Source organism: Labrus bergylta, chromosome 21 (assembly GCF_963930695.1).
Source record: "Labrus bergylta chromosome 21, fLabBer1.1, whole genome shotgun sequence".
Classification (NCBI taxonomy): domain Eukaryota; kingdom Metazoa; phylum Chordata; class Actinopteri; order Labriformes; family Labridae; genus Labrus; species Labrus bergylta.
Window position 1 is genome coordinate 13,209,118 of NC_089215.1, and position 72,089 is coordinate 13,281,206.

The 72,089-nt window shown below is 40.5% G+C and overlaps 2 protein-coding genes across 10 annotated transcripts; one reads left to right on the forward strand and one right to left on the reverse strand.

Annotated features, from left to right (window-relative positions):
* Positions 1–9,343: 9,343 nt before the first annotated feature.
* exoc6 (exocyst complex component 6) lies at positions 9,344–55,297 on the reverse strand. 8 transcript variants are annotated; one of them, XM_065949248.1, is made up of 24 exons: positions 55,061–55,296; positions 42,972–43,143; positions 40,818–40,865; positions 40,619–40,709; positions 40,051–40,096; positions 37,682–37,735; positions 36,109–36,259; positions 35,854–36,009; positions 35,210–35,278; positions 33,643–33,726; positions 32,291–32,337; positions 30,712–30,832; positions 28,683–28,754; positions 28,321–28,418; positions 26,488–26,593; positions 26,231–26,340; positions 26,021–26,132; positions 25,810–25,944; positions 25,075–25,254; positions 24,262–24,291; positions 20,347–20,488; positions 20,188–20,261; positions 14,193–14,305; positions 9,344–12,659 (listed from the first exon to the last, which is right to left on the reverse strand). In XM_065949248.1, the coding sequence occupies exons 1-24, from the start codon at positions 55,207–55,209 to the stop codon at positions 12,533–12,535; spliced, it is 2,487 nt and encodes an 828-aa protein (XP_065805320.1). In that variant the 5' UTR covers positions 55,210–55,296; the 3' UTR covers positions 9,344–12,532. The 8 variants fall into 8 exon arrangements, with proteins under 8 accessions (XP_065805320.1, XP_020494058.2, XP_065805321.1 ...); XM_020638402.2 differs by having other exon boundaries at positions 26,231–26,343; XM_065949249.1 differs by lacking the exon at positions 55,061–55,296 and adding an exon at positions 53,621–53,894 and having other exon boundaries at positions 26,231–26,343.
* Positions 55,298–57,562: 2,265 nt separating this feature from the next.
* On the forward strand, positions 57,563–61,257 carry LOC109987325 (uncharacterized protein C14orf93). 2 transcript variants are annotated; one of them, XM_029278468.2, is made up of 6 exons: positions 57,563–57,980; positions 58,492–58,553; positions 58,962–59,059; positions 59,145–59,263; positions 59,347–59,514; positions 59,866–60,003. In XM_029278468.2, exons 1-5 carry the CDS (start codon positions 57,684–57,686, stop codon positions 59,500–59,502), a joined length of 732 nt encoding a protein of 243 aa, XP_029134301.2. In that variant the 5' UTR covers positions 57,563–57,683; the 3' UTR covers positions 59,503–59,514; positions 59,866–60,003. The 2 variants fall into 2 exon arrangements, with proteins under 2 accessions (XP_029134301.2, XP_020494023.2); XM_020638367.3 differs by lacking the exon at positions 59,347–59,514 and having other exon boundaries at positions 57,569–57,980; positions 59,866–61,257.
* Positions 61,258–72,089: the final 10,832 nt, after the last annotated feature.

Here is a 72,089-nt window from a genome sequence, read left to right on the forward strand (position 1 = left end):
ACAACGCATTTTCTGAAAGTTGGAAGTATTCAAATCGAAGTGCTTCGCCGCCTCCTGCAAACACTCTCTGTTAATTGAACCCAAAAAAGACGCTGGTGGACACAGGGCCTTAAGCACACTGGACTTTACCTCTGTTTATTCTGCCACTGTTTTAATTCTATACTGTAGGATAGATATTTTCACCAAACATCACACTGCACCTTCCTGCACAACTGAACAGCTCTGTCATTACTGCTGTTAAGTTTTATAACAGAAACGGAAAAAAGTGATTCACAGACTTTTAGACACCTCTTATTCACGACCCATTGAAAACGGCTCTGCGACCCACTTTTGGGTCCCGACCCACCAATAGAGCAATGCTTCATACTGTGACATTTTTAGCCTAGAGTTAGTAATATATTCTCTCTGGTGTGAAGTTAGAGCAACTGTTAGAAAGAAAAACACTTTCCTCCCTGTTACATAAAACTTAATAAGGTACAACCTGAGTCAAACAATCATTGTGGATCACACGCACGCGCTCAAACGCACGCAAACTCACACACACACACACACACACACTCACACACACACACACACACACACACACACACAGCGCGCAGTCAGCACAAGTCCCGCGGCGCGTGTTTGTATCTCTCCTCCCGCGGCTCGCGCGCTCGCTGACCCGCCTGCGACCCTGACATTTCTGTGAACCCTCGCGCGCAACCAAGTTCACTCACCAGAGAGAGAGAGAGAGGTCATGTAGAATCAGACAAACAGCTGATCAGTCCGCTCTTTAGTTAATGATTATGTTTCCTGATTATGTTTAATTGGACCTCAAACACAAACTCAGTCACTGTGCCAATGTGTGAATCATTCAGTCTGCACATTTATACCACTGCTTCACTGATATGAGTATACTCAAAGCATAAAACATTTAAGAGGAAGACTTTTTGTTTTGCTTGCATTGTGGGAATACATTGTAAATGTTGACAATAAAATAAATCTGTCAGTATTGTTGCCAGGTACGTATAAGAAGAGATTCAATGTTGTTTTGGTCTAAATATTAATGAGAATAAAGTTGAAAGATAAAGACATAAACAAATACTGTGTTTCCTCCTCCTCCTTTTAACTTTATTTGTCAATAATAATAAAACAATCTGCATCCTGTCATTGTTCTTCTTCCCTGGCCCTTTTCTGTTCCTCAACAGTTTAATAAATGATAAAAGAAGAATCTGAAGCTCAGTGTCAAAGACATTTAATTCATGACTCCATTGTTTCCTCCCCAAATTACATGTTACTTTAATGTACTTTCAAATGGACTGCTGGAATGAACTGAAGTACAGAAAAACAACTTGAGAACATATTGTTCTACTGAAAAGACTTAAAGACTTATGAACTCTAATAAAGACTAAAAAGAAAGTTTGAAAAATACAAAAAATCGACCAAACCTATCAGCTCGACAGCCGTGAAGGAGCAGAGACGGACAGGCATCTGGTGGAATTTAAAACTCAGGGCGCACTCACATTAGGCAATCCCTACTGTGGCCAAGCACGTCCAATCCCCAAAGTCCAGTTTGTTAAACTAGTGTGAGTGCTCCGTGCCATTGGAAGAGGGGTGCTTTCACACGGTATGGTTGCTCATACATCAGCACAAACACAGTACACAACGTGGACATGATGCGAGCCTTATCCATGTGACCGTACCTCTCGATAATCGTTTTCAAAGGCAGCAAAAGTGTTCATGTTGCTCGGATGCAGAGGTCGAGTTGAGTCTGGAGCAATGTGAGTGCCGGCCAGCAGGGGACAGAGGAGGGGGGGGACCATCGTGCTTCGGTACAGTACGGGGCAACTGGGCTTAGTGTGAGGGTGCGATGACACTGGCCATCTGTACTGTGCCGTACTCAAGCACGATTGGCCTCCCGCTGCGCCATTCCCAAGCTGGCCGGCACGGCCCGCGGTCACTACACTAACCGTGCCTAAGCACGATTACCTCTTGTACATAACGTCGTAATACAACACATGCACGCGTTATGTTATTATGAAGCGTGCTCAGTTGACAAACAGGCGGACGAGAGAGAGAGAGACACAAAGAGCATGACGTCTACATTTCAATCAGATACAGCCATGAAACTCCGGATCTGTAGAGTGCCTGAGCACGGCACAGAGCGGTCACACTGGCCAAACGAACTGGACTTTAGGGTTGAAGCGTTCTTAGGCACGGTACAGATTGCCAGTGTGACCGCTCCGTGCTGTACACTTCCTTGGCTTTGGCACGGTACACTTCATGCACGAGCACAAGCACGCGGGTACACAACGCTGACAGCCTTCATTATGAAGAGATCCAGAGTTTCGTGTCTGTATCTGACGAACATGACTCAAAGTAAAGACAAAAAGTAGCTGTCATGTTCTCCGATCCTGCTTCAGCACGGTACGGATTGCCAGTGTGACCGCGCCCTTAGAAAATTCTAAAAAGACTTAAAACTCTAAGACATAGAAACTCAGAAAAAAAGAATTATCAGATTAGATAGAAGTTATGTAGATCCTTAAAGACTGAGCAACAACTTAGACACTTTGAAAGCCTAACTAACTCTTGAAGAGGTTTTAGGTAACTTAAAAAAAGTCTTAACGACTTAAAAAATACATTTTATTAATATGTCTTGTATTTACATTCCTGTGTGTGATAAATGAATAAAGAGAGAAGCTGAAATGTAGCCACAGTATTCTGAAGGAAAAGATAAAAAGCCGTGTGACTCCGTAATGAGGAGTGTGAAGAAATCAGACGTGAATGTGTCTCCTCTTCCTCCTCTGTCTCTCCACTGCGTTGTTAAAGTAAATATAAAAGCTCTTTACTGCCTTGTTAAAGTGTTTGATCCCTGCACTAAAATACTTCTGACTCCTGTTGACGCCCATGTGAGCACGCAGCAGGAAATAATCAGGAGAATTCACCTTGAGGGAGTTTGAGGAGGAGGTGACGTTTATTCCCTGCAATCGGTGCATGACCATAATCTGTCTGCACTGCCACTGTTGTGATCTCTGTGCACCTAATTTAACTGCTTCACTCTTTCGTTCATATTCCGAGTCTGTCAAACTAAACATGGCAATGATATATCAGCATATATTCTCATTTTAGCGTCAACTAGTGCCATGGTTCTCAACTGGTGGGTGAGACCCAAAAGTGGGGTTGCAAAGTGGTGCGCTTTTATTATAAAACGCATCCTGTAGATAGTAGGGTTGTTTATTCATACCTAGTAGGTGACAGTATGTGGTGTTAAAGCACTTTAACTGGTCATCTGCCATTAAACTACAAGAGAAGAAGAAGAAAACAGTCGAAAGTTTGTTTTGCTGCAGCCAGTTGGCAAGGTGAAATGCAAATATGACAAAGAAAACATGGGCTTTCTTACACTGAGGACAAAAAGGAACGACAAAAACCTCAGTGTCTTCTCTCCAAACATTTTCATTAAAAACATTTAAATGGTGAACAATTTCAGAAAAATTCACAATTTTTCATTTAGGAGGTGTTGGTGGGTCCTGAGGTTACACTGTGGACTTTGATGCTTCTTTTGCCACTTCTATCATTTCTTATTTTAACGTCATGTCTTGCCTCAGGACCCCGCTCCCCCCCCTACTGTCCAACGGGGTTAGGGTTAGGGACAGTCTCCCTCTGCGAGGTGCCTGTGTGAAAAACAACCAGCTCAGAAGGATTTTAGGGGCAGTCCTCCTGAAATTATTTAGAAATGTTCAATAATTCTTAAAATTACATTTTATTTTAGGAATATTAAATTATTAAGACAAACTATATTTTCCCTTTTGCGGTACAAGAGGATAGAGGAGGTGAAAAAAGGTCACAATGTTAAATAAGAGCGGTGGCAGAATTAAACACGACAGTAGAGCTGAGAGTGCACCGTGACCCTTTGAGGAAAACAAACACATTTGTGTGTGTGTGTGTGTGTGTGTGTGTGTGTGTGTCTGTGTGTTGGCAGGGTCGCTGCCTTCCAGTGATAATAGAACTCTCCAAATGTCTCTCGCCTCATTACATCTGCGGCGACAGGGATCCTCGCATTCAAGCGCTGACCCAGGCCAAAGTTCACTTGCTGTTTCCCAGTTAGCGTGTGTGTGGTGGGACAGCGAGGCTCAGAGGGAGAGAGCCGAGATCACAGAACAAGTGACGCTTCTGTTGCTGTGAGAGAGGAAGAGGGCGAGCACTCACATCCACAGTAAATATCTACGTGGTGCAGTTAAAGAGAAGACATCTCTGGCTACAATACAGGTTAGCTAACCCCAGATCATTTCATTCTATTACTACTAACACTCATCACATCTATTTTATATACTGTATTTTAATTCATGACATTATTGATACTTATAGCTATTGTGCTGTTTTCTACTTTGTTTACTATGTTTACATTGAGGGACTCAGTTGGTAGAGTCGTCGTCTCTTAATCTGAAGGTCGAGGGTTCGATGCATGCAGCAGCTCCTGCCGCATCATGTCCGATGTGTCCTTGGGAAAAACATTTAACCCTGAATTGCTCCTGCTGCTTTGTCGGTGGTGTATGGATGTGTATGAATGGGATTAGTTACTTCACTACATACTAACCTCTGCCACCAGTGGGTGAATGGGTGTGACATGCGGTGTAAAGGCCCTGACACACTAAGCAGGCGGCAAAGAACTAGTGGCGACGAAGGCCGTCTGTGGCATCACCTGACGTCCCCTCACCACGTACGTTCTTATTTTTACAGTCTATGGTTCTGAGCATGAGTGAGAAGAAATAACTCTCCATGCCAGCAGGTGGCGGTAGTCTGTTGTTATGATACGAGAAGACCATTTTGACACCGCTGTCGCTCACCACTCGTATTATAGGTAGCCTACTAATGGAGAACAATGTCTGATAAAAAGTTGAAAATGGTGCTAGGCGTTGTCAGCCCTTGGTCTTTTAGTGGAAAAAGAAAAGAAGAGGCAGAGGAGACAAATAAGAAGAAACCGCACTAATGGGTGAAAGCATGGATACTACAGCGGCATGCTCAAGGGGCTTTCCTGAACCTGTGCCGAGAGCTGGAGAGAAATGAAACCTCCTAACAGCCAATCAGAGAGATCCATTTCACCGAACGCCGACGCCAATTCAACATGTCTAATCGGGCAAAAGGCCGATGGGTAGCGGAAGAGCCTGACACGATGTAAAAAACTAGGGTGACGATCGCTCACCGACGGTCCAACTAGGAGCGACGGTCGACGATCTCCTTGGTGTGTCAGGAACTTTAATTATTTATTTATTTATTTAATTATGAGTAGTCATAATACTAGAAAAGCGCTACACAAGCTCAACTCCATTTACCAAAGTACTTTGTTTACATCACCTTATACACCACCGTCATCTGCAGCACATCTGTTTGTCTGTTGTTTGTTGATTGGTTTGTTATTGTTTGTCATGTGCACTATTTGTGTCTCTGCATCTTGTCCATAAAAAACAATATTACGTTCAGCTAGCTGTCCGAGTAGTTGATAATTAAGTTGACTTGACTGGAGCTCTTGTTTGTACGAGGGTTTTCAGGATACCAGAGTTTTAGACTTTGATAAGATAGTAGAAATCACACAATACCATCCCCCTGTTTCAATACCATAGCAACAATAAATAGAAATCTTTGAGCGTTTTTACATCGATAGTTTGTTTGCTCCGGTCTGAATCATCGACTAGTTTGTTACATTGCTGCATAATTACCTTAAGTTTGGTCGGTGTTCACACAGGCACATGTACAAGTGGACGAAAATTATGTGATGTACTTGGAAAATGCTCTCTGACTGGTTGGAATTTCTTGCAGGAAGAATCCAGTAAGTGAACAAAGACTATTTGACTGGACAGAAAACTACATGATTGAGGTCGGCTCTGCTCATTGGCTTTTATATTGTTTTAAGTTATTCCTGTATGCAAACAATAGAGTTTGAAAATAATGATGGATCAGCTGTGGCTGGAAAATAAAATGTTGATGTTCTGGAGTTGATAAAGGTGTTTATCAAGACAGTTATTAGGCAGGATAAGGAGCATGTTAATCCTCCTGAACCAGGACCTGCTCATCCACCTAAAGTGTTTGTGAAGACCGGTCATCTGCCTGAGGTCTTTAATGTTCAGTGATGTTGAAAAGAGAGGGCCCAAGGTTGTCGCTTCCTGCTGTGAGATCGGGGGATCGAGGTCAGTTCCTGTTCTTAATACAAACAAACAGCACCAGAGTCTGAAAATGTTTTGTTTTGTCTGCACCAGGATTTGATTGACTGCTTTCTCACCAATGCAAATGAAATGCTCTAGACGGACAAACAGACTCAAGCTGGTTTCAACCAAACCCAACAGGTGAGGTGTGAAAACGACCCTAGACTCTTAATAATGAATCATTTCTTAATAACAGTGCGGGCAAATTCCTGCACAACCTTTTGGCATCAAAACATTTAGACAGTGTCTCAGTCTTTGGGTTTAAAATACGACTATAGTTTATTTGAGTTTCAGTTATTTTCAATACTTTGATCATTAAAAAGAAACTGGGAACCAAAACTGTTCAATCTGACATCCAGGAATGATCCCGTTTCTAAACAGTTCCTCTGACCACTGAGGGACAGAGCCTCTTGGATACAAAGCGCTGCAGAACTGATTAAAGTAAAGTTTAGGAAACAAGATTTAAAGCTAAGGAATAACATTTATTATTCATTATGATATATTTGTTTGTTTCTAGTCTTTATTAAGATGAACTCTACACAAGTTTTGGTACCAAAAAATACAATTTAGACAGTGTGCAGGACATTTGCACGCTTTGGTTTCAGTATACTCAACAACACACAGATCGATGTTCAATAAACTTTTATTACAGCACACAAATAAAAACAACCAACGAAGGAAAACATCTCAGTTATGGTGCGACAACAGTAAAGCAAGGATTCCTTTGGATACCATAGTGTACCCTCTCTCCACTAAGAAGACGAGGAAACAGTTGAAACAATCATTGGGATGTCAGCAGTGAAAAATCTGATTTGAACCTTTTTATAGGTTAACATTAAAGTGTCAAAAATCAAATAGACAACAAACTGAGAATATTTGCACATGAACTTTGTGTTTGATGTTTATATTAATCTTTTATACTCTTCCAGTGATTATGTGACAAATTAACAAACATTGACAAGTCATATTTATCATGCCTGCTAAAAGAGGACCAGGCCTTTATTCCACATTCCCTGTTGAAAAGTTGTTTGTAAATCTTCACCTACAGAATACATGTCTGTGTTAGCAGATTTGGAAACTGTGGCCACGGTTTTAGAAACTATGCGCAACAGATTGCATTTCATTGTAAATATTGCGGACTTCAGTTTTAATAGACATTTCTTTCTGATCTGCTTGTGATGATCACTCCCTCTACAGTTAACTGTACTCATCAATAAACAGGGCCAGCCTTGAAAATCTGATTGGCTAATTTGCTTTGTCAAAGGCAGGACTTCAGTAAAAATCAACTATTTGGGCCGTGCTGCAAAAGTCTAACCGAGCTTCATTTACCTACCAATATACTCCACTCCATTTGGTGGTTCTTCCAGTTTTGACTTTGGACAAACATCTTCTAGTTGAGTCTTCACAGAACAAACAAACAGAATGTGTGTGTGTGGGCCATTCCAGTAAATAAGTTCTGGATCCGCCCCTGTAAATGAGTCTAACGTTTATTTAAGCTCCAACTCCATCACCAGGGTCACGCTGTCTTACCCTTGTGCTGTGCTAATTTCACAAAATACTAATCTTATTTACAGATTTTTCCTACTTCAGATGTGTTATTTCCTTCATTGGCTTTTACATCACTGTCAGTGGAACTCCTCACTTCCAACCAAAGTAGGCTCAAATTTGAAGAATATCATGATCATAAGGGTCTGAGTCCACTACCCCTGTTTTCTGTGCTGGCTGCATGCGCTCCTTTTCAATCCAAGAACAATTCATTTCAGTTCAGCGCAGAACTGCCTTCAGCGTCAGGTGTTTTTTTTGTCGATGTGGTCACACCGCTCTCAGTTGACTAAAGTTAAACTTTTGGAACGCTGTCACACTTGTCAATGTCACTTCTCCCTCATCTACCAATCAGAATCAAGACGGGGGCAGGATTTCTGATATCAGCTGCGAGATGGAGAAGAGACTAAAGTGAATAATCTTTCTGAGGGAATGATTTCCAGGTGAAGAGCGACAGCTGATGGCAGGACACGTCTCATTTACATTATACTCATGTTTTTTTTTTTTGGTGATATTTCCTTGAAGTAAAATAAAAGATTAAGCAGACAAAACTATCTAAAACATACCTTACAGAGGGATGTGGATATTACCTTTCGTAACCGAGCAACAGTAAGAGCTGCTGGGAAGCGTTCTGAACCTGAGGTTAATGGACACAGCGCCTAAAAACTAGATTTTTTCAGGTAAGCGTTAATTTGAAACCTCTGCAGATGATCTCGAGTTTTATTGAGTGAATCAAGTGAAATGATCAAAAATAAAAAAGTATGCATGAGAATGACGTCATGTCGATTTAGTTTGAGCCTTGATTTTCTGCTTCTGCAAGTTGGTCAGTACTTGAATCTTTGAATTAAAGACTTTTAAGTGAAACATGAATACAGGAAAGAAGGAGGAGGACTACACATCAGCTGCTCTGCACATCAAACCAAGAGGACCAGTTTTTACTCAGGAGATGAAACCCAGACAGGAGTAAGGTCGTCAAAATGTTCAAGACTTTGATTCTTTTCCACGCCCAATGTTTTAATGTGATACAATCTTTGTTATCTTTAGAGTACAGAAGATTGAAATAACTACAGATCTCCAGAAATATATTTAAGCAAAAGCTGCCAGAGAGAGAGGGGGGGAGGGAGGGAGGGAGGGAGAGAGAGAGAGAGAGAGTGACAGAGAGAGAGAGAGGGGGAGAGAGAGGGAGCGAGAGAGACAGAGAGAGGGAGAGAGAGAAAGAGAGAGGGAGAGAGAGAGAGGGAGAGAGAAAGAGAGAGGGGAGAGATAGAGAGAGAGGGACAGGGAGAGAGAGAGAGAGAGAGAGGGAGAGAGAGAGACAGAAAGGCAGAGAGAGAGAGGGGGAGAGAGAGCGAGAGAGAGCGAGCACTGTCTAAATTGCACTAACACAGTGTCAACATTTCGGCACAGACACATTGTCAACACCTTTGTGCAATTTAGGAAGCTTGTAGAAGTTTGTCTGCACTCTTTGGTGATTCAAAACAAGAAATTACACAATATATTTACACAATACCGAAAGACTAGCATTTATATTTTCGTTGCCGTGGTAGCGGTATATTTAATGACTCCTATTGACTTGAATAAATCTAATCCGACTGACAGGAGGTGTGTGAACAGAAACCCTTACGCTATTTGGAATCGTCCTTTATTTTGGATAATACCAATAAGCAGTCACTTGAAATCTTTTGTATTTGTATTTACATACTTCACATTTTTTACACAGGGTTTATGCTTGAACACAATAAAGCATATTTTGTATGGTAACCATGCAAATGAGAGGAGAGAAGGTACCAATCACTGAGCTCCTCACACAGTCTAGCTGCTCGCCAAGGAAGCAACACATTCTAATCTTACATGTCACAATGTCAACCTCCAGTTCTGTTTGTAGCAGACGCGCTGCTGTGATATTCTTTACAAAATATGCAGTATATACAGTGGCATTTACAAGCAACTCTAAAAAAAAGAAAAAGAAAAAAAAGAATAAAGGAAAAAAACAACAACAATCAGTTTCAGTGCAAAAATGCTGCTGAAAGTGGAGCACGGACTCCAAACACAAAGAGAATAGAAACAGTCTCGTTATAAAACGTTTGTCATCAGGAGTCACGTGCAGGTTTTAGGTAAGAGGCGGCCTGCCTCGAGGCTGCAAAGGAACCAATTCATTATTATTGCTGTGCTTTGTGGATAAACTGTATGTGGGTTATGAGATTCTAAAGCTTAATTTCACCCTGAGGAACAAAAAGAAAGAATAATTAGACTGCGAGTCATTGAACTGTTAAATATATAGCATGTGTAAATAATCACTAATAACATCATTCCAGAAGTTCTCTTGTATGAATGAAGTAGTTTGAGAGAGTTGTAAGACGTAACTGTAGTTAAAATCACATAAATAAAGTACTTCACTCTAAAAACGGAGGATTTGAAGTGAGACGAGGAAGGCGGCACGTTTGACCTGATACCACCTTCTTCACATCTGAGCCGTGGCTGCTATGAATGAGTGCAGGTGAGCTAACCGGAGGGAGATTAATGGATAAAATCTGTGAACGAGTTAAGGCCTGAGGACCATCTTTAGACCCCCATCTCCAACTGGTATAAACATGTCAGATGATTTCTTTTTAAATGATGTTCCCGGACTGTTTACCGTGCTCACACTCCCATCGCTGTGTGTTTTGCTTGCATTCACACCGGACGTATCCAAACAACATGAGAGGTGACTATTTTTTGTTTGACTTATGATGCAAACCCTGAATTAGGATTGCTTCATGCACGGGTCACTCTGAAGAACTCTGAGCCTTTACTGATCACCTGCACAGTCTTGCCAAATAAAGAACAACCACCTTCACTGAGCCGCCCCATGTCTGCATAAATGTGTGTTTTGTGACATGAAAATAACAAATTCATTTCTAGATCGCTGCCCTCCTTTTTCACATTCACATCTGAAACCAGGAAGTGAAGATTCCAAGTACAATCTGAGGGTCACCTTCATATCCGTCTCTTCATAGTTAACTCGCGTTTACTGGCTGGGACAGTCATGTCTCGTTTGGGTTGTTTCAAACGTACAATGTGAGGAAGGAAAAAAACAACAGAGAGAGAAACCACCGCGGGGTTCAACAAAACTTCACTCTTTCATGAACATCAGTCTTTCGAGACGTCATCATCCATTTATCTCTTCTTCCATCCATCCATCCATCCATCCAAGGCCTCAGCATCCCTTCATTTCTGCACACGTGAACACAGAAACAGCTCGAGTACGGGGACAATGAGTGCCAGTTCATCTTTGTCAGGTCACATTTTAAACCCATATGTCTGAAGAGAGATGCTGGAAGAAACAGTGAGACGTTTTCACGCCAGTTACCACCTGAAAAGGTTTTTGTAAGGGCGCTGTCTCACACGTAGCTTCACCCCTAAAGTCCAGTTCATTTGACCGTTGTCAAGCACAGCACGGTACGGATTGACGGCGTGACCGCGCCCTAAGTTTCTGATTATACCGAGGTCAGACACCATATAAGAATGTTTACAGTCCGAACCAGCAGCTGTACGGTTGTTGGACCCGTCAGCCCAGAAAATTGATCATTTTATCCCGTGTAATATGTCATAATGAAGAACAAACATGGCCACATCTGGGACGCCTCACGACCTCCTCACAGAAAGTCTGACATGTTTGATTCCATCACATCAGTGCTATGACCAATTAGAGCTCAGAGCGCTCTGCACGTGCAAGAGTCATGAGCACAAACAAACAAAATGGAGAATCATAAAGAAGAGCTAAAGTGTCACCCATACTGCTGAGTTAATTTAAGAGTATCATAAAGAACGTGGACACAAAGGCATGTAGTCGTTTTTCTTAAAAGGCCACTGTTCAATCAAGAGCCTGTTTGAAATTGTGATTTTACAGCGTTCTTTAATGGGTTTGACTGCTCTCTTCTAAAAGAGATTTTAGTCTCAATATAGATATGTCGAGCCACGAGGGCATGGTGCCACCGGATGGATCCTTCGTTGCCCGGGGGAAAGGCGGATGCATTTGAAGGAGCCTTCAAAGTGTGACAGCCTTCGATACATCTCTGTGATGTAATCAGTCTTCAAATGCCCCCCCCCACGAATAATGCAGCCCCTAAATTAGGACACAGCTATAAAGTTTTTTTGACTGAACAACGAAATGTGTCGTAGTAAGGTTGACCTTTGACCTCATTGTCCCAGTACTTGCGAGTGTCTCTTCCTGCAGGTTCAATGATTACACTCTCACAGATGTACAAAACATAGTTTGTCTTATCATCGCCATTAAAAATACTTTACAAACATTTTACTGTTCAATCCTGTGAAAGTGTGAAAGCGTGTGGATGGACGTTTGTGTGTGTGTGTGTGTGTGTGTGTGTGTGTGTGTGTGTGTGTGTGTGTTTGTTATTTACACGGAGTATTCAGTCAGGTATAACAGTAAGGAGAGGATAGGACTTCCTGTGTGTGTGTGTGTGTGTGTGTGTGTTCCCTGCATGCTTTGTACATCGTGTGTATTGCTGTGCCTTTATGTGATGTGTGCGTGTCCCTTTTGTCTGTGTGTGTAAATTCCCTGTGTGATTCTTTTATCTGTCACTGTTACGTCGTGTGTCATCGTTTTATAAGGTGTGTTACCTTTGGGAGAGTCTTGGCAGTTCAGTGTGTGCATGTGACTGCATGCCTGTTCCCATCTTTATTTCTTTGAGACCCGTGTGAACATCACTCCTGTGTGTGTGTGTGTGTGTGTGTGTGTGTGTGTGTGTGTGTGTGTGTGTGTGTGTGTGTGTGTGTGTGTGTGTGTGTGTGTGTGTGTGTGTGTGTCTGTGTGTTTAGGAGGACATGCCGTTGACCAGGCTCCTCAGCTGTTTGACCACAGTCTCTATCAGCTTCTGCTTGTCTCTGTCGTTCTTCCTGAACTGAGAGAAGATGTTGTTCTTCTTACTCGTGTCCTTCATCCTGGAGAGACAAACACACACACATCAACGTTACACAAACACTCAGGGATCAAGCCGACTTTACTGTTCAGGTTGAATATGTCATCATCATCTTTTCAGCCACACTATACGCTGATACGTCAGAATTTAGTTTGAAGCGGAGGGATTTCAGACTTTTCTTCTGTAGAAGGGAACTAATGAGTACATTCACGCCGAGTTCAAAACAAAAAAAAAACAATCTGCTGACCTTGAACTCTTAAAAAAAGTGAACACCAAATGTGTAAAAGCAACTCGTCTACTGTACGAGATCATTTTAGAATCATTTGTTGTTCTCACACATGCACAAAACTGCAATAAAAAAAATCTTTAGAGCATCAGACTTTATTTTATCCTGCAGAAACTCCCAAACTGACCAGGCAAGCCTTCTGCTAGCAAAATTGTCCATGAATGAATCACCTGTTACTTAATATGGCTTTATCAGTAAAGACTATACACAGATCAGAGCATGCATTACAGAAGCCAAAGAGAAGCAGAGAGGAAGCTGCACCTACCCTCTGTAGACTCTGAACAGCAGCAGAAAAACAGCAGAGAAAAGATTTAGAGGAAGAGAAGAGATGAAACACAACAAGAGGAAGAAGCAGACACAGCTGCCATATCAATGTCTTAAGTTATCATGAGCTGTAATAACTCATGTTCAGAGGTTTATTAAGAGTTACAAAAGTTGTAAACATGTCCATAAATGCTTCATACAATGTTCATTTGTGGAAAGGCTAATATTTCCCTTCATCCCTGTGGCAAGCTGTCAGAGTTAGACTGTTTTTACTGTTTAAATGCACAATTTTCACCCACAATTTTCACTCAGTGCATTTAAAGACAATATGTGTTACATTTTGAAACTCTACTGCTATGTTTTTATTTTAAGTTCAGATGTTGAAATGGTTTCCCTCTGTCCTCGCTCTGAGATCGGCCCTGCTTGCACTTAAATGTTCTCGGCTGGTGCTCAAACTCGTTCCTTAAACTCAGATATTGTAAGCTGCACAGATTTCACTCCAGCTCAGCCTTTTACCAGAAACTCAGGCTGATAACGTCAGGTTGAAAAATAATAATAATAATAATAGGTTATTTTCAGGACTTTAGCGCATAGTCCCTGCTCTCACTTAAATGCCTAGATGCAGATAATGTTGTCTGCACATATTTCCAAAACTCAAATTCAACCTTTTCCCACCAACTCAGGTTGATTCAGTTAGCTGGAAGTGTCTGATACAGTGTGAGAACAAGCAAAGCAAATGTAAGCACAATAGGGGACAATCTGAGTGTGAGGGTTTCTGAAAGCGTTACAGTCTTCATTAAAAAATCACTGTCACGCTCTAAAAGTGTTGGAGTCAAACAAACACAGCACAACAACTGTTATATGAAACAGTATGTGTTATGTTTATGACAATCAAGCCTGCATTTTCTAATGGCCATTAGCAGACCCACACCCTGGCCTTTAGAAAGCCATGCTGACATATTGTTTTCACTCTCCCAGCAGGGTGAAAGTTAGAAATGCACTCACTTCTCCAGCAGAGCCAGGGCTGTAGCCGGGTTCACTCTCAGGTATTTGGAGGTTGGCTGGCCGTAGTCCGCCAGGTAAGTCGACCAATCCCACACCATGAACAGGTCAAGGAGCTGCAACACACACAAAGACATATTGATACCTTGCACCTTTACAAAAAGTGCAAATTGTTCTTTGCATTGCCTTAAATCTGACAAACGTTTACATTGTTACTCTTCATTTCATATTTGAGATGACAGAAATGTTTCTTTTGAATCACATATTGTGACATATGGCTGCGGTTCAGTGGGTTGTCTCTGAACTGGAGATTAGAGGTTTGATCCCCAGCTCCTGCAGCAACATGTCCGATGCGTCCTTGGGCAAGACCCTTAAACCCAAGTTGCTCCCGCCTCATCTGCGGTGTATGAATGTGCATGAATAGATGAGTTAATACCGATGGTCACCTTACATAGCAGCATCTACCATCAGCGCGTGAATGTGTAGGTGTGACATGCGGTGTAAAAAAACGTTGAGTAGTCAGAAGACTAGAAAAGCGCAAGTGCATTTACATATTAAAATATTTGTTAAAAAAAGAGACATTGGAAGAACCAAAAGTACTTGACATGTACAGTATATCCTCTGACCGCTGCATGACTGGTTTGTGATGTGGGAAACTTTATCTTTATCACCATTATGTTCTCCTCTGCTCTTTCGTTTGACTGTGAATATGTCCAAATACATGTAGAATTACATGAAGGCAGAAATCTGTCAATATGGTGTTAGACTGTTGCGGCGTCTGTCGTTTTTTCGCTGCATCATTTTGCATCATGTCTTGCCTCCTGAGACTCCCCATCCATCCTCAGGCTGTGAGGGTCGTGTCACGAGGATTTTTTAAAGAATTTTTCAGGAGTGCATGTGTGAAATCAGCTAAGGTCACATAATGAGATGATAGTAGACATTTGTGCATGTTGGGTCACTGTTAACCTAAGAGGCAGAGACGACAGAAGAGAGAGATTTACTAAGAGACGAAGGGAGACGGGGAGGGGGCTCTGTGTGTTGAGTTTTAAGTGTGAACAGGAACATTAAAATGACCCCCCTACGACCCCCGTTTAACCTGATGGAGATGACCCCCCTACCCCACCCACACACACAGTGTATGCTAATGTCATAGGGTGAAACAGCTGGGTGTTTGGGTCATGTTGAAAGAGCAGTGAAAGAGCAGCTTAGTGATAATAGCATTATTCAGCTGACTGAGACTCCGACACACAGAGAGGCTTAAAGCCATTATTCTCACCTGGAGCTAAGTGATGAGCCACATCTTACCCTCACACCCACTGAACTCTCAACCACTCACAACACTCCACAGGATTTCATCCATTACAGGGAAAAGTCAAGGATCTACATTTTTTGTAGATCCTTCATGGTTTGATTACTAACATTGTCAAAGTTGTGTGCACGCAAGTTCCCCTGTGCAGTTCGGGACATTTTTGTTCTCCTGTGTGCACTGGCTGCTCCTGCAGGGCATTTTGTCCGAGATAAACAACAGATGGAGAGCGTCAGTTTAGGGACTGTATCTTCAGTTTTTGGATTTAACACAGCGATGTCATACATCAACAGCTACAGACTACATCAGGGAGCACAGGCACACGTTCAGCTCACCCCGAAAACGTCAGGAGTTTTGTGCAAGCGTGAAAGCACTTTTAGATACCTGCAAAAGTCCTGAAGTTTTCGGGGTGAGCTGCATGTCTGTACAAAAACAGTTTTTCACAAAGGCAGAGTGAGCTGATGTGAGAACGCATCAGGATATGATCAGGAGAATTCAGCTCCAAAAAGGTGGGGTTCTAACGTTTATTCCCTGTGATTGGTGCCCGACCATACACAGTCTGCACACACCTGCTACTATCTCGGTGCACAGAATTAAACTGATGCATTATGTTTTTTGTTCTCCTGTAGGTTCTTCTTCACTCTTTTGCTTAGACTATGATTCTGTTGAAGTACATATAGCATTGCCATGAAGGCAAATATTCTCATAGCTGACTCTGTTGCTTGGGCGGCCACTCTTGCATCGCTCTTTTTATTTCACATCTTGCCTCAGGGGAACCACAATCTGTGAGGTGCATGTGTGAACTACCAGATCAGGAGATCGAGACATTTTTAGGAGTGCACATGTGAAAGCACTATTAGTGACTTTCTGTAATGAGCTCTGGATAGATTTTGAGATAATGGGATTGCTGAAACAATGGGTTCTTGCTTTTCAAGAGGTGAAATCATGCGTCTCAGCGCAAGCCTAAATACAGAACATGTTATATTTTTAAATCCTAATATATTGGGATACTACAATTCAGAGTCACTTCCCAGCTCTCTACAATGTCTTTTCTAAGAGATTTGTGTAAACAATTGTTTTAGAGGACGTGCAGGTGACCAATAGTTTCAGATGCAGCATGTCTTGCTAGAGGATCACAAGTAGCTCTTTTCTGGGCTCCGGTAAACCGCAGGTCACACCCATTCACACCCATTCACACACTGATGGTAGAGGCTGCCATGTAAAGAGACCATCAGAAGTAACTAATCCATTCATACACATTAATACACCTCAGATGAAGCAGGGGACATGTGGCTGCAGGATCTGGGGATCAAACCCCCGACCTTCTGGTTGAGAGATGACCGACTCTAACAACTGAGCCACAGCCGCTCTGCTCATGTCGTGTATTGGATACAGAAATCCCAAATATTAAAAATGCATTCATATTTTCTGATGAATATTTCATTTTTCCACTGTCAATGGATTTATATCTAGCAGTAAAAATATGGTCATTTTTTAAACATGCACTCTTCATTTTGAGAAAATTTCTGAACATAGTTCTGATTACAAGATCCTGATTGACTGATGATTCTATGCAGAATCTCGAGCTTTGAATGAAGACCAAGCTGCATGTAAAGCCTCCGTCCCACATGTTGGCTTCATAGGTCTCAAAGCTCCTGAGAGACCTGTCAACCATACACGTGGTCACATGGACTCGAAAGTGGCCGATGTATTCTATTCCATTCAAATCAATTCAATTCTATTCAAAAAAGTTTATTTGTCCCTGAGGGGCAATTCAAAGGCACACAGAGCAGTAAATTAACAACAGTGCAGGTAGACGAAACATTTTAACTTAAAAATATTTAAAGCTTAAAAACTTAACTTAAAATACAAAATATAAAAAGAGTAGATATAAGTGGACAGTGATCGGACTGACAGATTTAAACAGAACTATATGCAGTAAAAAGATGTAAACAGAACTATGTGCAGTAAAAAGATGTAAACAGAACTATGTGCAGTAAAGCGAGGTAGTTGCTCTCTAAATCTGATCTAATCACTCGACAATAACAATGCAGACAGTCTGTCCTGAAGATCTGATGTTAGAAACAGATCTGATTTGCCTGCAGTCTAAACAAAGACAAGGAGACAGTCTGTCTCGTCTCTAATAGGCCTCAACTGAGTTCAAATGAGCACAATATTACACTCAGTCTGATGGTTATTTGTTCGATTATGTTTTTTGGCACGTGTCAAGACTTCTTTTGAGAGATCAAATTTTTTTGCACAAACACTTTATTGTCCATCCTCAAAAGCTGTTTTTACATGATATGCACTCCTGAAAATTTCAGCTTTAGAGTACATGGATTCACATTATCAGCGTGTTGCAGTTTCAGAACACATAAAAGTCAGATATGCCTTAAAATGTTTCTATAGTGGCTACACTTGTAGAGGAAGTACACAATGAAGTTGCGAGAAGACGGCGAGCTCCTTCTAATTTCAGAAAGTTAAAGGGGGTCCCTAAGCCTGATGTGAAACCTTCTTAGTCAAGGTTTGTTTAAAGTAAGTGCATTAGCATTACCTCTGTGAGCATAGCACACAAATCAACCCGGTGTTTCTTTGAAAACTCATTATACGCCCTTAGATATGTTTGACTTTCAATCACTCTAAATGGTTACAGGATAACGATCTAAAAAGCACATATAGTTTAGAAATCAGCCGCCATAAGATAAAGGGAAAGTTCAGGATGACCTCTGAGTAACCTCAGCCTGCGGATGACTCCTTTTACCTAAGGCTAGGATTAACATGTCAACCAAGCAGCCTGTATAAAAAGGTGTGTGATGATCTGCACTGCAGGAAAATTAGCTCTACGGCAAATAAGGAATCCGGTAAGGCTGAGAGGGTCAGGTCCTTTGAGGGGTTAGCAAGTATGTTCTCTCTACGATGAAAAATTCATCTTTAATATCTACACTTAAATTTAAGAGTGAAGTAGCCCTTTAATCTCCCACTAGTTTTGTGGACTTTATATGAATTATGATGAAATTAAAGTCCTAATAATCTTGCAAATGTGGACGCCCTGTGCACAGCACTGTCAGTCCTTATATCTTGGTGCAAGTGATGGCAGGAAACATCATCTTGATAGCAAATGAGAAGATTCACCGAACACAAGAAGGCTGAATTATTCAAACAAACAAAGAAAAAGAGCAACATTGAAATTAAAAAAAAGGTATAGGTGCAGGCTGATATAACAGAAGTCCCGCCTCTTACAAGGGGAATATCCAATCATAGTTTGGGATGTGGCCAATCAGTGGCTAACCCTGGTCCCCCAAGTTTCGGCTTTGGTGAACTCTATGATATCCTGTTAACAAGACATTAGGCAGATGTTCTTTGCTCTCTGTGTAAAATAAAAAAGGATGAAAGTTTTCCATTGTAATAATTGTAAAAACTAAGGGTGTGCTTTCAAAGCACTAAGATAGTACGATAGGAAACAATACACTTTTCTCCCCTAGGGAAGTTGTCTTGGGGAAATTTGAAGTCCAAGACAACTTTCCCCAAACAAACAATTTTGGGCAAGAAAATAAACAGATTTATACATCATTCAGCATTTTTGACGTATTGTCAAAATTGTAAATTCCTGACCTCTGCAAAAATCTTCACATTTAAAATGTTTGGTCTTCTTTCAACAAGTTCCCTAAGTATGAGTGTGACCTGGACTGGAGGGCAGAGCCAAGCCTCCCTCAGGCTCAGATTAACAGGTCAACACAGAAACAAGTTAATGAGACCCAGCAACACTTTACATACCACTGCTGTTTACTACAGAAAAGGGGGCAGACGGTGGGTGCTGTTGTTGAAAAAGGTATTTTTCTTAAGCAGGTGAACTACAGGACAAGTGAAAGTTGAAAAGGTCACACAGGAGAAGCCTGGGAAATAAAATACTGTTGGATGCAGAGTGCTGAGATGTGGGTCTGCAGAAAAGTTTGGGGGAAATATTTAAGATACAGAAACTAGTTTGTAAGTTTTAACTTTAAATGTTCACATAAATTATGGGCCTCTTCATTTCTTTTAAGATTTATTTGTGGACTTTATTTTGATAGGATAGTGGAGACAGAGAGTGGGGAACAACATGCGGGAAAGGAGCCACATGTCGGACTTGAACCCGGGCCCAACGCTTGGAAGACTGCCTCCGTATATATTGCACGACCTAACAGCGAGGCCATCTGCAACCCGGCCACCTTTCTGACATCTTTTTACCATCTTTATGTGCTGGTACAATGGATCAGCTCTAAAGAAGAGTGATTCTTGGGGCGCTGGTGGCGCAATGGGTAGTGCGCGTCCCATGTACGGAGGCAGTAGTCCTCCAAGCGGGCGGCCCAGGTTTGAATCCAACCTGTGGCTCCTTTCCCGCATGTCAATCTCTATCCACTGTCCTATCTCTCCAATAAAGGCACAAAAATATATCTTGAAAAAAAATAAGAAGGGTGATTCTTTTGTTCAAGGAGCCTTTAATTACTGATTACTGGTCGGGAAAAGTGAGAGCCGATCAGAACTGGTCACTGTAGGCAGATTTGGAGATAAATGATCTGTCCAGGTCAAAACAGCGGTGCTTCGAGCTGTTGATCAAATCAGCCATGTAGTCAATAATACCAAGGGTAAACTGCCTGTGTGTTTGTGTACACAGGTGAGTTCATGTCTTCTACGCTGTGCAGTTAGAAAGTTTACCTGTCGTAGGTCGATGAAGGCCAGCTGGAGCGTGTCTCCTTGAAAGCCAGGGACCGGCTCAGAACTGGCAAACACTAACAAGAAGCAAAAACAACACACCCAATGTTATAAGACTCACTCATGTAAAGTGACACATCCAAATTACATTTTTGTACTCACGTTCACATTGAATGACATCTAGGTTGAATTGCTGAATGGCCCCCATGCTGATCTGTTTGAGTTCTGTGTCCAGCAGCATCTGCATCAGTGATGTGGAAAGATGCTTGCAGGCTGACATACAAGCTGTCTGGGCCACTTTACCCTGCAGAGCGAAGGACAGCGAGAAGGAGACGGAAGAACAAGAGAGGTGACAGAGGTGAGGAGGATGAAAATGAGGAAGGACAGATTTAAGAGTGTGTGGAAGATTAAGGTGAGGGAGTGGAGGAGAAACATGAGAGTAAAAGAAGGCAGGGAGACGGGTGGTATGAGAAGACAGACGGGGGGAACATGAAGGAAAAGGGGGAGAGATCGTGCAAGAGAGAAAGGGATGGGGAATAAGAGAGTGTTAAAAGGAAAAATGACAAAGAGGATCATAAAGAGGTACAAAAGAGATTTTGAAAAACAGAGGTTTAAATGGGGAAAGAAAAACGGACGATTTTTGGGAAGTGGATATAAAGGTTATAAAGATTTTGGGGGAAAAAGAGCAACAAGTTAAAAAGATCAAAAGTTAGCGCCATCTTTAAGACTTCATTAACAGAGAAACAGGTGTACATGTAATATTTAAGGCACACAACAGGCACCTGCGACAGTCCATAATCTAGCCAGGGGGTCATGGACTTCTTAAAGCTATACAGCTTCTGACCTCCTAAGTGAAGGATAGCCATCAGGCCCAAAACAAAGGAAGCTTTTAGCCGCTGGCTGGTAGCACCACTTATGTCACCAGCCTAGCTACATCAAATCGGATGTGGCACTCTCTGGTGTGGGTGTGAGGGATTTAAGATGTATTTAGACTGAAAATAAATAGAATATTTTTGTCTTGCGTCTGACGGATGTAATCAAGGCATAAGTCAGTTTGGGTGTGGACTTTATGACTTGCCAGGAGAAATACCTGCGAAAAACTGATTCTCAACAATGCTGTTTTCACATATGCACAAAACTCCTGAAATGTTCAGGGTGAGCTGCATGTGTGAATGCAAACGTCTGGAATTTATTTTTCAACGCGACTTTACCCAGACTCTTTTCCTGCAAGCCCCCTAATAACATTCCTGCATTAGGTCAGGGTAAGCTAGGAGCAAGACACTTTCAATGCACTGATTTGTATCCACAATATTGATACAAATTAGAACGGTAACAGTCGATTACATTAACGATGAATGAAGCATTTATGGTGCTTTAAATTCCCCATCGTGTGTTCAATGCGAAACATCACACATTAAATCCAAATCACAGATATCCCAATGCATGCAGGAAGGGCACAACATGAGCACATTCAATAATGAACACAAGGAACACTCCACAAACGTACACAGCATCAAGTTTCAAAAAGAACAATCGTGAGCATTTTTACTAAGGCCCCCGTGTCCACCTGGCGTTTTTCCCGGGCAGAAAAGCGCTGGCTGTGCGCTCGGGAGTGTCTTCATGAAGCGTTTGTGCACTGAGATGAAAACAGCTGCATGTCCGTCCTGTCTCTATGACAACAGTCTGTTGACAACGGCCGCTGTATGACCGACACTGCTCCGTTACCTTTTACGGCATGTTTTATATTTAATATCATTTTTTACCCGATCAGACACGGAGCAAAGAAGATGTGGGTACAAGACACGATCTGTAGGCGGCAAAACTACAGGGAATATTATACATTTGGAAAAGAGCGCCGGTGACGTCAACAACGCCTTTTCTGAAAAGTTGAAATATTTTCAACTTGAATGCTCGGAGCGCTTTTTCTCCGGACGGCCGATTTCTGCTGCGAACGCTCTCTACTCATTGAAAACAACTGAAAAAGACGCAGGTGCTGAGAAATAAACGCTAGGTGGACAAAGGGCCTAACACACAATGGTTGCTGGGTGACTTTTGTGACGAGGTAGGTTTTTTATCTTATATACCACCTTGAAACTCATGAAATGTCTTTAACCGGAGGGTTTTAAACGCTGACTAACTTAGAATGGATCATAGTTAGTGTTTGTGGGAACTGAAATAGCAGATCAACAAAATCCGTACTCACAGATCATGCAAAAATTAAAAACAACCTCTCAAACACAGGGATGATGTGGTGAACCCTCAATGTCAAGGAAAGTGTAGTTCTATTAATTCACATAAGGATATTACCACAGTTAGACATAATACAACTGATTCCTGTGAAATATATGGGGGTACATTATTTTTTTACAACTGATAGCAAAAGGTTTTGACATTAGAAAGTCAATCAAATGGTGCAACATAAACCATGCATAGACAATCCATGTATATAATATAAAATGTAATATTTATGTATATATAAATATACGGTATGTATATACTCATTATATACATGGCTTGTCTTTGTTCCACAACATCCCTTTTTACACCCGTCATGCTGACCATAAAGTGGCATACTGGCAGTTCCACATGTAGTGTACTGAAAAAGAACGATCAGCATGTGACACATCTCTACTGATGGCTGGTATTATATTACCTCACATAAACTGTCGACTCTACGTAGACTGCGAGCCAACTTGGAGAGTAATCATTCACACAAAAGTGGCTGCTTACACTAAACATTGACACGGAGTAAGTAATTTCAAAATGTTTCTATCTAAACGTAGTTGTTGATTTGGGGGGAATTCACCTCGCTAGTAGCTCCATGAATTGTGCATCAATTGCCCCCCGCTATGTGCTCTGACTGAAGGTCAAATGATATTCAATCTCAAACACGCCCATTAAGTTGTCCTCGATGCATTTTGCTCTTGTTTTGGTGTCTGATTGTGAAGATGAGCTGCGCTCTCATGATGACAGATGTTGAGCTGAGGAAAGGGAGGGGACAGACTCTCCAGATGTGATACAACTGTAATTTTCTTTCAAACAACAAATTCTGTTGTTTTCTTGATGGAAGGAAATTTTAATCATGACGTCCAATACAAAAACTGCGGGGCAGTTACCACCTACTCTCAGGAGTGGTGAATACATTCACTGCCACTGTAAGTGTTTTTTAGCACTCTCATTGTGAATTACATGCTATTTTTTTAAAACCATAACCATTGCACAGTTAAGGGCGCGTTTAACCCTTTGAGTACTGCACAATCATTTTGTGAATCAGAACCTGAGCTTTGAGAAAGTGGTCTTTATAATGCTAGCTTGGTGTTGAAGTGAAGAAAAGGAAAGGAAAATATAGATTTAAACAAATAGCAATGGCATGATCTAATTGATGGTTGGAGATTGAACACTACATTTTATGGTGTTTTAGCTGATCACTTAGGGCAGAATGTGGCCTACGTTAAAAATAATATCACAATATAGCTGTTAGACAAAGACTGATAAAGTGCAAGACAATCAAATGGTGAAGGTGAAGAATATAAAGGCCCTTAAAAAGATAAAAAGCAGGTTTAATGTGTGTATTCATTGTTTGTTGGAGTCAGTTTCATCTTGTGATGTGGTGAGTAGAAAACGGAAGGGGAGAAAAATTAGGCTTTCACTTCTTATTAAAAAAAAATGGAAAGACTGGATGATCTGTCAACGTGTGACGGGTAATGACCAGAATACTAAGGCACTTCCAATAATGCAGCTAGAGAAGCTTACGGGAATGGTTTCAATAGTGGAGAACACAAACAAATAATCCTAAGTGATTGAAGTAATTTTTAAAAAGAGGTTGAGATAAGAAAATACAATTGGCAAACATCTAGTGTTCCTAAGAGGACCTTCCTCACCCCCCTGGATGAGACCATTTATTGCTAAAACTCCATCCGTCAATCTCACACCTCCAGGTTACAACAAGTGCCAAAAGAGCCGACAACAAGCCCAGAGAAGTGGAGCTTCCAAAGTCAGACAACAGCATGCTTTTCATCTCCACTCCACCTGCAGAATGGCAGTAAAGTATTGTAACAGCCAGGCAGTTATACTCACCGACATCGATGCATGGTCATTGTTGTTATTCTGAGCAGAGACACCCCCAAACCAACCAAAAATGGAAGAGGGGGAGGGAAAGAGGGAAAGGAAAGGAAAAGAAATGTGCCAACAATAAATGGACAGGAGGAGGTAAATTCAGCTAGAGATATCTTGCATGCTTGACAAGTCAAATAAATTAAGAAGTAAAACTGCTAGTAAAAGAAATTAGTCACAGAGCGGTTAATTACAGGGGGTGTAGATGGGAGTACAGGGGACATTCTTGAAAATAAAAAATAAATTAATAAAACTGACAGTCATTCAAGACACAACAAGAGACGTTGAAAAGTAGAGGAGGCAGGTGGCCCACTGAGAGTGGATCCAAACAGGCTGAAGCTGTCTGCCATGAGTGCTGAAACACTCAGAGTCCTTCACACGTTATCTCATGAAACACTCTCTGATATCAATGTGTTCAAAGGCAGACTACGACGCAGTAACAGCCCAGTTAACATGCTTATGGACGGACCACCTCTGCATCACACACATAGTACAGCTTTAATGTTACCAGTGTAGCAGTTCTCAGAGAGTACACACATTTTATAGGGATGTGATGAACATGAAGTAAAACAACAGTAAAGGTTGGGAGATTTAAGGATGAAGGACTGAAATAATAAAATATGGGTTTATCACATCCCTATGACCAAAAAAAAAATCAACATTTAACAGTGCCACAAACAATGTCAAAGTGTCTAAAACCAAGAAAACAATGTCCCACAGGAGAGTGATGGCATGGTTCAATGGGTCAGACGAGGATGGTTGGTGGGTATGACTCACCGGGAGATGTGTGAAGACCTGGAAAGTAGAGCGCAGGAAGTTGATCAGGTCCATGAGGTATCCAGAGGCTCGACCATCCGACTCCGCCATGCCCCACTCATAGTCTGCTAGCTGGATGAACTCGTCAATCTTCTGGTTAAGTTTGGTGTAAATCTCTCCTTCTGCAGCGTGACGAGCGTCCTGAAAAATATGTTCTATGAGCTGCTTTGACAAGAAAACAGGACTAAATACTGTTCTCCTGACAGCAATTAGGAAAAGAGACATACGTTTACAATCAAACACCTGGAAACTGTGAGGAAATCTACTTGTCACTTTCCCGCTTCATATACAATGGCATGGTTAGGTCTGGAGCAATGTGAGTGCAGGCCAGCAAGGGAATGGGTAGGGGGGGCAATCGTGCTTTGGCGTTCGTTAGGCTAGTCATGGTTTTGGCCATATTCACAATATATTTACATGGCAGCTATTCTACTGCTGTAGCACGCTCAGGATTGGGAAATTCAAAACCTCTAAGATGTTATACTGATGTGTTTCAGGTTTGCAAAATGTAGAAACACAGCGGATCAGACAAAGCCTTGCCTCTCAGTTAGCGAACTAGCATTAACATTAGCTTGGAATTTACAGCTGATTTTGGCAGTAATGAAACAGCAATGATAAGGAATCACCCCGGCAACAAACTGTATACCAAACACCAAGAAAAAAAACCTGCAGAGAATCGAGGTCATATTCTCACTTCACCTTGAAAGTGGACAAGCCGTAGAGTCTTGTGGTGTGGACGGTTTCAGGGGAGACATTGGTGATGTTTGTGATAAACTCCTCCAGATACCTGCAGGCCTGCTCCAGGTGGGTGGTGTTAATGATGATCTGCACAAGCTACAGGAGCAGGTTTACAGTGTTAGACGTGAGTCTACATGATGTTTGTGGTTAGTAACTGCAGTGTGGATCGTACCTCGGTTAGTCCTATGTGAGGTTTTTTGATGAGGTTCTGCAGACAGCTGCTGAGTGTTCTGGTCAGCAACAGGTTGGTTGATTTTCTCAACATGTCGTCGATCTCTGTTGAGCTGGACACAAAAAACATGGACAAAAAAAAATCAGGCAACTGTTCTAAGGTTAACATCAACATAATAAATATTGAACAGATAGTAACTGGTCAGCCAACCTGCGGTGTAGTGACTCAGAGAACTTCAGGCTGGCGTAAATGAACTCTTTGACCTGTGTGTAGATCTGAGGGACGGACTGAGACATGGGCAGCTTCTTAGGGAAGTCCTGCTGCTTAGACACACACAAACAACAACAGATAACAACATAAAATTACTAACATGCTGCCTAAGATTCACCTAAATTCAATACATTTGAGTATTTAATGGCTTATTAAAACGAGATTAGAGAGTCATTAGTCACTTGAATGTTTTTTACCTTCTCAATCTCAGTATCGTGAAACGGGAAGCGGCTGACTACATGTTTATACTCCTCCTCTGTCTCCACTGGGATTGGACTGTAGTTGTCCAACTCAAAGATCTCCCTGTGAAAGAAAACAAACAGTTTACTATCTGTGCAAACTCTTGGTACATTAGTGGAGCCTTGAGTGCCTCTAATTTGTTCACCAACGGTTTAAAGGTTCAGTTGTGTTCATCAGATTTCATCCAAAGATGACATCACACTGGAGTTGTATTTGTATTTATCACAAAGGAAGTAAAAAAGAGAAATGATGGAATCACCATAATGTCAAACTAGTATATGTGTTAATACACCACTTAATTAAAGGGGACATATTATGAAAAATCCCCTTGTACAGTGTTTTCGAACATATATCTGGGTGACCTGAGTGTCTACTGACCCACAAAATGTGAAATAAACCCATCCAGTCCTTTGTTTCTGGTCTGCATAAATCTTACAACACAGAGAAAAATGCTCCGTATCAAATGTGCTCTCCTTGTGACATCACAGTGGGATTCTGGTATAAAAAAAATCCCCTCCCACCCCCCGATATCTCCACCCATGGACTCCACCTCCAGCCTAGAACAAGACTTTAGCACGGGTCAGCCATTTTTATTCTTGCCAGCGAAGGAGTGATGTCTACGGGGAAAACTCATGGGGGGCTCATTACATTTAAAGAGACACACACACCAAAACGGAGCGTTCTGAGAGAGCTGGTTTATACAGGGTCACAAACCTCCTCTGGTGCTTGATTCATGTTATATTTTGACCAAAGCACAGCACATATGTTTCATTTAGACCACAGGGGACTGGAAAAGGGGGATAATATGTCCTCTTTAAATTAAATAAAAGTGACCTCAAACAGACAAATAGTTGGATAACTTGTACAATTTATGAATGTGTTAAAACAGCTTTGATATCTGCAAATGAAATAAAACTCTTTCCCATTCTATTTATTCAGAGTGTGGTGGTGGCTGACATTATTTCCTCATTGAACTAAGAAGGTTAAGAAAAAAAACATTCAACAGGAATATTCTTCTTTGCATAATGTTTGTTTCTCAGACATTCAAGTCAAAACTTTATCTTAAAAGCCTTCAAATAAACGTCCACAGCTCTGCACAAACGTGCTGGAAGGAGCTGGATTTAGTCCGACAGTGCTTGTCTCTGCTCTGCTCCCAGCCACACCGCGGCACTCAGCCAACAACAACTGAGAGTGTTAAATTCACAGGTCCTTTTAGCATCTCAGTTACATGATAAATGTCCGTTTCAGAGAGCAATGTCAGCGAGCATCATTCCACTGCACAATGATTGACGGCCATAAATGTAAAAAATAGTCAAACAAAAAATTTGAAAATTACAGAGAACTTGATCTCTTCATGTACTGACGGCACTGCACACTTTTTCTGAATGATGAGTGATAATTCAGAGGGAACATTCGAGTCTATACATTTTTTTCAAGAAAATACTATTAATGTTTGAATTGCTTTTTACAGTGTTTCAAATGTTGGTGGGCCGACTGTTCAGTGACCATTTCTGTACCAACACTGGTGGCCATATGAAAAAAAGGAAACAACCTTATTTTGTGTGCCCAGGAGTCTATTTTTTCTGGCTGTGGTTATCGAAACAGGTATCGTTATTGTCGGATTGTTACCAATAATGTATTAAAGTTTAAAAATCCTGACGACCCTCATTGATTGATTACTATCACTTGGACTTGCGGTCAGTCGCTGCTTTCATTGTAGATTTAGTTTTGGTTTGTTGCACGTATCTCACAGAGAAATGTAACTACCGTCTAACTTCTACTAAGCTCACCTGAAAACCAGCGCCCACTTCTTCAACAGAGTTTCATTGTACTGGTCTCTGACCTCGAACAGCAGGTCGAACAGCCGGTTCACTGGGAACCCATAACCCTGCACACACAGACACACACAGACACACACAGACACACAGACACACAGACACACAGACACACACACACACACACACACACACACACACACACACACACACACACACACACACACACACACACACACACACACACACACACACACACACACACACACACACACACACACACACACACACACACACACACACACACGAAATATGGTGTGTTAATCTCAGGTCTCCTTTAGTCTCCAGAGTCCCATGAAGTACAGCTCTAAACCTACCTGTAGTGTATCTGCAAAGATCACGATGAGGTTCTTCAGCTCCAGGACCAGGTCTGGGTCCTCACAGTATGACTAGGGAAAGACAAAAAAAATCTAAATCAGAGAGTCATACAATATGTCATCTCAACAACTTTTTTACAATCCAGGGACATGTGTACATAATGTTTAAATATCTGTATATAGTTCTGTGTTCTTCTTCTCTCTTATGAAATAGATGATTGGTTGATCTGTATTTGACTTTTGCCATCATCTGCCCAGAGACTACAGATGGAAATTAGCTAATTTACTCTAAATCTAGGAGAAATAATATTTTCTCTTCGGAGACTAATGTAATTTTGTACATTGTCCCTGATTCAAATAAACTAATAAACTAAAGTAAAAGAGCAGGACTTGAGATGAGACCAAGCGGCAAACTCTGGTGTTCAAAAGTGAAGCCAATACAGAAGTGCAAAAACCTGCAGTTCCTAGACTGTCCACTCCAAAAGCAAAGAACCCTCATTAGGTCTAATAAAGAAAATGCTCACTTTTACAGCAGAAATAATGTGTTTACAGTCTGGAATCAGAAGACTTGACCTTCAAGAACCAGAAATTGGAATTGGTGCGTCTCTAAGGGGAATGAGTGAAAATGTATGCTCTAAAGATTGTGCCTTTACAAAATCATCAATTATTTCCAAACTTTAAAAAAAGGAAGTTCGTGACATGAACATCATCTTCTTTATCAAATTTGATATAAAAACAAGGCTGCACAATTCTCTGACAATAAGTGATGGAGCTAAAGGCACAGTTTTGATTCACTGCTAACTGTAAAGTAAAGCTGGATGACCAAACGAGACGATTTTCCACAGTTGTGTTTGTTAACTACGTAAATGAAGCACTAGAATAGAAAGCTTGACTTGGCCACAGCGAGTGGGGGAGTCTGGGGTGTGGGGAGGGGTCTTAGCCAAAGGTCAATCAACACCGAGAAGGTTTCTCTATTTTTCTGGGGTGCAGAGTGATTTATGACCCTGAGAGCACAGTAGAGTCCCTCACACAGACACAGGGATCCTGCCAACACAGGAGTGTGTAAATCAACAGAGTAAATGAACACAGGCTGAGATTTGACGTAAAGCAGCGGCCGCCTGCCTCTCTGTTGGTGTGTGCATGTGTGTGTCTGAGTAAACAACCAGCTGGAGACAGGACTAAACAATGTACCTCACATGTTCAGACACTTTTATTACTCCAGCTTTACATGCTCTAAACCTGACTATATGTGTCATTGTGGTTCATTCATGCAGTGTGAACAATTACAAGAGTCCCCTCGATTAGTTCTTTTTAACAATGAGTGTGTTTTCGAAGTTTAATGCCCGAAGTTTAAACAGTATGAAGACATTTTATTGTTTGCCATACAATTGTCTTTATTTTTTTATTTTTTTTAACAGCGAATTAGAATCAAAGTTGCACATGGATGGGTTCGTGAAAAGATTTTGTCCCGGTGTGCTGCCGCTGCGGTGGTTGTAAGGGCAGGACCCCTGACAGTGTGGAGCTGCCTGTGTGACGGCCCAGCAGAGGGGCTGGAGGCCACAGGGGGGGGGGGGGGAGAGAGACACCAGGGGCCTTTGTTAGTGTTCTCACCCCAAGCTGTGCGGCCCATTCTCTGGCCTGTTAGCATAATCCTCTGGGTCATTTACAACTGAGTAGAGCCCAGCGGTCAGGAATATGCCTCCTTAATCTGCTGTTATTGTTGCAATCTGTCTCTCATTAAGGCCCCAATGACCCCCTCTTTGGCCGCATGCGTATGTGTGTTTTGACCTCTTCTCCTGAAAGTGACATCATTAGTGTGTTTGTGGGTGAACTGACCTCTGTAGTGTTATGTGTGTGTGTGTGTGTGTGTGTGTATCAACCAGTGAATGGCGTTTCTTCCATGATAAATAGATCCACAGAAGGCTCTATTATCTCTATTAACTAACAGTCACCTTCTCATTCACAGTAACCTTCCTGCTGTGTGTGTGCGTGTCTTTGTGTTTGAGTGTGTGTGTGTGTTTGAGCCTACAGAGTGCGTGCGGAGCACAGCGATGATCTTGGACAGCGCCATGTTCCAAAGTTCGTCGGTGAAAGCTCTGGTCACCAGCCCCTGTGTTGCATGAAGGATGTGGTCCTCCACTACAAAGAAACTGAAAACACAAACAGACAACATTCATATCTCAATACTTTTTCGAATAAGTTTTATGAATTACATTTAATTGACAGCCAACAAGCACATCAGCATTGAAAATCAATTTAAACCAAAATGCAGCACCTTGAACTGTCTGGTTAAACAAAACAACACCACCTCCGGCTGCTGCTGGGGGACAGTCCTCCTCCCCTCAAAGTAACCAAGGCAAGAGCATCCAAACATTGTAGCAAACCCCGTTGGTTAAAAATAGTAATCCAGTGTTGAAATCCATTTTGAAAGCGGCAGGCTAAAAAACTAGTTCGCTAACTTAACATGGTGACATAAGGTTACATTATGATGTGTTCAAGGTCGGCTCAGTGAAATGTCTATAGGCGATGGTAAATACACCATCCTCATGATGTGTTCAAATGTAAGGTCAAGAAAAAGAAAATGCAGGTTTCTGCAAGAACTTGAATAAAAACATTTGTTTGGATGTGTGTGTGTGTGTGTTGAGCAGTGTTAATCCCATCAACGAAATAAGTGACGAAAATATTTGTTGATGAAGGTCTTTTTAAATTAGTCAACTATGACGATGACGAGACGAAACTCCGCTATTTGACGATTTGATAAATAATATTACTTCATCATCTAATTGACGAAAATGTGACGAAACGAAAACTACATTACAAGTGAGGATTATCACGTCCTTGATAAAGAAGTGTTAAACCCACTCTGCTGTTCTAAAATCATTGTAAACCATAGCAGACTTCATCAAAGGTGTGCGTGTGTGGTGAGTGCAACAATGTGCAGCCTGGAGCCTCTCGCCTGCAGATCCGTGAAGCCCCGCCCCCTAGAGCTTCTGATAATAAAAATAAAAGCTTGCGTCTGATTTTGTTGACTAAAATATCAACTAAAATGATGTGCAATGACTAAATTAAATCAATAACAAATGACTAATATCTGACTAAATACATTTTCGTCAGGAGACTATGACTAAATTAGAAAATGGTGTGAAGAATAACACTAGTGTTGACACGTGTCTCTCCTGCTTCTACAACGCCTTAACTTAATGCGAGTTCACATGCCACTGTTACTAACATGAATATAATGCACTTGCAGATTTGATGTGTAGGTACTTTAGCGTAATATAGTGGAACTTCGTAATGGCGCTGTTTCAGATTTGAACGTGCAAACAGGTTTAGAATCTCTTCTCCTCCATTTCTTGGAGAAATGATCCCAATGAATGTCCAGTACTAAAATACTTCAATATTTGTGGCAGCGAGTTCCACCCTAATCCAGTTTGTAGACAGTTATCTGTCATTTGCAAACGGAAGTGACAAAGAGGCAAAACAAAGAAACTGAAGCATTGAATCGTTTCCTCTTCTGTGTTCGCTGGACTTAATTTCACTTTTCACGTTTCTGTAAACACACATGACAGACGGGCACAAACAACGCGAACATGAGAGAGACATCTTACCCTACAATCTGATTGAAGTATCTTCTGTAGCCTTCCACTGTCTCATGCTGAAAACACAGACACACACAAAGACATGTTTACACACAGTACATGAATGAAGAACAACTAATATTTAGGAATCTTACAGAATCGATGAGAGAAAAACAAAACATGAGTTCAGTTTTTTTCTGAATGAACAACATAATAATCTCTGTATTAAGAGTTACGAGGCGCCTCAGTTGCACTCTGATGCAGTATTTTCATTAATTCCCTTATCAACCCTTTCAGACTGCTTTTTCCTCAAAAGTACCATAACTAAGCTAAGCCATCATCACGTCTTTGTACATTCATAATGATTCTGCGACTGCATAGTATTAGTGTCCCAGTCTGTGAATTCACATCGTGTTTCTTTCAAACTACAACTGCTACCTACAACACCCGTTCTGCCCACCACATTCTCCTAAAAATTCCACAAACAAATACAGTTATTGGTCAAACATCCTTCAGGGCTGCTGCAGCCACTGACTGGAACAACTTACAAAAAAACTCTCAAACTAGACACTCTCATCCCTAAATCAGTTTTCAAGGACTCTATCATGGACATTCTCACTGACAATTGCAACTGTTTCTCAGTGCACTAACTTTTCCCAAACCCCTATCTGCTGGCTCATTACTGTCTCTCCCATGCATGTTGTCTTTTAGATGTTCACCTCTCTGTGTATTGCATGTGTACGTATGCCACACATCTATGTGGTTGTTCTATGTGCTGTGCTGCTGTTGAGTGTATGTAAGGAGGATACGTTGTACATGTGATGACTGTGTTTTACCTTCCTTGTGGCTGGTATGTTTGGATATGTTCTTTTCACTTTTTATTGTGCTGTGACTGTTTGGAATGCAGTTGGCTGTTGGAAAGGTTGTATGCTGCTATCTTCTAACTGTGCTGTTTGTCCTTTTAACATTGACCTTTCTTTTCAGCCCCCACCCCCCCCTCCCCTCAAAAGGCTTCTGTCTTTTGCCAGGCCGTCGTTGTAAATAAGAATCTATTCTTAATGACCTGCCTGGTTAAATAAAGGTAAAATAAATAGAAATAAAATAAAATTCTGTAGGGATCTAAAGGAACCGTTATCTTGTCCATTCAGAAAAAAAAAACAGAGCAGAATCTGATTTAAAGCATAACTTGATATTCCGAGATGTTAACCTCATTAATTTAGAAAACAGCAGATTTTATTTTCTTATGTGAATGCAATATGCTTCTGTAGAATCTGGTTCTTTGAATTTATAAAAAAAAATCTATTACATGTATGTGTCATGATAGTGCTACTAGATCAGCCATTGACTATAATGACATCTGAGAGTGTTTATGTGCTGCTCACCATGTTAGCCTGAGGCTGCAGAACGAGCCGGGCCTGTTTCTTTCTCTGCTTCCTGTAGTAATTCTCAAATGTTTCCCGATCTCCCTGCAGACACAAAGACATACATCTGACTTACATGAACTCCTCTTAAAGAAAGCAACAATATATTCAGAGTAAGAGTCCTTTATGACGTAAATAATAACACAATGTTCCAAATAAAGTCATAATGAAAACCATCTGGATACATCTGAAAATCATAGTAAGAAAGAAAGTCAGAGTTCTAGCTCCTTATAAAAATTATCACCTTTACATTCCCATTCTCTCTTTTAGAAAATGCCACCCATGTATTGATGCAAAGAAGGATTATTTTTTTCTTTTTAAAGAATGTGTAGCTACAGCGCCCTCCACAGGACTAGCTAATGGGAGCAGTTTATCTGACATTTCCTGATACATGCAAACATTTAATGCAAAGTGTCCTTGGGAAAGACGCTGAACCCCAAATTGCTCCATGTTGTATCAACAGCGGTGTTTGAATGTGTTGAAATTGGATGAGTTAATACTGATGGGAACTGTACATATCAGCCTCTGTCATCAGTGTGTTAATATGTGTAAGAATGGATTCATCTCATATAAATGGACTTATTTTCTAGTCTTCTGACCCCTCAAAGCGCTTCTACACTACATGTCACACCTACACATTCACACACTGATGGTAGAGGCTGCTGTGTAAAGAGTCCATCAGAAGTAACTAATCACACTTTTATTGACATATACAGATGCCGCCAATGAAGCAGCGGGAGCAATTCGGGGTTAAGTGTCTAACCCTTGGACATGTTATTGCAGGAGCTGGGGATCGAACCCCTGACCTTCCGGTTGGGAGACAACTACTAACTAAGCCACAGATGTCCGCTTTCACACGCCATACGGTTAAAAGACGAGGAAAAATAATTCATTTAAAAAAATAGATTTCTTGAAGTTATGAATCGATCTAAATTTTTACATAAATCGATTTTTTGGTCCCACCTCTATACAGTTTAAATGTTTTCTGATAAGTGCCAAATGAAAGAAAAGAAAATCTACATTACATATAATGTTAAAAAGGAATTATTGTGTGCTAACACATGCTCTTATTATAAAGTAAATTGTCAACAATTTACAAGACTCTCTGCACACGTAGTAGGGCATCTCAGCTGAGCAAAGGGTGGACTGAATTAATTCACGATGAATAATAATGGAAATGATTCTTTAATGAAGATACTTATATAAATAAGGAGTCTTCTAGGTAACTTTGCAGTCATTTAGGTACAAAGTTGGCATTCAAGTAGTTCCATAAGAGCCAGGCGCCAATACAGCGGTACTGTTTTCCTGTTTTATGTCTCAGAATTTAACCTGAATCCTCTAAAATGTCAGTAAACCTTTGAGCTCCTGTAGTTTAGTTAACAGTAAAGAGCAGACGTCAGTGAAAAGGTCATTTATTCATCTTGTTTAACAATGTTTAAATGTAATTCTGCTACACCACTTGTTGCTATGTTCTGATTTATGGAGCAGTATGTGTTTGTGTGTGAGACAGAGACAGCAGGTTACCTACCAGCACTGTGTAAATGTGTAAACACCTGTAGACAGGTGAGAAGTCCACCAGGTCCTGAGCTGTTAGAACCTGTCAGACAAGGATGAGAAACATGAGAACATTCAAACAGTAGCCATCAATAAAATAAACCAATGAGAAGATAGAAACCTGTGTAATTAACTGCCTTATTAATGGAATCGTTGATAGACGGCCTGCCTGAACAACAACACCCCCCCTCCCCCCTCCTGCTCCCTATCTCTCTTCCTGCATTTTATCCCATCTCTGCCCCTATCCCTTTCCAAGCCCGGCGCAGTCTAGGACTGTGAAGGCTGTTTCGTCATGAATCGGGGATGCGGCTTGAAGATTTCTGCCTTTTAATAAGGCAGTTTCTTCTTACCACTGTAACTGAAGTGCTCATGATGGATAGGCCGGGTCTTTGTAATATAGCAATAAGTAAGGTCTTTTACCGGCTTTTTGTAATATAACAATGAGTATGGTCTTTTTACCTGCTCTTTTGTAATGTTAACAGACAAAGAGTAAGGTATTTAACCTGCTTTTTGTAAAGTGTCTCGAGATAACACTTGTTATGACTTGACGCTATACAAATAAAAAATTGATGGACAGTTAATAAATTTACATCCAGCTACACAACAGTATTTCCTCACCTCTTCATCAGCTTCCTCCTCCTCTCCTGAGTCTTCCTCGATCATGAGGCCGTTGTGGGTGTGTGTTCGTCCGTTGAGCGAGTACATAGGCTTGGTGTAGTGGCCCGTGCTGGCCTGTTTGGCTACTGCGCTGTTAAAAGTTCTGTGCTGCTGAGCCTGAGAGGACAAAAACACATACAAACAAACAGATTAATGAGCAGATTGATATCTTTTTACATCTGTTGTAGGATTGGATAAGAACACAGACCCTCGTACCTGTCTCATGGCAGTCTCTCCAACCTTGTCCGAGTGTTTCCTGATGCTCTCCAGGAAGTCCTTGAGGTCCGACATGGAGATCTCCTTGATCTCCTCTCGGAGTCTGGGCAGGTTTTCAGCCATGATCTGACAGAACCTGTAATGACTGACCCTACAGGATAGACAGCAGAACCAGTCATGATATAACCACTTTAAATAGTATTCAATCAACAAAATGTATAAATAAAAAAAATAACACAGAATAAATGCTGGCAAACCAACCAAAACCAATGATGAAACTATCTAACAATCAGTTCAATGCTGCTCACAGCCCAGGGAACAACAATATATCAACCATCCCACAGTGTCTATTTAATACAACCCTAATTCCTAAAAAGTGGGACACTGTTCAAAATGTAAATAAAAACAAATTGTGATGATTTGCAAAACATTAATATCCAATATATGATTGAAAATAGAGCAAAGAAGAGATGTCAGATATTGCCAATATATATTGGTAATTAGAATTGTATTTTTTTTGGAAAATTTGGAAATTTGACAAATAAAACAAATAAAAAAAGTTGGAACTGCTACAAAATACTGTTTAGGTGTGAAATGTGAAAAAAAAAACATGGTGCATCTCACAGTTAAAACGGTTAAGAGGGAACAAGTTAGTAACATCATGGGCATAAAAAAAACTTCCAAGAGAGGATAAGGGCGCACTCACACTCGGCCCAGTTGCCTCATTCTAGTTTAAGCACAGACAAAACCCTCCCAGATTTCTCAATAATGGAGGCAGGGATAGATCATACTTCATGTCCACAGTGTGTGCATATGGTTGTGCATGACCAACTGTCCTGTGTTGAAGAGATGTACTCTTCCATCAGTGCCAGAGTCAAAGAAGTGTACCGTGTTGAGCACTGAACGGAGCACTCTCACTAGTAAATCAAACTGAAATGTGAGGCTCAAACATGCTTGGACACGGTACGGATTGCCTGGTATGAGTGTGCCTTAAGTCTACCTGAAGAACAGATGACATCACTCCACATGCTCAGGAACACTACCATAAACCTTTGTCTCTGAACACAGTTTACCGATGCATTCACAAATGCTACCGTTACCATGTAAAGAGGAAACTGTACTCTGAAGGGACTCCAACAGCAACAGCTTTTTCCAAGTGTTGTTAAAAGAAACAGATGCAGATGCAACAGAGTCGTAGACATGACCCAACTTTTCTGAAACCTGCTGCTGCCATCAAGTTCAGAATGGGCATATCATTCTCAGAAACACGATGAGATTTCTCAGTTTCAACATGTGATATGTTGTCTTTGTGCTTTTTTCAATCAAATATGGAGTTTCAATGTTTTGCTAATGTTATTCTGTTTTTTAATGGAGCGATAGGACAGTGGATAGAGTTGGATAATGTGGAGAGAGTTGGGAATGAGATGCGGGAAAGGAGCCACAGGTGGGATTCAAACCGGGGCCGCCCGCTTGAAAGACTATAGCCGCCATACATGGGGCGCGCCAATAACCAATGCTATTCTGTTTTTATTGACATTTACACAACTTCCCAAACGTCCTTAAAGAAACATACCTGGGAATGTAGACCTTCTCCAACTGCTCCATGGTTTTCAGTGCAGCATAATATCTGAAGAGGCAAACAATAAAGATCTTGTAAGGATGCAATCACACTTACGAGTCTTTATTCACAACCAGGTAAGAGTAGATCATCTACATTTGTACATCAATTGGTTGAATGAATGTTGTGCTAACAGTGACAAAATAAAGTATATTAGAAAACATGAGACCATGATATGTTCTGGAAGAACTTACTGGATTAATTATTTGTATTTTTAAAAATTAGGTGGGGCAGTGCTGTCTCCTTAAAATACCCACTAATTGATCCATTTCTCACTTGTTATTTCTCACATTTTTTCTGAGAGGGTAATTTAAGGGCAACATGTCTGTCTTATGCATTCGGTACTGTGGGATGTCTTATTCTCAATGCCTATTCAGCTACCTACGTAATAAAGATTCTGAGGTCTTTCATAGTTTGCACACAACAAAAGGGTTCAGTGTGGGGTCAGTGTGCTGAGCTCCCATCATTAGGCTGATAGGCAGGCTGTGAAGGGATCTAATTGGTCGGTCAGTGAGTGTAAAATGTGTTGTATACACATGAACAGAAGACAGCCTCATGAACTGTACAGTGAAAAGGTTTGTCAGAGTGCAGAGCACTAGGATGGAGGACACAAAAGCTGCAAGTGGCAGGGCATTAAGGAGTGACCTGGGCACCAGCACATACAGTACAGATTTTAAAAAAAGTTGCATTAGTGCCATAAAAACCCATTCTAATTTATAGGATGTGTATGTACTATGTCATTAGTCAGTATGGTCTAATTGCCTTGGATTGGCTGTGGGCTGTGAAAGAGCTGCAGAGAGGCGGCCTTGTTGTGAACAAGGGCACACTGAGGGTCAATTGTCCTGCCAGTGAATGGCCGCTTCCTTTGGTACACAGTAATGAACAAGAAAGGGTCATTATTTTCCTGTTCAAAGTGAAGCCCCCTCTCCACTTCATACAGACAGGCATGTCATTTACTGCCAAACATGAAGTTCATGGGGTAAAAATGAAGTTCAGTCCAACCTGCACAGCAGTGGGTGAGCTCAGGAGTTAGCAGGAATGGGATGAGGTTTTTACCAATTAATTTGATAGGACATCAGTATTTGGATGAACACTTTTATTGATATTTAAAGTCACTGATTTCCTGTTTGCAGAGCAGTGTCTTGCTTTCTAAGTTCTCACTGTTCCAACAGTTCTCCTTTAAGCCGGCCAGCTCCATAATTTTGAACGGACATGAACTGATAAGTGTAGACACAGAAGTCCGTTTCCTCAACTGATTCCGAGATTTCTTCCAGAAGGAATTGGTATCTTGGAAAATCCTGGCAGCAAACAGACTCTATGTCTTGTGTCCACAGGCAAACACCGACACTACCAGTCCGCCACAGCTATGTCTTGACAATTTGTATTTAATTACTATAACAGCATAATGTTGTTAAAAGAGAACAAAGTTTTTCATACATTTAGCCTCTTCATTTTGCACAAAATTGATGCATTTAACTTTAAAAAGTACACATTTTGCAGTACAGTGTCCCCCCACAATAGTCTCATAAAATCCTGTAGGAAACACTGCCAGCTAATGCTTTGAATTGAAAATTTTATATATATATATATATATATATATATATATATATATATCTTTTTTTCAAATACACTATTTAATACAAGGTATTGAGGAGTGAACTATTTCAGACTTATGTATGTAGCCTACTGTAATACATAGAATTATAGCATATCTCCAGCAAAACGATATGAACTTAATTGGGCTGGTCTGAACCATGAAACTCCCGGGCTGAAAATGCGTCCCACTCCGTACCTGGTTCTGCCTCTTTGTCTATTACTAAATTGAGGTCGGGACAGGATTCCCTCATATGGCAAACGCCATCATTCGGCTTCAGAACGTTTCTTCAGAAACCAATGAGTGATGTCACTGAGACTACATGTTAAATACAGTCTATAGATTTTACCTGAGAGGATGTGTGCATTTTTTCTTACATCTTAGAGTATTTTATGTAGACTCTTCATATTTGTATGATGTAAAGACAGAAGTTTCAAAATTGCTGCAAGATGAGAAGATGAAACCAAAAGTTGGCAAAACAAGCTTTTTTACAAACGTTTGTACGTGCTGGAACAATAGTCCTACAGCACCAGACTACATCAAAGCAGTGTGCGGTCTGTTGTACTTCGACAAAAATTGGAAGAGCAGAGGGCGTGCCACAGGGGGACGAAAAAAGGACGTGGATTAAAAAATTACTTTAATTGATTTGGGAATCTTTGGACTTCAAAATCTTAAAGTTGTGTTTTATAATACGAGTTAAACTTCAGGCAGATTGTGATGAAACCGTTACCTTTTGGATTCCAGCTGCTCCTTCAGTTTGCTGTACATTTCTAGCACTGCAAAGGAGGACAGAATGATCAGTTACATGTGTCAGTACCAGGGCTTTTTGCCCGAATTCAAACATTCACAGGTATGTTAGATTAAACATACAGCAGTACAAGTTGGATTGACAAGACGTCTCAATTTCAGCCAAGACCAGTAGGGGTGTGAAGTACAACTCATGGCATATTGGTTTCGGGCTGTGGGTCAATACTTCAAATTACCATAGGCTGTGATCTCAACTTATCCAGCAGTCGCTAACTCCACAAGGTTTAAACAGAAGGGGCCAAAAAGAGTTTTACAAGTGCACAGAAACTGCAAGTTTTGAACTTCACTGAGCGCAATGGAAATCATCTCGCAGGATGACAGTTTTAACCTTTATTCCCTCGGGAAGACCCCCATTCAAAGGCTTAGTCTTACATGCAGGTGCGACAGCATTAGCTGTTTATTTTTATTTCTTCCAGTTGCACCCTGCGTTCACATAGGTGACCACTTCATACACACTAGAATTAAGCTGACCATCCATGCTGCAGTGTTACCTGGTATACAGAGCTGCAGCTTCTCCACTGTAGTGGCCATGTTCCTCTGCTGGATGCGACAGCGAATCACCTCCTCTGTTTGAGCTGTCACCTGAAAAACAAACACACAATGAGAGACCAGCAAGCAACACCCTGATAACACATATAAACTCACACATTTTGTCTTCTGCACTTTGCATGCATGCAAATGTGAACTCACCTCCCGTCCAGCCTCCTGTAGTCTCCGATTAGTGTCTGTGACCTGGCCCTGTCAAAAGAAACACAGACATTAGATGAGAACTTTGAGGTCTTTGGGTAAATCGGTGACTTTCTGATGACGTACTATGTACGAGAGGTAACTGTTCTCAGACCTGGTTGGGGCTGCAGAAATGTGAATGCAGGCTAGCGGGGGACAATCGGGTTCAAAGGAACGATACCGGACAAATGGGCTTAGTGTGAGTGGGCCCTTATTCCTTCATCTTGAATTTCCACGGCATCTTTTTTACTTTGTGTTTGTCTCCTGACACCCCGCCATTCCAGTCTGACAGAGAGATCTTCATGCCGTGAGGGACATGTGTGTAAATAAGCACCTAAGGAGACAGGCTGTCCTGAAATGTCCTAGAAATGTTCAGGATTGCATGCATTGAAACAGCTAGAGACTTACACTTTGTCTGAGTAATTTTTTTTTTTTTTTTATTTCTTTTACTGATTTATATTTATTCATTGCACAATTTAATGTAATTGCACCTAAGTTAGCTAATAGCTAATTACCATCTGTTGTCTCTGGGTACTATGTAGACAGAAACAGAAGAAAATCTAACAACTGCAGAGCCAGATCTCTAAAGCTGCGCTGGGACCTGCAGTTTGTTGAAGCTGAGAATCACAGCCCTGGTTGGAAAATGTAGATCTTCAATAATGTGTCGAAATCTTCAATTATCGCTGACAAGTTATGGTTTCAGTCCCAAATGTGGGTTTGTTTGGTGACTTTCTCCAAAGGAGCACTTCACAAGTTTTTGAAGAGGTATGAATACCTTGGTCTTGGATCAGCTAACATGCTGTCACATGTCTACCCATCCCTCTCCTCTGTCTGCTCCCCCTCTTCATGCCCTCTCTTTTCCCTCTCTACCTCCCTCGCTGCAGCTGCTCAGCCTTGAAATCAGCTCATTGTCCATGGAGGGGCAGGGACAAAAGCAGGCAAATTCAGATTAACCAGGCAGCAGGGACCTGAACCCATCATTGGTGCACTGGGCCTTTCATGGCGTTTAATGGCTTGTGACAGGCTCTTTCTCACAGATTCAGTGACAAACTTCTCGATTCTGGATGAAGATTTTTGAACTCTCGGCTCTTGTCACACAGCTGAGAGCCATGACCCAAATGACCAGTCGGCTTTTTGATGACAATCCTTTCAACAGGGAAGTTTCCAAACAAGCAGGACCGGCTACATAATCACTGTCTCTTTATTTTTTTTTACGAAGCACGGGTGCATCACCACCAGAGTGACTGGCTGATTTTGTGAGGGCCCATGTCTAGGAAACATAAAAATCCACTCAGAACGTTTACATGCACAGTTACAGTTATAGCTCAATCAGGCATACAGGTGGCAACATGCACCCTTTCAGCTAGATACAATTCAACCTGACCAAACAATTGACAAACAAATTAGCAAGAGGCAATCTGGTTGTTAAAATAGAGAACTCTGTCACAACAACTGTGTTTCCTCATCTGTCCAAAAATGTGTGGTCTCGCTCTAGCACTCGAAAAATTCTTCCTGTTTTCATCCCAGCTTAATTCTACACATATATGCTGTTTGACTTCAGGGTCAAAGCCTGGCACGGGAACTGTGGAGCATGTGCAGAGCGCAAAGGTCAGTTTGTAGCCAACTGAGGTGTGAACAAGCCAGAGAAAATCAACCCTCAACAGCATTATCAAGGTGAGTTAGTCCAATTTAAAGAAATCTGAATGAATGATATCATTTAGACTAAAGTCTTGTAAACGTACTGTATGAGGATCAATGTCTCCTGAGGATGCATCCTACTTTTTCCTTATAATGCTACTATGAGAAGCAAGTCTAAGTCTGTGTTGCAACCCTGGAAACAGAGAAAAGCCACCTTGTTGTAAGAAAAAAAAAGGACAGTTAAGTTGAGCTCCGGCTAAGGTTATAAGCCTTTTATATCAGCAGTAGTAGCAACAAGTCTGGTGATTTTGAGCTTAGCTGCAGATTTGCAGGCTAATGAATGACATGTTAAACATCCATACTATGTTTTTTTTTAAAACAATCTATTTAGTGGTTGGTTAGATGCTTACTCAATCTGATTTAAAAATTTCCTAGGATTGCCTTCTGGTCCTGCCGTAGTGCACTAGTAAACTTCCTTACCATCAGTTTTTCTGCATCAGCACGAACTTTGAGGAGCTCTGTGATGGCGTCCACAAAACCTTGGTGGTGGAAATTGCACATCTTCTCGATCTCACGGTCATGGTTCCTTATCCTGGCGTCCAGCTTCTCCATAAAGCGTTTGTGGGCGTTGGGCTGATCATCGTAAATTGACCTGAGAGGGACAAATAAAGAAAGGAAACAAAGGAGGAAGATGACAGGGAAAGAAGAAAAAAATAGCAAAAAAAGTTAGAAGGTTTTTGACATGTTGCAGGTTCCTTCGAACATCTGTGGTGCACTAAGAGACTTGAAAGCTAACACAGCTTATGCAGACTTTACTGCTGTATGAAATAATGGTCGAGTGTTAGTACGTGTGTTTTATTATCTGCCAACTATTAGTATTTACTACAAAGCAGAATACGAACCATCACACATTACTGGATAACCAAAAGAGCGGGGGAAAAACAATATTGAATATCCATTTTTGAAAGTCACGGAAACATTTTTGACCTGTTAACTCAACAACAGGTCCTGGAAAAAAAAGAAAAAAATCAACATGACTGTGCAAGTGGTAAGGCCAAGGTGACCAGCTGTTTGCACATCACTGCAAAGAATCCTGCCATGAATCACTACTGGTGATCCAGCACACACACACACGCACACATGCACACACACGCACGCACGCACACACACACACGCACACACCACTCTGTCATACTCTGGCCTCGCTTCAACAGGCACAGATGGTTGTGTATGCATACTGTATGTATTTGAGTTTTCTGTGTGAGTGTGTGTTCAGGCGAGATAGAGACTGACAGAGAAGGACCGCAATTGAGAACGAGATAGAAATAGAGAAACAAGAAAACAGAGCAAAAGATGAATTGTGTGATAGTGTAACACTTTTGATTAATAGTTTATGTTATGAGTGCATGTGAGTTTCTATAAAAGGTGTGCACGTTTGTTTAACCAGGCACTTTTACTATGTGTTTGTCTAAAAGCATCAGCTCTCTTCACATAGAATTTATTTTTGGAAGTAACAAGAAATTAAGTTTTGACGGTCAAAATATATCTGTGGTAAGAAAAATGATTAAGATGTCCAACATTTTGTCTTCCTTGATGTGTACCCTCTGGAGTTGCTTTTATATCAGGTACAAATGGTAAATTGACTAATCAAAGCACTTTTATACATCGACGGCAGCTATGACTTTGAGGTAGATGAGGTAAGTGATAAAGCCGGACAAAGGGCCTCATTCACTAATATCTGCGGAGAAATGTTCTTACTCTGCGCATAAAATAAGTGCATACGCAAAATCACCATCGGATTCATGACACGTGCGTACCAGCCAATTTTGTTCTCACCACCTTGCGTATGTTAGTGAATCAGAATCATTCTAAATGGTCAGGTTCGTGCCAACAGCCTGCCATCAGCTTACTACCACACCCCCATCTCTCCATATAAGGACATCCGATTGGTGTATCAGGACGAGAGCGGTGAGGTGGAGACACGTAGAAGTTTTTAGGAGATGGCCCAAAAAGGCAAAAAAGGTCACTGTGTCTGCGGCTTAGATGCCGTTACAGTGAATGACACAGTTGCAGCAGTACGTGCATTGGCAGTCAGAATCAGCTGATCAGTCATTCTCCAAACGTGTTGTGACGGTCTGATGCGCTCTCTTCTCAAGGCACCGGCTGCAATATCTTTCAGCAAGGCTGATCTTTACACATTCTTAGACGTAAATCATAATCATGTATGTTCCCTGCATGCTCTTAAATATTCTCAGATTAATCAGCTGGTTTTGGAAACAGATGCTTTCATGGCACTATTGGTGGGAGTGGTAGATGATTAGATTTAAGATTTTAGGTTAAAGGATGAAAAGGCATACATTTGATGATTATTTAACACATTTAGTCAATGCATTAGTTAATTCAAGTTTTTAATGCTTGTCTTTTCAACATTTATTTAAAATATATATATTTATAGGCTATTTTTTTTACTGGATGCAGTGTTTCCCCTACCATTATATTAGGAGGGCAGCCCACCTATATATAACTGTCATTAAAAGTAACACATGAACACCAAGATTCCTTCAAGTGTTTGTGTCGCCGTGTCGGCATGTCCCCCCCACATATTTGTGCGTACGCACTGTTAGTTAATGAGGCCCAATGTGTCCATCATCAGGTTGGAATGCTTATAACACTGTCACTTGGTAAAATGAGGGATGCACTGATGCGTTGACCGATAAGCCAATAATGAGCTGATGTTTATTTGTTGTACCAAATCAATTTAATGCTGGCATCTAGTACACCTAACTAATGATTCAGAGAATAGATTTGTTTAAGAAACTCTGACTTGTTTTCATCGTCATACATGAGATAAAAAGTCAAAATTGTAGATCACCAAAAGAAGTCGTGAAACAAACATCGAAATTAGAATCTCAAAATCGGCTAAATTATTATTCAAACATCTGGACTGGTATCAGCCCTGATTTACCCTTTTTTTCTTTATTTTGACAGGGAAAGTTTTCAGCCAATTAGCCGTACCAGAGTTAGCTATGGGCTAATGTTTGCAATAAAAACATGAAGCTTTTCCCAAGTCACAACCTTGTCTCCAAGGTTACAGCCAAGGGTTGGACTAATACTGTATTTCCATCTCATAGGGCTCTAGTGCAATGGTGAGTAAGCAAGTAGAATTGGTCATAACTATGTATGAGCAAGGGGAGATATTTCGAGTGGAGTGATTCATGGAGTGATTCAGTTCAGCTATTAGCCTGAAAGCTGATGGTATGCAAATGAAAAAAAACACTGCACCCAGTTGACACAAAGTAGGGATGCACATCGGCAAATCATGTGGCATGCATCGTGTTGGTAGCCGATCTGTTGTGTGGTGTAAATGTAATGCTGTCAAGCTAACTGCTGATCCAGAGAAGAGGTGTTTTGCTGGGCAGAAGAATTCACCTTTTGATTTGTTTTCATGGTCAAACGTGAAAGAAAATGTCAGCAGTGACAGTCCCACACCGTCTCTGAGAAAGATCAAAAGCATGCAGTTTGTAGAACATGTTCCATTTGTTAATATTTCAAGAGGAGGGACTACTAACAACCTAAATATATAAAATCATACAGCTAATTTGAGAAACGGACACTAAGAAGAAGAATAAAAAATGGGTTTTGTTTATTGTCTGCAACAGCTTTAAGAAGAAATGAAAAAGCTAATGTCATGAGAGGATGGCTTATGTGATTCACAGTATCACTTTTGATTTCTTGCAGCTTATGTGTGGCAGGCGCCATCCTGTGGTGTTCAGAGGAAGAGTGCCTCTTCACTTCTTGGTTTGGCTGCATCCCAGTCTTCAAAGTTTTCATATCCAAACAGATTCAAAGAAACGTTCAGGTCTGCTCTTGTTGTAACTACCCAGAGCTATTGTACTCTATGTTAGCGCTGTTTCCAAATAAATGATTATTCTTTATTATTAATCAATTGTAATTTTATTGGTACACTTAAATATTTTTTTCTTAAACATACATAAATATCCCTGTATAGTTTTGAATTCACACTTGTTTCAGTGAAGATTGGAGCAGTGTGAATCAAGAAGGTATCAGAGACAGGATGTGAGAAACATCCATCAGTCATAAATGCAAAGTGCTGACACCAAATTGCTGCAGCTGCTGTATGCATGTCTTTAAACAACAAGCCTGACTGACAGTCTATGAGCCGGTGACCTACAACACCATAATAAGCAGAATATTATTTCAAATGTAGGAACAGCTCCATCTAGTGACAGTGAAGTGAAATGCAATTCATAAACAAACGTATATATTGTTGAAATGAGTAATATTTTCATTTCTGAAAATCTCTGACATGAATTGTTATTCTGCTTGATATAAATAACCTTTACCTTCTTTATAACTATTCAATCAACAAGGTCTGCCAGTCTTATAGTTAGTCTATATTTGAATTATTGTGAACTAATTTCTCAGATGATTTCAAATGCTTTATAGACACAGAATCCATTTAAACCTAAGCTGAAATGTTATTCGGTCATTAAACACAATAGATGATTAAAGTTTTGAAATTGTGTGGAGCATAAAAAACATGCACGTATACATGATAGAGATGGTTACCATAGATTGTTGTAAGCCTGCAGAATATAAGAACAATATCCAATATGCAAATACATTTTTTCCATTGCAATAACAGCATTATGTTAACTATTAAAGAGTGCATCATGTTACCTTTATTGCTCATATGCCCTGAATCCAAAATACATCCAAAATATGAATATTAATTACAATTTAGCGGTGATAATAATATAAGCATCACCACTAAATTATCATCTATTAATCTAAAGATATCTGATAGATCCAGCCTCATATGACTGCATGCAAATGATGTGAGAGCATTTCCATGACAACTAGGACTCCACAAATTGGGTCATATGTAAGCATGCTGAGTGAGAAAGCATTGCTTATTTACATAAAATATTTTTTATTATTGATTGCAAAAAATTCTGACTGTCAAAGTGTTTATTGCAAACAGTCATATAGCGATGATGTACAAAATACAAAATAAGCAAATTTATATCATGCTTAAAAAAACAACTTAAATATCAATAATCCAAAAAGCAGCAATATTTTTCTTGGATGATTAATTGACTTAATGTTGCAGCTCTAGATAAGTCACTTAATCAGTTGTTATGTGGAATTTTTATGCTGGAATGAAAACAAACTATGTGGCACCAATGTTTTAAAGGTGCGTTTATGCGTGAGCTGAGAACACAAGGAAAATTCACCGCAAGCAAGTGTGAGAGGGTGATGACATTTATATCCTTCTACGACCAGTGCACAACGATTTACGATTTCCCATTCGAGCATATACGTGAAAACAGCTGGACGCAGTCAATACCACCCAGGAAATCAGAACTCTTTTCGCTTGTCTACAGATTCTTGCGACGGCCTCTCTACCCGTTTGTTCTGCCCTTTGCTGGCTTTGTTTTCCTGGGTGCAGGTAGATGTGGGTGGAGTCTGAGAGGACTCTGTAATGCAGCACACCTGTTCCATGCTGCTGTCAGCATTCGTTTGTATTGTATTGTATTCTAGACATATCCCAATTCATACTCAACACAAACACACAACACTGCATTACACACTGACGTCCTCACAAGCACAAAAGCATGACATTTAGTAATTTAATTAAAATGTATTGCATAACATTGCCGACTATGTGTGGTTTCCCTCTTCTGTTGCATACTACTGAGCCAAGTTTTTTGCATTCTTCCTTCATCAGAGCATGTGTTTTTAGAGATTAGTGAAGAGCTAGAAAAAACAGGAAAAAATACAAGGTTTTATAAGAGATCATCTCTTCGCAGTCTCTATTCCAAAATATGTAATGACTTTAAAATGCCATGCTCCCCTCTCTCCCCACACCCCACAGTGTCGCTTTAAAACAATACTAGAGCTCCATTGTTTCCATCCTGCGGTGGTAAAGCGTTAAGCCACTACTCCAAAACAAACAGACTGGAAAGCAGATGGTAAGATAATAAGATGAAGTTTCATCCACATCCAGTGTCTATCAGTCGGTTTAAAATCAATTGATCAAACTGTCAAAGGTTCATGTGAAGGTAGGTAATGCCCTCAAGAGAACCACATTTGTCACATTTCATCAGACGCTGAAGCTCATCTCAAATAAACGTTCATGGAAATCTACTGAACACAGGTGCACCGAGATTCAGGCCAGCTTATTTACATAAACCCTACACAGCAACTGCACAGCATTCAGTGGAACATAAATGTGATGGATATGCGGTTTAGATAAATACTGACACAATGTATGCAGGTGTACCCAGTTCACATTGACCTTCATCTTGACCGCCAAATTCAAATCAATTCATTCTTGCATCCATGTAAGGTCAGTGCAAAAACTGAAGAAATAACTTAAAGGCTTTCCTTATAAAGTAGATAGTGTTTATAAGAAGAGAAGAGGCAGACAGGTGAATGGGCTCAGGTAAATAACCCAAAACATGGAGGCAGAGAAAGCAGTGGCCTTACTAGACTTTTCTGTTGAGGACTTTTTTTTAGTTTTGACTGATATGAGACAATATTTACCGCTTTAAAAAGATGATGATGATGACAGGGATTTTCCAATTACAAAACAGTTTCATTATGTTTTCAGTTCTCCAGTATGTTCTTCTCTGCTCTTTAGTTCATAATAAGATTCTGTCGAACTACACATAGCATTCATATAAAGGCAAATATTCTCATTATAGCATCATATAACACACTCTGCTCAACACTTCCACGTCAAAAATAGACTTTGAATCATGAATCCAGAATAGTTTTGAATCAAAAGTAGATTCTCAATCGAATAATGACCCCAAGAATCAAAATCAAATCGAATCATGAGACACCCAAAGATTCCCAGCCCTACAAGTAAGTGTCTTTAGAGCAAGGTCATTCTGTATCAATTTATGTGCAATATGAAGCTATGAGTTAACCAAAGAGCGCTAACATTAGCATGCTAACACAACAATGCAGGCCACAGGCAATTGCAACTCGAGTGAAGGACAATTTTGTCCGCTGCTTCCGCTTAATGGTGCTTAATTATAATGGTTCAAATTGATAACTCCTTTGTACGCAAGTGGAGGGAGGCTGGAGGTTGTCGTTGGCTTCAGTATGGAGGAGGTGTGGCAAAACAGCAATTTGTTTTGGTTTCATGCTGGTGCTGATCACATCTACTGGATCAAAAAGTAGCACATTCTTCCCTTCAAACTTCCGTGTAATTTGATGACTTTCCAATATTTCAACCAGGTTTTCCTTCTTCTTCAGATGACTCCATAAACCAAAGTCCTTAATACAATACCCACACAGCCGACAAACCCTGATGTGACCTCTGTGGCTGACAACTGGAGACCTTTTTGTTAAACAAATGAGGTGCTGCCTCGCATGAGCTAAACAAATTTTTATCTTTTCTTTGACAGAGTTTGCAGAGGAGTTTGAAGTCTGCTCTGCTCAGCAGGCAAGTGGTGATATATCTGACACACAACGACATTTCTCTATAACAAACTCCAAGCGAGTGAGGTAAAAAAAAAAACATGTAAAAGAGCTTTAAGGTAAAGAGCTTCCTTTCATTCTGTTAACCTTTTAAGTGACTTTGAGGCCATGCCCCTTCATGACATACGAAAGCAAACAAGACCATCAGCGACAAGATTTTTAAAAATGTGTTTATGAATGTTTATTTCTCTATAGTTAATTTTAATGAGTGAAACTGCAGCTGCGGTAGATGTCGGATGAGGAGATGAACTGCACGCTGCTGAAATAGACTTTATTTACAGTGAAGATTCTTGATGAGTCAGAAGTTTGATAGTTAAACGACAGCTGGATACGATTTTCTTGTCAAAGAGCACATTAACAAATGTAAAGGATAAAATCACAGGGTCCACAGGGGGCGCCAGAATCAACACCAACCGTAGATTCCTCACAGGAGCTTTAAAGCAACAATATGTGACTTGTCCACCATTAAATAATAGCAGTAGAACAAAGGTCAATTTAATAGCACAATAACTTTCAGCAGGGAGAATGGCGTCTCTCCCTTGTCCACAGCGCGCTCTGATCGCCTGTTGACTGCAAATGTAACTTCAGGTCATCTCACGAGAAGTACACACAGCTTCACAGCACGAGCTCACTAACAAACCTTCAGTTATAAAAAGAAGGCAGTTAGCCTTTCTGTTCAGTTTGATACAATGGCTGAGGTAAAGAGGAAGAGAAAAAGAGAGAGTGACCGAGCAGGAAGCAGAATGTCCCTGCAGATATTGTTCATAACAGATTGTGACAAAACACTACAAGTGTCATTGTCGTCTCATGTTTACCAGTCACCGGAAAGTCATTGAACCCAAGTTATGTCTCAGCTTTGCACACAATCAAAGAAAAAAATCCATCTTACACATAAAGTTTTCTATTTATCTCCAATATAGCCATTTAGCCACAGCCCAGAGATATCATGGTAACAGTTGAATACTCAACATGCAAATAACAGTCTGAAAACGCTTGCAGACTCATGTTTGCACAAAATCCAGTAATTTATCCGTACCTTGTCTGTCGACATGGTTGTTCAGCTTCTTGCAATGTAGTTGTCTTTTTCACACTTTTTTTCCCATCTGCTTGTAAACAAATGCTTGTTTGTCTAAAGGCCCTGACACACCAAGCAGACAGCAGAACTAGTGGCCATGAAGTCCAAAAGAAAATGGCAGACGGGGGCCTACGGGTAGCGACGGAGCCGGACACACTGCAAAAACTAGAACGACGACCGCTCACCGACGGTCCAACTAGGACCGACGGCCGATGGTCTCCTTGATGTGTCAAGGCCTTAAGAGGGGCAGGAGTGACCTAAGTGTTGCTGAACTGAGTGTTGCTTACTCTGTTGTATTCAGAGACCTTCAGTGTGTGCAAAGGGCACCAGAACCAACTTCCAACATATTGAACAGACAAAAAAAAAAAAATTGATGTGTCTTTCTTGTCAAATTTCATTTAATCTATTGAATGTAAAAATAGTTCAAGAGTTGATAAAAAAAATCTTACAATGTTTGGAGAGCTGTGAACATAAGAACAAGGCTTGTTGAAATCAACAGCTTAGCACATGCAAACCGGACATGTGCACATCCATGCAGCACAGTAAAGATCAGCCTCCATGGCACTGTGTGAGGCTTCCCTTTCCTGTTATTAATAATTGAGACCAGGTGGTAGTGCTGAAACAAATAGGTCACTATCTTCTTGTTTCCTACCAGGGCGGGAGGCTGAGCCAGCCTATGGGCAGAGATGAAACGAGTTGATCGGTGATTTGTATGGATTCCTCACAGTTCTACGTTAAACATGGATAAATTGACATCATGGTGTGAAATACTGCTACCGAATGTTGATGCAAAGCTTCAGTGAAATAATGACCCAGCTGTGTTTTATTTGACTGTGAAGTGCGATGTTTAGAGGTGCGGACATTTCTCTTGCAGTGTGATAATTGTTCGATTCTGCATGGATGCCAGGGAAAGAAGAAAAACAGGACTATGAAAAAAAAAAACATCCCCATAGAGGATGCTGCAACATGAGCGAGTAAAGCCAGCTCTGGTTGAATAATAAAAAGATGCTAACTCCTGCCTGATGGATATCCAACTTGTAATGAACCTCATTACTGTGCTGCATAAGAATGAGAACAGTGACAGACAGATTGGAGAATCGTCACACAAATTAAAACAGTCCTGTCCAGTCGATGGTTTGAATTAATTGAATTTAAATATAGCATTACAATTCTTATCACAACATCATCTTGGTTGGTATTCAGGGTTAAATGTTGCAGCTCCAACATGCCAGAGTACTGACTTTGTGAAACAAGGCGTGTCAGTAAACATGTTATTGATTGCACAGCCCTTAACAGTGGCGACTGAAGAATGAACAACTACGAGTTTGCTAACATGCACACTAGTATTCTAGTTTCCCCCTCCATATCCTGGTTTTGTGTTTTGTGAGTAAACATCATCAACATCCTTGTATTAGCAACTTCTAGAGGCCCTTATCCTTTTTTTTTTTTTTTTAAGAAACTTGGCTTTGCAACTTGTGTACTACATCCTGGTTCTGGATGGTTTTGCCATTTGGATCATCATGAATGAGATGGGAATGTGCAAATTAAGACAAAACTGTTGGAAAACAGTGGACTGAATACTGTCATCAACATGTATGGAGGACATGACTGATCAGGTTTGTCTCGTGTAAACATTTCCTGAAGAAGAACAAACCTAGGGGCCTGTTGTAGCAGCTCTGTATCTTGTAGTTGTTGTGGTTCTTTTACTTCGTTCTTTATATGTTTTTGCTATAAAGTGCTATATAAATGCAGTTATTATTATTATTATTATTATATGAAAGCTGAAACAGGCTTGCGGAGTCAGGTGAAGTTACCCTCAGGGCATACTTTCACTGCTTCCCCCTGGTATGCTGCAAGACAACCACCGCCTACAGGCACGTCTACGGGACAGGTGTGTGTGAAAAGATGAGGCAATCAGCAGGTTAGCTACACGAGAACTACCGCAGCTTGTCACATTAACTTGTCTGTGAGACATAACGAAGGCTAGAGATGATTAGCTTGAGCAACTGGACTTCCTGTTTCCCTACAGCTATTTGGCAAGCACAAGGAAACACCTGAGGGTCACGATGACGCATCAAACAGCGGTACAACTGATTTGTCAGAGGGGCTAATTTCCCACATTTTAGTTGCTTTACAACTAGCCGATATAGTTAGCATCATCAGCTAGCATCAGCTGTGTAATGATAACAAGATGTGGGATTCCACAGCCACACCCACAGATGATGTTTCGGTTACATTTGACAGGTCACCAGCCGTCAATCAACACACAGAGTCTGCAAATAAAACCCACACACCCACAGCTGTACAGTAGCTGTTGCTTACAATTGACGTAAACAGTGTTCAATGTTGGCCTGTTAGCTAGCCACACAAGCTAGGCTCATGCTTCATTTCTACACCGTATTGCTACAGTTAGCTCACCGGTGGCTCGGGTAGCGCAGCTAGCTTGTGAACAAAAGGTCCGGTGACGATGGAAATACAGACCAAAATACACAAGACATTATTATGAATACAAATTTTGAAATGGTGCATTTATTCTTACCGAAGTGTTGGACCGACACAAGCCGTGTCGGTACTCTCTATTTCCTGTAAAATCCGCTCGTGCTCCGTTATACACTCCAGGGTTTCATTCTCCGCCATGATTGTTGTGTGTGTGTGTGTGTGTGTGTGTGTGTGTGTGTGTGTGTGTGTGTGTGTGTGTGTGTGTGTGTGTGTGTGTGTGTGTGTGTGTGTGTGTGTGTGTGTGTGTGTGTGTGTGTGTGTGTGTGTGTGTGTGTGTGTGTGTGTGTGTGTGTGTGTGAGAGAGACTGCAGCTACAGTAGAGTGCAGGTCAGTCTGAGGTCTGGCCGGTAGAGGGCGCACTACAACAGCTTGTTTTCATACAGTCATTCTGTGATAATAAATTTACACTTCTGCCTCCCAGCAACTATGTTTACCTTCAGTTATACACTTTTGTTGTGGTAAATTTAAATTTGAGTTGAGGCTTTAAGTAATTTTAAGCTAAATTCTGCATCTATATTTTTTCTTTTATATTTGTTAGGGCTTATTTACTGTGTCCTATATTCTTCTGTTGCTTTATTTATTTGTCATTTATTTGTCATTTATAATACACAAACAGAGTTAAAATGTATTATTATTATAATTATTACTATTGTGGCGGCTTAGATTGGAGAATGCCGCACAGAGACTAAGTGGGTCTGTAACTGTGACTCGTGCATTTCAAAATAAAATTAAAATGTCCAGATTAGTTTGTGGTGAAAACGATGATGCTCAACAGAAAATGTGCAAACCCTCTTTGTCTGCCTCCAGCCGCACAACTCAACAGGTTAAATAAGGTAAAACCAAAAAATGCACATAATGGCTACAATAACATTTCTAATACCACCAAAAAAAACACAGTTGAGACCATGAAAATCTGAAATTGTTTCTGACATTTTTGTCTCTTGTCTCTTACGCTGAACACAAGCATTTGTGTGTCTTGTAACATTAGTCTAAAATCTCAAACATGATCAAATATATTTAATTAAATCAAGCAGTGCACCATAACTTGTTAGTGCACATTTTCAACTCTCAATCTACACATACATTGAAAAACTTTCTTTCAAATGGCCCCAAAAAACCTGCAGACGAGGCACTTCAATACAGTGCTTCCATAGGTTGGTTAAATGAAGCATGGAAAGAAAAACTTCAGGCTGAGCTACTCACAAAGCTGCTTTCTTTAGATATAAGATGTGAGTTGTTTTTTTTAAAGTGAAACAAACTAAAAATGCTTTGAAACCTTTGCCTTTAAAAGCACAATTAAAGGCTTTTGTTTTCTTGTTTGTTGAAATATCTTTACATGCTTATAAAGATAAATAACCATTTTACATGACTCACTTGAAGTGAGTCTGCCATTAAATGAACCAGCAGATGATGGTTCAACAATCCTGCTGATGTATGTATGTCATATATATTGTATATTTATGTATATTGCAGAGTTTACCTTAAGGTGGTTCCCAGAGGCAGGTCCACAGATTCTAACTCTGCAAAGGCATTCCCAAAAGCCTTCTCCTCCTCTCTGTTCTCTTCTTCGCTCTGAAGTGGAGGGTCAGGTAAAGCCGCGTGGACCCTGTCAACAGACATGTCTCTCATTTAAGAGTCAAACTACGAGCAAGAACTCTCTGCTTATGTGACAGAGAAGGAAAACCAAAAGAACTCTGTGTCACTCTGTGCCTGCGCAGGGAAAACCAGGGCACCTGCTAAGGTCAGCAGAAAAAGTGGGAGCAACAGGAAACAGAGACCTTGTGATTCACTGGACTTTGAGGCCAACAAAACATATTTTAGTGGATCCCTCTGAAATATATGTGAGCCATGCAGAGAAGCCAGTACAGGAGTAATGTTGTCCCAACTCCTAGTTCTAGTCAGTACACAAGCTGCAGCGTTTTGGACGAGTTGAAGAATTTTGAATTTCCATCAGGATCATAAAGTATCTATCTATCTATCTATCTATTTATCTATCTATCTATTTATCTATCTATCTATCTATTTATCTATTTATCTATCTATCTATCTATCTATCTATCTATTTATCTATCTATCTATCTATCTATTTATCTATCTATCTATCTATCTATCTATCTATTTATCTATCTATCTATCTATCTATCTATTTATCTATCTATCTATCTATCTATCTATCTATTTATCTATCTATCTATCTATCTATTTATCTATCTATCTATCTATTTATCTATCTATCTATCTATCTATCTATTTATCTATCTATCTATCTATCTATCTATTTATCTATCTATCTATCTATTTATCTATCTATCTATTTATCTATCTATCTATCTATCTATTTATCTATCTATCTATCATCTATCTATTTATATATCTATCTATCTATCTATTTATCTATCTATCTATCTATTTATCTATCTATCTATCTATCTATTTATCTATCTATCTATCATCTATCTATTTATATATCTATCATCTATCTATCTATCTATCTATCTATCTATTTATCTATCTATCTATCATCTATCTATTTATATATCTATCTATCTATCTATTTATCTATCTATCTATCATCTATCTATCTATCTATCTATTTATCTATCTATCTATCTATTTATCTATCTATCTATTTATCTATCTATCTATCTATCTATTTATCTATCTATCTATCATCTATCTATTTATATATCTATCTATCTATCTATTTATCTATCTATCTATCTATTTATCTATCTATCTATCTATCTATCTATCTATCTATCTATCATCTATTTATCTATCTATCTATCTATCTATCTATCTATCTATCATCTATCTATCTATCTATCTATCTATCTATCTATCTATCTATCATCTATCTATCTATCTATTTATCGATTTATTTATCTATCTATCATCTATCTATCTATCTATCTATCGATTTATTTATCTATCTATCATCTATCTATCTATCTATCTATCTATCTATTTATTTATCTATCTATCATCTATCTATCTATCTATCTATCTATTTATTTATCTATCTATCATCTATCTATCTATCTATGTATTTATCTATCTATCTATTTATTTATCTATCTATCATCTATCTATCTATCTATCTATCTATCATCTATCTATCTATCATCTATCTATCTATCATCTATCTATCTATCTATCTATCTATCTATCTATCATCTATCTATCTATCATCTATCTATCTATCATCTATCTATCTATCTATCATCTATCTATCTATCTAAGAGTCTTTAGAGATTTATCAGAGCACCCTGATAAAAGAGAATTACAATCATCCAACAAAGGTGAAAATAGGCTGTTCTTGAAAAGTGTTTTATGTGAGAGTTAAAGGACATGTCTTGATCAAATAGGAGACTCATGTTGGCAGTAATGGGCTATAGGGTTTTATATCAGTATTGCAGACAAACTAAGTTGGTTGAGAAGATATTATTTGTTTTATTATTTAATTTTATTTAAATATTTATTCACAGAAAAGTAGTCCTGACCGCATGGAATTCAAATGCAGTCCCTTGAAATGTCTAATTATTGATCAAAAATAAAATTATAACAGAGCATTCTGCCTTAGTTAAGCTACAATATATTATCCAGTTCATTATGTAGCCCATGTTAAAAACGACCAAACTTGCAGTCTCTCGTCTGTCTCTCATCCATGCATCATGCGTCTAGCATTCATTTCCAGCAGGTGAATATACGCTCACCTGACTGTACACAATGTACACTTCATCATACAATAATAAAACCCTGCCCCAGCCGCAATAATATACATGAAACAGCCTGAATGTGGTCTAAAATAAATGTTTACATGCAGCACAAAAGAAAAAGAAACGATCACATGACTGAAATGTGTTTTGGATGTCTGGGGGACTTTTGTAAAGTGAAAGTGGGGTCACTCCATTAGATATCCTGATCTACACTCCCCACCAGTAGGTGGCGGAAATGCACCAACTCGTTGTTTTCCAATCGCCTTAAAGCCTCAAATAAGAGGAAGACGAAGAAGTGGTCGGTATTAACATTTTTTTTTGTATGCCAAGAAGAAGAAAAAGACATCTTCATTGTGCCCCGCGGTTTTTGAATGTTGATCTACGATGACCGCCCGGCGTCCCCACGTCGCCACTCCTCTGCGAGCAACATCTGGCCCAGATGCTGAACAAGTTCCAGCAAGTCCCGCTGCAGAGCATGATGAGGGACTGCTGGTCGCCCTCAGTAGGTTGTCTCGCCAGGTGACCGAGGTACTGCAGAACCAAGCACAGCTGATGGAAGACATGGCGGACATTAAGGCCAGACTGACTTCACTGGGGGAAGGAGCTTCTGAATCCGGAGGACCAAGCTGTGGCTGCTCCGAGGGGAAGAGAAAAAGACGGGCTCAAAATCCAAAGATTGCAGTAAGTAGGCCACTAACTTACGGTCCCAGCGTGTGTGTGTGTGTGTGTGTGTGTGTGTGTGTGTGTGTGTGTGTGTGTGTGTGTGTGTGTGTGTGTGTGTGTGTGTGTGTGTGTGTGTGTGTGTGTGTGTGTGTGTGTGTGTGTGTGTGTGTGTGTGTGTGTGTGTGTGTGTGTGTGTGTGTGTGTGTGTGTGTGTGTGTGTGTGTGTGTGTGTGTGTGTGTGTGTGTGTGTGGTTAATGTATTCTCCAGGCTAGATACCATTCACATGTGTTGCTGCACAGAGCCCACACAGTGACAACCTGCACAATCTCGAGGAGGAAACACAACAAAACCCATCCAAAAAAAATCAATACATGTACACACTTAAAGGCACAAACACACATAACATCAATGTTAAACACACACTAATAATAATAATCTAGCAAATGAATGGTTAATGCCCAGTCCTGCTGCTTAAGCCCGAACATTTCTCCACCAAAGTGACTTTCATTTTGTTCTCATACATTATAGGAAACTGTGAGGCGTCTTCACAACTGTGAAGAAAACACCAGGCGCTATGACCCGGCTCAAGGGTAAGATTTAAAAAGGCGGCTGTGGCTCACTGGCAGTCAGTCGTATCTCAAACAGAAGGTTAGGGGTTCGATCCCCAGCTCCTGCAGCCACATGTCAACGTGTCCTTCGACAAGACACTTAAACCCAAAATGATCCAGCTGCTTCATAGGCGGCGTTTGAATGGAGTTAGTTAATAACACTGATGGACACTTTACATAGCAGTCATCAGTGTGTGAATGGGTGGGTGGGTGGGGGTGGGGTGAGGGGGGGGGCACGCGGGGTTAAAGCACTTTGAGAAGTCAGAAGACGAGAAAAATACTAAATAAGCTCAAATCTGTTTACCAAAAACTAAGCAAGATCTATTCAGCTTACTGTAAGTGAATGTCTTCGTTCTCTGACCTAACATACTTAACACTTTGTCTTGACAGACTGAGCTCGCCCTACAACGAGGCGGTCACTTCACATTTGGTGGCAGCTCTGGCCTCAAGACCGGACATGAAGGGTGTGGACACTGGAGTCTCTTCATGTAAGTAACCTCATCAAATAATTTCTGTTTTTTATTCTTGTTGTTTACTTTCCTGTGGTCTGACTCATTATTTTTTTTCCCCCAGCTGCCTGTAAGACATATTATGAGACTGTCCGGAGGAACTTTAGATACAACCAGCCCAACCTCGCGGCCCAGGCAGCGGCCATAAAGAGTGCAGCCCGGAGCCGACAGAGAAGGAAGAGGGTAAGATCTATAAGAATAGGATAACTATGTCAATTCCAATTCTTCCACTGGCTCCACTTCGCTGCGTCTCTGCTCTGTCCCAGCTCCAGCAGTCCGGAGCCCCCTGCAGCAGATATGCAAGGCATCTATTTTTGACGGCTTCCAGAGCACGATGCTTCAATTTACCACAGAGCAGATCGAGTGGGACAGGAAGTCAAACCACCTGCTGTGAAGGAGATAAAGAAACAAATCATGTCTGATCTGGAGCAGAGGTATAGTGAAGAAAAGGAGGAACATGTGAGCGCTAAACGAAGCAGGATATCGTAACCCCGTGCTTCCATCACATTGTTCAATTAAATGAGGGACAAAAACGGGAGGTGCAGGTGTCTGTGCTGGAGGAGATGACACTGCTGGAAAACGCTTTCTCTGGGCTATGGGGGACAGGGTTTAATATGCAAAGGCTATATGAGAGAATAATATGCTGAACCAGTTCAGTTGTTTTTCTTTTCTTTTCAATACTTGTGCTTATTGTACACATTTGAGTGATCAATGCGGGAAATATGTATTGTCGGTATTGTGTTACCACCACAGAGCAGCACTCATTGTAGTACTTGTGCTTTCAGCTGCTGGAAGCGAGGAGGGCGGTGTTGGCCGAAGATGAAACGGACGCCTGGAGTGGTGTTACAATAGACATGATGTCCGACGAAGAGGATGGCATGGCCGATGGGGAAGTTGGCTGGATTGTGAGGCCTCCGTCGTTCAGGAGCAGAGAGCTGTCAGAACTGTGCGCCGTGCTCCAGGAGAGACTCGAGAGGGACCCTAAATATGTGGCCACGCACCACAAAAGGCTCCGCGTTGGGTCACCCTCGGACAGAGCAGCACAAAACACATATGAACCTGAAGCTGCCAAGAGACATATCAAGACCCAAAACTTTTAAAACTCTGCTCTTTTTTTTTCCCCCCTTTTTTTTAAATTATTATTTTATGACATAAACATTCCGCACAACACAAGACGGACTGGGTCATCATGAGAGTCAAGATGGATTACAGGACATAAAGATTATCGAGGAGAGAATAAGAGAACAGAGACAGGTTGCACAGGGATGTAAGAGTCTGTAGGCCGTGCTGTAAATTAAGCTCAGCCGTCATCACGTCTTTGTCCATTCATATATTAATCCACTACCTTGTAAAATTGGTGTGCCAGTCTGTGAATTCACATTGTGTTTCGGCACATACACGCACACATTCACACACACACACACACACACACACAGCACTGTGCACCCTCGCTGGCTCGTCTGATACCATATCTGTAACACCTCTATTATTCGTCGCCTCTCAACCAGAAGGTCAAGGGTTCAATCCCCAGCTGGTCAACTGGGGATGTGTACTTGGGCAAGACACTTGAATTGCTCTGTATGAATGGGATTAGTTACTTCTGATGGATGATACTACATAGCGACCACTACCATCAGTGTGTGAATGTGTAGGTGTGAAAGCACTTTGAGTCGTCAGAAGACTAGAAAAGCGTAACTTTGACACACTGTATCAGGTCTCAGCTCACTCGAACTAAAACTTGACTCATCAGTTTGTTGATTATTATTATTTTTTTTTAATTCTGAAGATTAGTACAGATCTTCTCTGATGTTTAGATCTTGAGCCTCCCATAAATGAACCTGAATCAGATCGGATTTCTCCATAAGACTGCTGTAACAAACCTGCCTTCATTCTCTGCAGCCTTTTACTTTTTCAATGTTGTTACTTCACTTCTATCAGACTGTGAACTCACACCTCGATCATCTGCAATGTTTGTAAATGCCAGAATCATTTTAGGTCACTTCATCACACCATCATCAAGGTACTATTGGACTTTAAGAGATTGTTGGAGATTCCTTATTCAGTCTTTTTCTTGTTGTTGCTTTTCTACAACCAGCTTATAGTATTTACATGAACTCTCTGTCTGCCTTTTTCACCCAGTTGGCAAATTTCACAAATATAAAACACTTAAGGTTAAATCCAGCTCTTTGGAGATTATTGGTTTTATCGCAGCTGTCACATCCATCCAGTAAAAAGAGATCTTAAAATACTACCAAAAAGAGTGAAAATGTCTAACAGACTTAATACCACATAATCTCCAGCTGAGCAGGCTCAGGCTTGTTACTCTGTGACTCTTTGGTTCTAGGACTTCTACAAAACCTTGAAATGTTCTTGCAGCTAAATTCCCTCCACAAATCAGAGCTTGAGGCGGAGGATTGCGTCTTCCGTGCGTGAAACCGTTTTCATCAGTAAACGTTACGTTAGCATCTTTCTCCCATCTACATCTGAATTAGATTGTAGAGAGGACTACGGTGGCTGGGAAGTGCAAAAGGAAATCGCAAAGTGTGAAACACTTTTACAAAGCTTGGGACAAAATTACATCACAGGAATTTTTCTTAATTTTATTAAACCAAATAACAAAAGAAAACACTTACCAAGGACAAAACAAATGTACAAAATGCAGAACACTTTTAAGAGCGCTGAGAACACTTTTACCAGTCCCCAAACAAACGTACAGAATCTCACCGGGGGGAAAGGGAATCTTCTAAATGCTGGAAGTAAAGGACTAAAGGAGCAACCTGGGGAGAACATTCATCTAAATGAAGTTGATTGTAATGACCAGCGATTTAAAGATGTATTTTTGGGCCTTTATTTAGAGATAGGACAGTGCATAGAGAAATCAGTGAGACAGAGATTTGGGAATGATGTGCGGGACAGGAACCACAGGTTGGGTTTGAACCTGGACCGCCCGCTTGGAGAACTCTCCGTACATGGGGTGACTGCACTTACCACTAGGCTACCGGCACCACATGACCATAAATCATTTTAAATGTTAACTGTTTCAGGAGAATAGCTGTGATCATAGATAGATCTTTAGATCTTTAAGATACATCAAACACAATCAGTGGCCTTTTCAGTGTCGAGACAAACTTCAGATTCTTCATCTCTATTTCTCATATGATCGATGAGGTGGAGAGCACGCATCATTTCATCCTGGGTTTACCTGTTCCCTGTTCTTCACAAAACCTGGTCTGGTCTCAGTTAGGTCCAGGATGATACTTTCCAACCTTTCAGCAAGTATTGATGCATCATGCATAGAATCTAAGTTGTTTATGCGGGCTGGTATATCGGACCCTGGGGTTGACCCTGATCAGAACAACCTCCTACTAGTTCATCTGTGAGTACATTTTTTTTGTTTTTTTTAAATAAAAAGTTAACATTTGTATCATGCTCCTCTCTCAAATGAACTCTAGTTTTGTTCTAGTGTTGTCTTAAGTCATTGCATTATCATTATTTTTGTTGTAAAATATTCTTTTATTATAAATGATACAAAATATAACTTGTCATCAGTACAAAATAATTATAAAAATATTTAGGATATTTTTAATTTAATTGTATATGAGGTTGCAAAAAAAAAAGGGTGGGGCATACTACCACGTGTGTTATAATAGCTCAAAGGTTACCAATAGGTATGAATAAAAAAGAGTGGAAAAGAACATTGAAGCAGTTTCATTACAGTCACAAAGATTGCTCCAGTCCCCTGATGTAAACGTCAACACCTCCTCTCGCTCACTGGGGGTGAATTTTCCCTGAATATTTCCTACTGTGTTCTGACATCTCGCAGACATTTCACAGGGACCTGGCAGGAAAATTGTCTGTTTGTTTTCACACTTAGGAGTTTTGAGTATGTTTACTCATCGTAACTTGTAAGATTGAAAAGAGTCTGAAACCTTGAGATGTAAATGTCTGCGGAGTTTAGAATTCTTATGATGTTTGTTTTCCAGTAGATGTAAAACTCAGCCTGCCCATGATGTCACCGTACCACAGAAAGGTTACCGCATTTACTGAAACTCTTAGAGTAACACAGCGGGCCTTCAGCCGCTTACACAACCACTTTCTACTTCCTGCTATTCTTCTCCAAATGGATTGGCCGATTAGGAGTGTGGAGGTAGTGGTTAACAATAAGCTCTTCAAAAAGCCCTGACTATGAGTTTCCTTATTACTCCACCAAAAACAAGAAGTGAGTCGAGGGTGCACGCACAAAACATACACACACACACACACACACACACACACACACACACACACCAGTATAGGAAATGTGTCAGAGTTGCAGGAACAGACACACAGATGGCTCAATGCTACACAATGGGGGAAAGAGAGGCAGGAATGTATGCAGAGATATAGGATGACAGACACAGATGAAGGGGAAATACTTATAAATCTCCCTTTCTTCCTCTCCCTCATGCACACTCTCTCTCTCTCTCTCTCTCTGTTTTCCCTTTTCCAATTCTATCATAAGGTGGCCAACAAGCAAAACAGCAGCAACGGCCAAAGTGACTACAGTAAGAAATAAGATGCATATTTAAACAGAAATGGTCTGAATAGCTCATGTCTTTATCTGCCCACAGTATATGGGGGGTGATTTCCTTTTTGTATAACTAATCCATTTTAATTTTATGAAGGATAACAGTTATACAAAATAAGGCGCTTGGCAGGCCTGGCAGACAGGAAGGCGCGTTGTAGCTGTTTAATCTCTTATTTGTTAATAAAGTTGATCTTCATACTACGTGAGTTAGTGACCTCTTAAAGCTTTTCACTCTTCATGCACCTTGGTAGTTGGTGAAGTTGTGCCAGACAATCCCACTCTTAAAGGCAGGGTTGGTAATTTTCTCCAGATACACTTTTTAAGATTTGGGTTGAAATTGTCTTTAGGTCCTGACAGACATTAAAAACTCATGTGCTCTGAAAATGGAGCTGAGGTCCGCTTCTGGACCAATGGCACTTGTGCATGTAAGTGAGGGGCGTGGCTTTAGAGGGAGCACAGAGGGGAGCGGGTGGGTGCAGACAGAGCACTGAGGGAATGCTACTTTCAAAATCATGCTAGTGTAAGATTTAAAAGTGAAGTAAATTCATATATTTGAGTTAATTCATGTATTTAAGTTTAAGTTAAAAACAAGTTAACATTTATACACTGAACTATTTACATATTTGAGTTTACAAAGTTAATATTGATATAGTTACATGTTTTAATGTTTGCAGTAGCACCTAGTAACTGTGACCAAATTATATTGAATCTACTTCTGTGTTTGTCATAATGTTTGCCTTGAGTTTAATCATCCTAAACTCTGATTGGCTAACGACAGGACGTGATGAGTAACAAGGAAGTGTTGTGGTTGTTGTGTAGCAGAACAATGTGGATGACAGTAAAGTGCTGCTGAGAAAGTTAACACATCGGACCCTCACGTTACACTAGTTTTCCAAAATTACCAACTCTGCCTTTAAGTCCCACCTCAGCTCTCAGCCTGTCGTTAGGTTGACTGAGAGTTAGGGTGAGGCAGCATTTCCTGCCTGGGGACAACCATCAACAGGCTTCAAAAGCCCCGTTAAGTTACCAACGGGTGACGTCACTGAGACTCCGTCCATGTTTATCTACAGTCAATGGCAAAATGAGAGCAGAGGCTATCTGGATCTTCTATCAAATGCTCCCAGTGGCTTAACTTTAAAACATCACTACTCGCTTCATTTGGACTTGGAAGGAAACGGGAATCATGTTTGGATACTCTATAACCTTCATTTAAGATTTTAGAGGGCGCATTCCTCGATAGGCTTGCTTGTCATCAAATACATGAAGGGGGGGCTGAGCAGGGCTGTGTTTTATCACAGCACTGTTGCACTCAGAGTCCTTGGGTTGGCGCCAAAGCACAGCAAACTGAACTCCTCCATGATGTTGTTTTAAAGCATGTATGAGAAAAGATGAGCTGCATGTGTGAATGAAAACAGGATAATTGTTTCCATGATTACATGGAATCTTTCCTACCAGCCCTGTTGTTAAATATGGAGAATAAATTCAACGGGAAATATTTGAAGGCGGAGATGTGTTTTTTTTTTGTTTTTTTTACAACACATAGACTTGATATTGCTCTGGACCTTGTTGCTTTGCATTTTGTTCTTTACATCATGATCTTCCTCCCACCCCCCTCATGTGGGGGTGCATGTGTGAACTCAGTAAGATTTCAGGAGCAGCCTGTTATAAAATATTCTAGAAGTTTTCCATCTGTGTGGTTATTATAGAGTCGTCGTTTCACAATCAGAAGGTCGAGGGTTCGATCCCCAGCTCCTGAAGCAACATGTCCGATGTGTCCTTGGGCAAGACACTTAACCCCAAATTTCTCACGCTGCTTTGTCAGCGGAGTATGAATGTGTATGAATGGGATTAGTTACTTCTGATGGTCTCACTACACAGCAGCCTCTGCCATCAGTGTGTGAACCTGTAGGTGTGACCTGCGATTTATAAGCTCTTTGATTAGTCAGAAAACTAGAAGCCTCAAGTCCATTTACCATCTTTTAAGTGGTTTCAATCTTAATAATCTTTGTATAAAAAAGCTGCTGTATTATTAATAAAATGTGTTAATCTTGTGTGGATGTTCTCTAAAAGGATGTATGAATCTCAGCTCAGAGTGTCCTCGGTGAACTGTCAGCGCTCCCATTCTTCTGTCCATGTGCTCTTCCTCTCCACGCTCTGCCAGCTTCCTGTGTCTGTCCGGGGCACCGGCCGCTATACAAGTGCTGACCTCCATTGTAAGCTACACTCCAAACAAATAGCTCTGAAGGACATCCTGTAATGGGGACAGTCCAAGCAGGTTGACCAGATGTTCCAGACAAGGCCAGGGACCTTTAAGATCATGTTTAAAGTCTCGATTTGACATTTGAGGAAAGACATGTTTGAAAGATAATATTAACAACTCTTAAATGACCCCGTGTCGGCTGCATATGCATCAGGTCTGTTCCTTTAGGTGATTTTAAAACCACAGTGAGGAGTCTTTAATTATGAATCAGACAGAATCAAAAGTGATGCATTTTTCTCACATTCAAAGCAACACAAACAGTAAGGAGACTGACTATTTATTTGTTGTAATTGTAAAGCCTCTAACTGCTGCTGGTATTTTTTTATTTTTTTTATTTCACCTTCATTTAACTAGGAAAGATTAAAAAATCTCTTTCAAGAATGTCCTAACCAAGACAGACAGCAGCACAGTAAATAGAGTTTCAAACGAACAATGAGCAGCCAAACATACAAATACATCGTAAGACATTAAAAAAACACAAATAACTCAAATGCAAATGTTTGTCAAAATCATCCACAAACAAATCAGGGAGAACATCTACAGCCAGATGTGTCAGCCTCCAAGTCATTTAACTTCCTCTTAAAAGCATCAATTTGTTCCAAGTAAAGGGAGCAGAAAACCCAAACGTCTTTTTCCCCAGTTCAGTTCTGACTTTTGGGACAGACAACAAGAAAAGGTCATGGGATCGAAGCTTATAAGTCCCAGACGAGATGAATATCTGGATATTTACTGGATAGCCTGGTTCACAAAACGATATTGGTCTGAATAGCTCATCTATTTATTGACACACACTTTATGGGAAACATATAGTTTTACAACTCAACCGTTTTTATTTGATGAAAGATAAGAGTTATGCAAAATTGTAAGCAAGTTAGTTGTAGTCCGCATTTTGAAGGGATAGTTCTGTATTTGTGAAAAGTGGGGTTGTGTGAGGTAAATGTCAATAATAAGCTTATTGGCTACTAGAGATTAGCTCAGCCCCTCTGTTGAGAAAACAGCAGGAGTGCAGGCACAGAAGCTATAGGCTAAACATTGTAGCAGACAGGTACGTTTGCTCGACATAATTTTGTTAATTTTCAGAGAAACCGAGCTAGAAAACAATGTGGGAGTAATCACTTCACTTAGCAATATGCGACACACCACATAGCCTACGTGCTCTTGCGCTGGCGGTGTAACAAAACTCCCCTTCAATAACCAACAATGGGTGACGTCACTGAGAATACGTCTATGATTTATAGAGTGTAGGGTTTATACTCTGAATGAAAGTTAATTTATCAGCAGCATCACGTTTTTCTCCCTATGGAGACATTAGTGGTCTTCTCATTTTACTGTCTAAATATTTAGCCATACATTTACAACATCCTCCAAGAGGGGAAAAGTATCTCTTATAGTAGCTTACCCTGTTCTGTTTTACCTTTCACACTTTCACACAGACTAACTGGTCTCAGCTATAAGTATGATACATGTGTTGGTTGCATTATTGTGGCACTTAAAGGTCACATATTCTCCTCCTCGTCAACCAGTTCAAATAAGTCTCAGCGCTCCCTAACACATGTCTGTGAAGTTTCTTGTTCTAAATCCACTCTGATCCTGTATTTGATCATGTCTATAAACCCCTCTATTTCAGCCCTGCTCAGAACAGGCTGTTTCTGTGTCTGTACCTTTAAATGTAAATGAGCTGTGTCTGACCATGCCCCCTCTCTGGAAGGGCTCGGGTGTCTCTAGCTTTCTCGCTCCATGTCCTATTGTTTACGGTGAGAAGGCAGACTCAGAGGGCAGAACAAACACCTAGCTGTGGGGGTGTCACCCACCTGGGGGAGGGGTTACTGCCCTTTGTGATGTCATGAAGGGAAACGGCCTGTTTGAGCACATATTTTCACATTTTCAGATTGCCAGTGTGACCGTGCCCTTAGTGCAAGCATTTTGAGTAGTATGTGACCTTAAAACATCAACAACTCTGAAAATGGTGGTTGGTGGTTGCTCTATTGAGTGTTACAGTGTTTGAGAGATAAGAATGAGCTTTAATAACTGACTATCTCTGTCGGCCTGAATCATAGCTGTGCTTAGAATTCAAAGAACTGCTGTCATAACTGTGGAAATCCCCACCAGCAACAGTCGAGTAAACAAAGTGCAGAGACACACAGAGTTATCTCTGCTTTTAAAATGGACTCATTTCTGTTTCCCTGTCAGCAGCTAGATTAGATTATTCTGACTGAAGTGTGTGTGTGTGTGTGTGTGTGTGTGTGTGTGTGTGGTGTGTGTGCGTGTGTGCGTGCGTGCGTGCGTGCGTGTGTGTGTGTACGAGGGGGTTGTTTACTTCAACGAACAAAGTAGAAGTCATTCATTAAAAACTTTTAAAATAAATATTAATTCATAATTGAGGTCAATACAACATGATAAACACAAGCACAATAAACTGAATGATGGATGAGAGACTTTTTCACTTTACATCACAGCTCTCACTGCAGATATAAACCCCAATAGATCAGTGAATGCAACTCTAGTTAGTTGATTGTAATTTTAAAAAAAAATCATATAACAAAAAATATATTCACTAGAAAAGAGAAACTAAATAAAGGCCTGTTTTTTCGTATTCTGAGACCAGATCTTGTCATTTACAAGGCAATGATGACGGTGCTGTGTAGAAGAAACAGTAGGCTAGTAGGCTACAGCGGTGTAATCTACCGTGACACATGGACATGGAGCAGTAACAATAAAAGAGTGTGTCTCACTTCTGTAAAGTTAAAAAGATATTCACAGATTCTGCTTCCCCGGATCAATAACTCATCAGCTGAACATTGCTTTTACAAAACCGACACCTCTCTGCAATCACAGCAAGGTAGACTGTGAGCTTCAACCGTATTTTCCTCAAAACGAGCCGTCCTCCTGCGCGCTGGGGAACTTGACTTGGCCTCTACGCGTCTGCAAATTACAACACAGAAAAACGATGCTACAAAAACTCACTTCACCCAGGAGAGGTGTAGTGTCATCAAAATTATTTTACACAAATCAGATCTCAGGTCTTTCATACTACATTTCTTAGGTTGGAAAATAATACTTTTACATAATTTTGAGGATTTTTGAATCGCCTATAAATAGCCCAATTTCCACTAAAATCCCCTTCGTAAGGTGTAGGGTAAAAAATAATCCCATCATGAATAAATGTCCTCCTGCTGTATAAACTACAGCACATTGTTTTGGATGAAGTGCTTACATGTAATTTTAGTGATTTTGTTATCTTTACATTTGGTAATAGAATAAGTAATAACTGTACTATAACATGTTGTAGTATAATCTGAATGGGCTTTTCATGCTAATATGTTTTACATGAATTGATATATAGATAACAAGATCTATTTAACAATAAGTAGATATGTTTGACCAGAAACTAGACAAATACACTTGATAAGATATGCGTTTTTGTTTTTGCAGTGTGCCTTTTTAGCTTTTTCATTTCTCAAAAGTTTTGTTGCAAACAAAATGAAAAACTTAAATAGAAGTTGAGATATTTTTTTTTAAACTTCATACCCAAACCAGAACTTTAATAACTATTCATAATGTTCATCCAGATTTTAGTATTATTGATGATATTATGCCATTTGACCTGGCATAACTTGACCTGCAGATGGAGCCAAAGAGAACACATGGCCTCCTCTGCAGTCACAGTTCAGAGCCCTCCCTTCAAACCTTGTGTTTTTGTTTCCCCTTGAACACTGTGGATCAAATTATTAAGACTTTTGGACCACAGGTGCTTTGTCTCTCATAACCGGTGGCACCCCCCCCCCACACACACACACACACATATACTTTATTTATTTCTCTCACCCTTTATTTGCATGAATGTATCACAAAGTGTAGCGTAACTTTCAAAGATCTGCTGTAATGACCTGTTCCTAAACCTTTTCCTGATTAACTGTTGAGGCTGAAACCCAATATTAGTCATGAGATCCTGATAGGTGTGCATATACTCTTCTGCTAGAATGACATTGGTTCGTTCTGTAAACAGCTTGTACAGGTCAGAAAGAAATGTGCAACTGGCAGCACATTTTTGAGATAATATCTTATAGTGCTTTCACACACGCAGAAAAGACCTGAAAAACCCCTGAAGCATATGTGAATGCAAACTGCCAAACCAGCCCCCCAGTGAGATATATGCTGATGTGAGAAGGCAGCAGGATCAAATCAGGAGAATACACCTCGAGAGAAGCTTTATTCCCTGCGATAGGTGCACGACCATAGAGTGTATGCATGCGACCGCTATGATCTGTGTGAATGTTATAAAACTACTGACATTACATTTTCTGTTCCCCAGAATGTTCTTCTCCTCACGTTTGTTGATTTGTTCTTCTGTTGAATGACACGTAGCGTTGATATAAAGGCAAATATTCTCATTATAGCATCGTATAGCGGATAATCTCCTGCTGTGAGCTGCATGTGTGAACAACCAGATCTGAGAAATTCTCAGGCGTGAACATGTGAAAACTAACGTATAGAAATAGTACAAATGAAAAATTCCATCCGGAGAAACTAAATCACACTGGAAGAAGTTAAACTAAAGCAAATCTTGAGCTGTTTTCACACATGCACTGCTGAAAACTTTCACAGAATTTTCTGACAGACTGCCCCTGAAAGTCTTCCTGAGTTGCTTGTTCACACATCCCTCACAGCGTGAAGGGACTCAGGTCGCAGAAGTTGTCTGTCACAGTCCAAAAGCAAAAGTAAAAAAAAAAAACTTCTTTCCTTTTATAGCCCACAACAAACAGAAGTTAAGTACACATAAAACTTTTGCTAAATAGTTGATCTCATTTGAGTAAGCACTCTGTTTAACTGTTTCTGCAGTATTTTTCCAACCAATGATGAGATAATTGAAACAATATATTCCTCATAAATATCATAATACATATTTATAGAAAAGGTGTGAAAAGGCTGAAGCTGCTGGAATCATAGATAAATGTTCTCTTTGTCTTTGCCAACACTGTACAAAAGCTTCATCATATTTGTCTGCATGTGTCTGTTTTTGACAGAAGCTGCAGGATCTAAGCTGTTGGAGGAATCAGTCATGGTTTGGTTGGGTGGATGTTTGTCTCTGTGAAGAGCTCTTGTGAGCAGGACAAAAAGCTCTGATGGGTCTTTAAGTATCTCTCTAGTCTAGTTTACACAGCCACATTCATCACCTACACATACACACACACACACACACACACACACACACAGGTGATCATTGCTCAGCAGACATAAACCTCTCACAGGCTGTCAGCTGTCTCCGCGTCTCCTTCAAGTGGCAGGAACCAGGAGGAATGTTAACATATGTACACACTCCTCTTCTGCCTGCATGTATCTGTCTCTCTGTCTCCGTTTTTCTAAACTCTGTCACACTGCAGAAAAGCAGTTTTGCTTCAGTTTATTTTTAAATAAGAATATTAGTTTAAAATGCTCAAGGAGCTGGCACCTGTTTTTCTTTCCCACAAAGTCTTTTCCAAACATTTCTTTCTTTTGCAATGTTGCAAAGAATTGGTGCTTTCACACAAGTGCAACATTTCTGAAAATGTCATATGGGAAAGTTACGTGTGGGAATTCAATTGGCCAAATTTTTCACCCCGACTTTATCCAGATTTTTCCTGCCAGGCGCCTTGTAAAATTTTCGCAAGAATTTAGGAGACAGCTGATGGGAGAACGTATGAAATATTCAGGAAAATTCACTGTGGGCGAGTGGGAGATGGTGCTGACGTTTATATCTTGTAATGAGAGCAGACTGAATGTGTGCATCCTGAGAACGCAATGAGTCTGTTTTCTTTTTGCCAGTACATACTCCTCCGCTCTTTTGTTGAATATGGTGTACTACAGGTAGCACTGATAAAAAGGCACAAACTGTCATCCCAGCATCAGATTCTATTGCTTCATCGGGTTGTCTCCCGCTCTGAGGGACGTGTGTGAACAGGCAACAAAGTAAGACTTTCAGGAGCAGTCTGCCTAAAATTTGCTTGAAATTTTCAGGAGTGCTGATTAAGGGCATGAATTTATCTGACTCGAAGCAGAGCAGCAGTCTGCATGCTGAATAATAAAAACCTGCAAACAAATGTGTGAGTCATTGCAGTGTAGTCTGTCGGTCTGAAGGGCTGTAGACTTGTCTTCACCTCCGTTCCTCTGAATGAAGAGGTCAAGCTCATCCTGCTGCTCACATT

Excerpts from the sequence above, each read along its gene's own strand:
- LOC109987325 (XM_020638367.3), top strand. The coding sequence starts at position 57,684 with ATGACCGCCCGGCGTCCCCACGTCGCCACTCCTCTGCGAGCAACATCT. Across the intron at positions 58,554-58,961 it reads CGCTATGACCCGGCTCAAGG|ACTGAGCTCGCCCTACAACG; the intron begins GTAAGATTTAAA and ends TTGTCTTGACAG. Across the intron at positions 59,060-59,144 it reads GGACACTGGAGTCTCTTCAT|CTGCCTGTAAGACATATTAT; the intron begins GTAAGTAACCTC and ends TTTTTCCCCCAG.
- exoc6 (XM_020638402.2), bottom strand. The coding sequence starts at position 55,209 with ATGAGAGACATGTCTGTTGACAGGGTCCACGCGGCTTTACCTGACCCT. Across the intron at positions 32,338-33,642 it reads TGCAGCCTCAGGCTAACATG|CATGAGACAGTGGAAGGCTA; the intron begins GTGAGCAGCACA and ends CTGTGTTTTCAG. Across the intron at positions 28,755-30,711 it reads CTGTGCTCCGCACGCACTCT|TCATACTGTGAGGACCCAGA; the intron begins GTAGGCTCAAAC and ends GTCTTTCCCTAG.